A 69,926-nucleotide genomic window follows, 5' to 3' on the forward strand; every position below is an offset into this window, starting at 1 on the left:
AGAGTCATTTTCACAATGTTGATTCTTCCAATCCAAGAACATGGTATATGTCCTCATCTGTTTATATCATCTTTAATTTCTTTCATCAGTGTTTTATAGTTTTCTGCATACAGGTCTTTTGTCTCCTTAGGTAGGTTTATTCCTAGGTACTTTTTTCTTTTTGTTGCAATGGTAAATGGGAGTGTTTCCTTAATTTCTCTTTCAGATTTTTCATCATTAATGTATAGGAATGCAAGAGATTTCTGTGCATTAATTTTTTATCCAGCTGCTTTCAATGTGCTATTACTGGACTAGACCTTGTTAATGGTAGCCAAACATCTCTGGACTGCCTGTCTTACTAGTCTGTTACAGTCCAGGAAATGATTCATTATTGTTGCTTTTTCCATATTTAGAGTTACACTATTACAATCATTCATATAGAACTATGTGATTGGTTAACTGCTTCAAGTCGCCTAGTCATCATTTTATCAGAGGCTCAGTCATACATTTGGTAATGGAAGAACAACAATTTTGTAAATCAGGCAAAATACAAATGCCAAGAACTTCCATTAGGTGCACCCCAGTATATCCCCAGTCATCTCAGTCAATTCTGTACCTATCCTTATCTTTAAGGGAAATTATATATTGGTTTTATTCATAAGGCACCCAACCCAGTTTCCTAGTGTTATTATGCTGGTTATCCTTAATATGGTTCCCAACTTAAGGGGGACCTTAAACTTAAACGATTATAGCCTGGTGTTAGCCATATAAATCCATCCCACAACTGAGGGAGTTTATATTCCTTGGCTGAAATTTTAATTGTTACTCTGACTGAGCTTGAGTAATTTTAGGAGAAAATTCATATTTATGGTCAGAGTCAGAGTAGGTTTTATTAAGTGGCCAGGTGAGGGGATCCCACCTAGTAACACCAGATCAGTAATGACCTGAACAGAGCTATAATTTCTTTCTTCTAGAATAATTCTCTAAGGTCCTTCCAATTAGAGCCTTGGAGTGGAGAAATCCACCAATGTAACCCAGAAATACTGGATATAGGTAATTGACCATAAACCTAACAATTGGATGAACTTTAACTCTGCATAAGATTGTGATATATAGTTGGTTCATAAGCAAAGGTGTGAGCAATTATCAAAGTAATTGGTATAGAGGCCTGGTCCAGCATCTTGGGTCAGCTCTCTACTTCAGATGTTGTCTTCCTCTTATCCTAGTCTGGTAGTTTCTTCTCTGCTTGAGCATTGTCTTAAGGTGATTTTAAGGTCTGAAGTCCTCTCTATAGGCTGGTTCAGTGCAGGAGCCCTTTCTAAGAGGATATACTAATCCAAGAGTCAACTCTCTTCAGTTTTGCTGTGCACAAGCTACTTAAGAGTACTTGATAAGGGTCCTTCCATCTAGGTTGGAGATAGTCTTTTAAATTATGTCTTTTCCAGTATGTATACTCCCCTGGTTTCAGGTCATGGGGCATCTGATCTTCATCCAAAGATAGATTACTGAGATAAGCTTCAGAAACAAACTTAGAGTGTTTTTTAATAATTCAATTAAACTTTACAATAATATAACATAACAGCAAAGAGCTATGTGTGAAGTCAGTCTTAGGCAGTGAATACAGACCTCAATTAACAAATTTAGAATTTAAAATCCACTGAAATATAATCTTTTTCTCTCTAAAATTACCTTCATTTCTACCAAATACAGCCAAGTTGACTAATTTGTTTGCAAAATAAGTCTGGTTTCAATAAACTTGGTCTAATGACTCATATAATTGATCATACAGGCTTTTTTAACATTTGGCTTTGCTGTAACTTGTCAGAAAGTTCTTACTATGAGTCTTCTTGAAGAGGAAGCATTTTTGCAGGCATAAGTGTAAAACAATAACTGTCTATGAATGACAAAGACTTAAGAAGGCACAGTTAAACACCTGATATGATGTCATTGACAAAGAAACTTGGTTACTGCTGTGACATACAACATTTTAAGATAATAACTAGAATTATGACTGATAACATTTTACCAGGACATACCATAGTTTTAGAAATTCCATATAATTTCTAGAATATCTAGATTAAAAACATTTACCCATACAATATAACCTAAGAAGATTTATTGCCCATTTGACAATGCTTCCCATGTAATTAACATACCAAACAAAACTAATTAGTTTAATATCTTTCTTTGGGATGTTTTAGGGCCCCTTAAAGCATCCCAAAGTTAGCTAGAGGTCAAAGAAACTTCATTAGAATTTGATTTGGGAAGTTTGTCAAAAAATAACAAAAAGGTTTTAAAACACTTGGTCAAATAGGATCATAGGTCATTGTGAAATAATACTTATTCACTTAACCAAAGTGACAATAAAAGATTTCAAAGACAAATACAGAACAAATCACTGAAAAGGTAAAGAAACTTAAAATCTGTTATCAAATGTAGATCGACATTTTAAGAAAACTTTGTACTCTTTACAGAGAGAAAAACCAAATTCAAGTTTTGTACCAACTTACTTTTAAAATTTATTTACTCGATTAAAGTTATTCTAAATTTAGCCAATCCTGACCATGCACAAAACTCTTCTCAAGGTTCCTTTCCCACAAACCTTCCATCACTGTCTGTACCCATATTAGTTTGTCCCTTATTTTCCCCATCTAGAAACAACCAGCTCTAAGACAGAATTACTTTTCCCTTAGTGAAATGCAATTCCATTCCTCATACTTTCCTTTAATGAAAATACACACCCTACTTTCTTGCTACATACTGAAATGTTTCCTTTATTATTTCAAGTAGCTTTAATGACATATTTAAATTAGAATCCTCAACTCTTAAACACCTTAATTTCTAGTGAGAATGAAAAAGTAAGCAATTGGGAACTGTCTTCTACATTAGCATTCTGTAGATTGAAAAACATAAATACCAATAATAACTTCTAAAAACAAATGTGCTTTTTAATAGAAAATGTCTCAGTGTGGCACCAAATACATTTATTAATAATCCTCAATACCTTTAGTTTCTCTGTAAAAGGAAGCCAATGTTCAGTAATTAATGTTTCAGCATCCTATTTTATTTGGGAATGACTTAGCTATTCAATAAACTTCTATCATTTAACTTAACTTAGCACAACTCTAAACTTTTAAGTTACCAAATATCTGGAGAGTTTTTTTTTTTTTGGCGGTACACGGGCATCTCACTGCTGTGGCCTCTCCCATTGCGGAGCACAGGCTCTGGACACGCAGGCTCAGCGGCCATGGCTCACGGGCCCAGCCGCTCTGCAGCATGTGGGATCTTCCTGGACCGGGGTACGAACCCGCATCCCCTGCATCGGCAGGCGGACTCTCAAGCACCACCAGGGAAGCCCTGGAGAGATTATTTTTAAGTAGACATTTTAAAAATATAATTACTCCTAAAGAGTTCACCCAAAAGCTCTTATCTCACTTACACTTAATTTACTTATAAAAGTACTGATAAAAATTTCATCATACCAAGTTATTTTTCTTGCTGACAAGTTTGCAACGGATGTAATAAGATCTTATTTGACTTCTATGAAATCTAGGTATTGATACAATAAAAATATTACACTTAATGTTGATGACTCTAAAGACATATCTATATTAATTAAATCTACAAACTTTAACTTTAATACCAGGTATTATTTTAATACTGAATATTTCCCAGTTCACATGAACACAAAATTCATTCTGGCAAGTTTCCTTTCTGAGAAATTTATATAAGCACTTAACTTACTCTAAGCCAATTAAGTAGAGCTAATACCATCAAAGGTAAAGACATATATGCCAACATAGACATATAGACAGATACAACCAGAGATCTCATTTTAACACTTAGTCATGATTCAAGTATTACAATCTAAAACTCATTAGAGTGCCTCGTTCCTGATCTCTGCCCTGAGCTCCTGTGCTGAAGATCAGTGACTGCAGTGGCTAGTGACCTAACCCTTGTACAGGCAGATGACAAGTGGCAGTTTTAGTTGGCACCCTCCTCTCAGCAGAACTCCTCTCTTGACATCCTGAAACCCAACAAGAATGCAGTGACCTCAGTGACTGGGGTGTGGCCAGGTGGCATTGGGGTCTCCCAGCCTGACTCTCTTCGCCCTCATAGAGCTCTTTCCCAATATCCATGAACAAGGATTTCTCAAGTCGGGATCTTTGTAAGGCACCTGGTCTGAGTGAGCATCTGCCGTGGGGTGGTCCTTAGGCAATACCAGTGGCCCACCTAAACTGAAACTGTGGCAGGAGACAGCCAAGAGTGGGATCAGGATGGAGCACAGTGGTGGAGAGCCCTGTGCTGGGAGTCAGGAGCACGGTTTCTTACTCTAGTTTCTTACTCTAGGATTTGCTGTGGGAACTTATGAAAGTCCCTTCCATCCCTGGGTCTGCTTTTTCATCAATAACATGTGGATATTGGACTGGATACCTATGGCTTAGGTACTGTGCTATGAAGAGGGAGAAGGAGGAAAGAAAAGGGGCACACGAGGAGGTGACACTGATGTAGATGACCTTGTGAAGCTAGGTAACTTCTCTGAGCCTCAGTGCCCTCTTCTGTAAAAAGGAAATTACTAGATAGAGGAGAAAGGAACATAATTACTCAGGATAGAGCCTGCAAAGCAATGCGTGCTGGACTATGCAGGGCCTGATTTCACGGGAAAGCAGGGTTTCAGGACTAAGGGGTCCGGGAGTGTGCCAGGACTTCCAACTGACTGTTGGGGGAAATGGAGAAGGGGGGCATCCTGGAGTCTTGCAGGTGAGATGCCTTGCTGTGACCGGTGGAGGGATCGCTGACACCCCACATGTGAGAAGAGAGGGAGAGTGAACACAGGGAGGCTGCTCCGCTGTCCACTCTTGAGACAGGATTCACACATCAAACCCTACGACAAGCTCACATTTCCCAGCTTTTCTCGCCCAGAATCACTGCCTTTGTTTAGAGGAGGGGATGGGGGAGGAGACAGAGGGCCAGGAGGGAGGGGCCCCGCGGTGCCGCCGCCGCCCCCACCCCCTCCGGTTGTGCGGAGCCCGACTGCCACTCAGCTCTGGCGCCGTGGGCGACGGAGGCGCCGGGTGCCCGAGTGGAGTCCCAGATAGCTGCCATCCCTCTGGACCTGACAGGCTGGCCCTGGATTCTACAGGCATCCCTGGAGCAAGAGGCTGCCCAAGGCGTGGAGCTGGGAGGGCGCTTGGACGGAACCGTTCAGGTGGCTAGGAGCTCTGCCAGCTTTGGTCACCTTGGGTAAGTCTGTACCTCAGTTCGCCTCCGGGTCATCCCCAGTGGGGATGCAGGAAAGGGTTGAAAGAGGCGACTAGAATGCCCCCTTGGGGCAGGGTGTGTGCGAGGGTCCCTGGCAGAGCCAGACCGGGACCAGGGACTTCTAGGAAGCAGGAGCCAGCAGTGCCTCTGGTGGGTGGGCGCAGGGCATGTGTGCACTGCAAGCTGGGGAGAGGGGACCGCGCACCCTGGCTTGTTGCTGGGCTCAGTCCTCCAGACCCACGTCTGCCAGACCAGTCCCAGGTGCAAAATAGGGGCGCTACCTCTTTAAAAGCGTCCGGGCTGAGCCTCTGCCGCACCATGTGATTGCCTGAAAGGCCCGGCTAGGAGCTCTGCGGCGGGAGCCTGGAGGACCGTGAACTGCTGCGCGCGGTGCTGAGAGCCCAGCTCTGCCTGGAGCGGCCTCAAGCCCTGAGTGGCACCAGGTGTCCGGAACTTTGGGCACAGCCTCTGGGACTCCCTGGCCACCAGCAGACAGGATGGTGAGCTCCCTGCATCCTGTTCTGTGGGCACGGGTAGGCAGAGCCAGGCACTGGGGACCCCTGTGGGGTGAGTGTGTGCTGGGAACTGCCTCACACCTGATAAAATAGCCGGTGGAGGAGTGAGTGCTGCTCTTTTATGTTGTCGAATGGATCCGCTGGGACTGATAAGGGGAGGGGACAAAGATCCGGCAGAGAAAGGGTTAGGGTACCCCACCAGCTTGGGCAGGCACTAGATGTGCCAAGTGGGGCACATCTCCAAAGGGCAGCTGGACTTCCAGAGCTGCCTGGGTTCCCCTCCCCTTCCCAGGCAGGCCTTCCCACCCCAGGCTTCCGTGACCACAGGTGCTTGCCTCCTGCCCCTTGGTGCCTGTCTGCTGATGTGCCCAGCCTGTGCCCACCATGCCGCCCTCCATCTCGGCCTTCCAGGCCGCATATATTGGCATCGAGGTGCTCATCGCCCTGGTCTCCGTGCCTGGGAACGTGCTGGTGATCTGGGCAGTGAAGGTGAACCAGGCACTGCGGGATGCCACCTTCTGCTTCATCGTGTCACTGGCAGTGGCTGATGTGGCAGTGGGCGCTCTGGTCATCCCACTTGCCATCCTCATCAACATTGGGCCACAGACCTACTTCCACACCTGCCTCATGGTCGCCTGCCCTGTCCTCATCCTCACTCAGAGCTCCATCTTGGCCCTGCTGGCAATCGCTGTCGACCGCTACCTCCGTGTCAAGATCCCGCTCAGGTGAGTCCAGAGCAGCTGAGGGTACCTGCTGTGCCCCATGCTGGGTGGCTTGAGGGCCATCTAGAGAGGATAAAAGGTAGAGCATAAGACCCCAAGTAAGCTGGATAGTCTCTGGGCCGTTGTGCCCCAGCCCTCACTCTGCCTTCCTCTCCTCTGCCCTGCAGTATCAGGCTGAACTCAGGTTGAAGCAGGAGGGGGCTGGCTGGCTGGAGGAATGTGAACCTGGCAGTGCTCAGGACCCCAGAGCTGAAGCTCTGCTGTTCTCCTGACCCGGCCAGGGAACCTGAGGCTGCCTGTTCAGCCTGGCCTGGGGTGGGGCGGGGGCGGGGAGTGCGGGGTAGACAGTGACAGTTGGGAATGAGCTGATCTCCACCAGTTCGAGGGAAGTGGAAGGGGCAGAGCAGATTGCTAGGGTGGGCTTAGGGTGGCACACCACGGACAGGAGTGCTGCTTCTCTAACCAGAACTGGGAAAGCTTCCTGAGGATACTCTTTCTTGTTCTGCAGATACGCTTGTGCTAGCCAGCTCCCTGCCCCAGGGCTATCCTGTTGAACCCAGACAGTCTGACTACCTCTGCCCAACTCCCACTTATGGGATCTCTGTTGCAGGCAGGAGGAGGCAGGCTCTTAATGTTCCTGTTGTGTTGCAAAACCATGTTGTCTTTCCGGTCACAGCAGAGGTGCTTATGCTATGTCCAGGCAGCACCAGGGTGGGTGACCTAATAGTGGCAGTCCTGTCATGCAAGTGTCCAGTCCACATTGGGGCTCTTTCCCTGGGCCTGCCAGGCCATAATCTTGTCACCAGGCAGTGCCTGGGCCACCAAGTGCCAGCAAATGCCTGGGCACACTGCCAGTGCTGGCCTCACTGGGACATTCTTGTGAGGCGTGCTTGCCCCCTCGTTAAATCTTCTCACCAGCAGATTCCCTTTCTACTACGGAGTTCTAGACGTCTTCAGCACCTGCTGTCCCTGCAGTAGCTTCCATACCTGGGACATGGAGCCTCTGGCCTCACCTGACAACTTGCCCAGGCAGGCCTAGGCACCCATGTTTCTCCTGTTTGCATTACATTTGTACACATTTAAGTTTTCAAAGATTTTATAATGCACCATGGTTTTCCTCTTTTCATCGTGATCCTATAAGGGAGGTGAAGTAGGAGCTGGTAAAGGGGAAACAGATCCAGAGAACCTCCTGAAGCTGATTGGGAGCAGAGCCTTGATTCCACTACTCCCCTTCCTTCCTGATTCCCCCAGTGTCCCAGCCCCCTGATGGCAGTGTTCCTGCCCTGTTTACCTCCTTCACAACCTCCAAGTTTCCCAGGGAAGGTGAGGTGAAGACTGCTGCTCAGGAGAGAAGGGGAGACAGGGAAGGCAGCCCAGAAACCCTGTAAGCTCAGCCGCTGAGGGGCCTTCATGCTGCCATTAGCCCCAGGTTGTGGCTGAGCTATATACCAATGAACCTGATTTCAACCCATTAGCGTGGGCTGGGCCTCTGAGCCTGGTGATTATAACAAAGTGTTGCCACATTAGGAAAGTCATGCAGATACGTGAATATAGGAAGGCTGCTTAAGAAATCTGGTCTACTGAGTGGGTGCCAAGGCAAACCAAAGGCCTGGTCGTGATGTAACAGAGGTCACGGGCCCACAGAATGTGCCCTCCTCATCCTGTGGGGATGGGGATGGCTGTGCTGGCAGAATTGCAGGCTCATTCTTCCGGAAGACAGCTTCTGTTGCTCCTTGCGCCAGCCTTGAAGAACTGGGGGTCTTTAGGAGCTATCGTTGGAGGGCCAAGGCAGAGGTATGCATAGAGGCTAAGAATGCAGGCCTGGGTTCAAATCCTTGCTGTGAATTCCTAGCTGTATGACCTTGAGAAAGTCACTTATTAACCTCCTTCAATTTTAACTTCCACGTCAATAAAAGGAGACATTAATGATAGTACCTTCTTCCTAGGGTGATTGGAAGAATATAATAAACTCCTACATATAAAGCACGTGGTACTGTATAATGCACCTGGCGGTATATGCAAGCCATAAGTGGTACGTTTATTTTGTAGTTTTATTATCATTGTTAACATATGGCTCAAAGTGGGTCTGAATAGGCAAGCCCTGCGCCCTCACCCCCCAACACTGATGCTTTTACATAACAACACATATGCCCTTATACACATGCACGCACACATGGGCACACAAGACATACCACATTTCCAGGGAGGTGTCAAAGTACTGTTAAGTTATATTTATACATGTTTTTCTCCCTTGCTAGACTGTCATGCCTCAAGTGCAGCGACCTGGACAGTGGCCACATTTTGTTCGTTTGTACAAATTCTCCAGAATGCCTAGCATAGTGTCTGGCGCATAGCAGACACTCAGTAAATGTTGATTGAATTGGATGAGTTTTCAGAGCTCACATGGTTGTGCCTCAGGCAGGCCTTCCAGGGGCCTAACCTCTAACCATTGTGCTGTGGCCTGTATCTTCCCAGCATTCTACCTCAGGGCCCTGACCACAGCTGCCCTTATCAGCTCAGGTGGCTCCTTCAGAGCCACACTCCAGTAGTGCCTGAGAGAGGAGTCTTTCTCCTGAGTTAGAGAAAGGCTGCTGGGCCTAGCTTCCAAAGCTGGGATCCTGGAGGCTGGGCTGAGGTGACGGGTCACTCCAGGTGCCCCTGCAGGAGGAACAGCATGCGCTGCTGCCCTCTGGGCAGCTGGAGTCAGCAGGCTGCTGGGTCTGGGAGAACACCTTTCTGCTGGAGGTCCCCAGGTGCCTGGCTCCCTGCCCTGACAAGCCAGTCAGAGGTAGATGTGGCCTGGGAACCAGGGAGCAATACTGCTCAAGCATTGGTGAGGCATGTATGAGGCATTCAGTGACAGGAGTCAGCTGGGCCCCTCACCAAGCAAGGCATGGTTTGGTCAGTCAACCACAAATTTTATTTCCTTCCACTTGGCAGAAAGCCAAGAGGAAAAAAGGTTCACATGGTATAGTGTGATCCAGTTACAAAAAAAAATAGCTTAAATTGTTGACGCATCAATAGCCTGTGGTTATTTACATGTATTTTACAGGTTATTTGCCTGCCACCTCCACATGCTTGGTAATGGATACCCCATTCCCCTCAGCTCCTACTTCTAGGGAATCCCTGGGTTTTCTTGGGGGCACTCTGTGCCAACTTGATACCTACTCCAGGGGGCTTGTTATTGGGAGGAGTGCCACTCCCTGACCACCACAGCCCTCTCTGTGGGAAGGAGACCTGAGCAAGGTCTGTCTGTGACCAGATGGGTTGGTGTGGGGTGAAGGGGTGATGGGTATTTGGGAGTCAGAAATACCTGAGTTTGAACCTTGCTGTTACAAACTAGCTGTGCAACCTTCTTGGTTAGGTTATTCAATCCCTGAGCCTCCTCTTCGCCACCACACCCCCTGCCACCATCTGTTAAATGAAGGGAATGGATTCTGGATTCGAGGTCTCTGAGGTTCCTTGCAGTTCTAACTTTCTATAGTTCTTCCTGACCATGACTCCTGCCAATACTGTGTTGAAATCCTAGGAAGATTGTGTTGTGTTTTTTAGCTCCTAGTGCTTATGAGCTAGGCACAGTGCTATGTGTATATATATATATATATATATATATATATTTTTTTTTTTTTTTTTTTTTTTTTTTTTTTGTCTTTTTCGTGCTTTTGCCTCTTCTGTTGCGGAGCACAGGCTCCGGACGCGCAGGTTCAGCGGCCATGGCTCACGGGCCCAGCCGCTCCGCGGCATGTGGGATCCTCCCGGATCGGGGCACGAATCTGTGTCCCCTGCATTGGCAGGTGGACTCTCAACCACTGTGCCACCAGGGAAGCCCACAGTGCTATATTTTTATAGTTTTATCTCATTTAATGCTCATAGTTTCTTGCTGGTAAAGGTTATTGTTATCCCCATTCTAGACACGTCTATAGATACACTGAGGTCTAAAGCTCAGGAAGGTTCAGTAATTTTCCCAAACATCTTATCAGGAGCCAAGACAGGATTTGAATCCAGGTCTGTCTACCAGAGATGCCTTTAACCGGTGGGCCCATATGTGTTTTGAATTAGCCTCGAGAAGCTATAGGATTTATGGAGCAGTTTCCTCACGGCTGTCAGCGGGGGTGATTTTTCCCCTCTGATTTTTGCCATGGCCTCTGCACTCTGCTCCAGCCCATGCTTGGTGCCTCTCCCTCCCTCCTCACCTTCACTCCAGTGGGCAGTTGAGCCCCTGGCAGCCCTGCCTCTGTCCACAGCTGGAGGCCTTCCCAACTGGGCTGCTGACCAGGGAAGTACAGCAGAGTGTGGGGGAGGCCAGACTGCTGGACCAGAGCTCTGGGAAAGAGATCTGGTAGATTACCATATGTTTGCTTTTAGGCATCAGTTTAGCCCTCTCCCCCGACCCCCCAGCTAGCCTGGGCTTTTCTGGACAACTAAAGTGCCTCCTGTGCTTGCACCGCAGCAGGTGACCATCTGTGGTCTCAGGGTCCCAGAACAGTTGCTCTCTGGTGGTACCACCTGCTTTCAGCAGAGGTAGGCCATCTCTAGCTCCTGTACGGATGGATTAGTCATTGGCCTAGAGTGGCTGAGATAGAAGAGTGATAGCAAGCCCTGATGCCCAACTCCCTCACATTTGGACAAGAGGAAACAGAGGCCTAGAGTTCCAGCATGTTCAAGGTCACTCAGCCACAGGCTCTTTTCTCCTCCTAATTCTGACTCTGGCTCCCCAGCCTTTGATGTAAAGGCTTACCTGCAAGGAACAGAACAGAGAAATTTCAGCCTCCACAGGTTAAGTCAACAAATTAGTGGTGGGCTTAGTGGGGGAAAGTGATGGAAGGATGTCAACTTTGTGATTAAAAAGGTAATTTCTTTGTTTGAACTAGGGATAGCCTTCAGGTGGATTATGCTAAAGAGTGCTCTGGGCAATCCAGATTAGTATCAGTGGTGAAAGCTTCTCCCAGCTGACATTGGAATGAGTCCTTTAGGAGTGCTGCTTGGAAGCAAGGGAATGGCCAGGATACTTTCTGAAGAACCCCTCTACCCAGAGGTCATGGGGCAGAGCCTTGGAGGCTGTGTTGTGTTTGATATTTATTTCCAAGCATAAAATCAATCCATGTTTATTGTTAAAAATTTGAGAAATATAGAAAAGAATAAAGATGACAAAATAACCAGTAATTCTGCCACCTGCAGATCACTACTGTTAAATTTCTGGTGTTCCAGAAAATTTTCCAACATATATAGATGATAGATGATAGATAGATAGATAGATAGACAGATAGATAGATGTTAGATAATTATTTTTGCATAGTTGGGTGCATCTATGGTTTTTATATCCTATTTTATACACTTAATGTTACATTATAAGCATTTCCCCCATGTCAATAAAGAATATTTTCTAAGGATTTTTATAATGGTATAATATTGGATTGTCTTTTTATTCATCTTTTAGGTCTTAGCTAAAACAGCCCCTTCTTAGGGAGGCCTTCTCTGACCCCCTCCCCCGCTAGACCAGTTTCATTTCCTCTGTTAGTTACTCCAGGTGGATCTATTTTTCCTTCCCCATCTCTCCTGGCCCAGGTAGTTTTTCTGGGCTTGGTAAGCACCAAAAGGGCCAGGACCACATCTGCTCACATACCTGTGTAACCCCCGTGCCTGGCACAGAGTAGGCATGCTATAAACGTTTTTTTGAATAAATGATTATCATATTTTATATGACTTTTATATTTTGTATGACTCATTTTTATAATTTTGACTAGATTGTTACTGATTTTTAATTTTTACAAATAACACTACAGTGATACCCAGAGTTCACATTGTTTGTAGGATCAGAGCCAAGCCTAGAACTTTGGGTTTTGCCTCCTAGTAGATAGCACAGCTTCTGTCTGTAAGGATTTTCTTATAAGGTTAAATATTTCCCAACTCCCTTTCCTCCAACTCTCCCTGCTCCTCCTGCCCAGTTTCACCAAAATTGCAAAACCCCAGAGGTGCACCTGGCATTTCTCTGCCCATTTGCCCTTCTGGGCTAGGTAGGGCAGGACTATCTGGGCCCCAAGTCTAGTCCATATTACCTAGTCTCTATTCCTCTTAGGCCTGGGTATCCTGTTTCTTTGTGTCTTAGTGAGGAGAGCAGTCCCTAGAGTAGAGGGCTTGGAGTATGGTACTTTCTGGTTGGCCTTATTTGGCAGGATGGTCACAGAACAGAGAGGAAGGAGGATACCTGGCTCTTTGAGCTGCATGAATCACCCCTTCAGCCTCAACCTCCTTCTTAACTCAAGCCCCAAGGAGGCTACCAGCTGCCCAGGCTACCTATAGATTGATTTTGCCTGTTCTTGAACTTTTATAAAGGTAATTGAGTAGTATATACTCTTTTCTGTCTGGCTTCTGAAACTTAAAATTATGTCTGAGATTCATCCATACTATTGAGCAAAATAGTAGGTTTTGCTTGTTTTTTTTTGTTTGTTTGTTTTGTTTTTTCTCATTGCTGTTAGAATTCCGTTGAATGAATGTGTCAAGATTTTTAAATTCTGGATGTATTTGGAAGAAAAAAAATTTTTCTTATGGATTGGATATGGGGTGTGAGAGAAAGAAGAGTCAAGTATGACCAAACTTTTAGTTCTAAGCAACTGGAAATATAGAGTGTGCATTATCTGAGGTGGGAAAGGCTGCAGGTGATACAAGTTTTGGGAGCAATAAAAGGAGTTCAGATTTAGACACGTTGAGTTTTGTGTATCTATTAAATGCCTCGGTGGAATGTTGAGCAGGCAGTTGGATGGATATACAAGGATGGAGTTCAGGAGGAAGGTCTGGGCTGGGGATGTAAATGTGACAGCCATTGGCATGTAGATGGTGTTTAAATACGTGAGGCTGGATGAGATCCCCAGGAGAGAAAGTAGAAATAAAGAAGAGGATGAAGATGATATGATACTATACATAGAAAATCCTGAAGACACCACCAGAAAACTACTAGAGCTCATCAATGAATTTGGTAAAGTTACAAGATACAAAAGTAATATACAGAAATCTGTTGCATTTCTATACACTAACAGTGAAGTATCAGAAAGAGAAATTAAGGAAACAATCCCATTTACCATCGCATCCAAAAGAATACAATACCTGGGGATAAATCTACCTAAAAGGCAAAAGATCTGTACTCTGAAAACTGTAAGACACTGATGAAAGAAATTGAAGATGACACACGCAGATGGAAGGATATACCATGTTCTTGGATTGGAAGAATCAATATTGTTTAAATGACCATACTACCCAAGGCAATCTGCAGATTCAGTGCAATCCCTGTCAAAATAATGATGGCACTTTTCACAGAACTAGGTCAAATAATTTTTTTTTTTTTTTTTTTTTGCGGTACGCGGGCCTCTCACTGTTGTGGCCTCTCCCATTGCGGAGCCAGGCTCTGGACACACAGACTTAGTGGCCATGGCTCATGGGCCCAGCTGCTCCACGGCATGTGGGATCTTCCCGGACCGGGGCACGAACCCGTGTTCCCTGCATCGGCAGGTGGACTCTCAACCACTGTGCCACCAGGAAGCCCCCAAATAATTTTAAAATTTGTATGGAAACACAAAAGACCCAGAATAGCCAAAACAATCTTGAGAAAGAAGAACAGAGCTGGAGGAATCACACTCCTTGACTTCAGTCTGTACTACAAGGCTACAGTAATCAAAAGAGTATGGTACTGGCACAAAAACAGTCACATAGATCAATGGAACAGGATAGAGAGCCCAGAAATAAACCCATGCACTTATGGTCAATTAATCTATGACAAAGTAGGCAAGAATATACAATGGAGAAAAGACAGTCTCTTCAATAAGTGGTGCTGGGAAAACTGGACAGCTACACGTAAAAGAATGAAATTACAACATTCTCTAACACCATATACAAAAATAAAGTCAAAATGGATTAAAAATGTAAATGTAAGACCGGATATTATAAAACTCCTAGAAGAAAAACATAGGCAGAACACTCTTTGACATAAATTGCAGCAATACTTTTTTGGATCCATCTCCTAGAGTAATGGAAATGAAAACAAAAATAAACCAGTGGGACCTAATTAAACTTAAAATCTTTTGCATAGCAAAGGAAACCATCAACAAAACAAAAAGACAACCTACTGAATGGAAGAAAATATTTGCAAATGATATGACCAATAAGAGATTAAGAGTCAACGTATGTAAACAGCTCACACAAGTCAACATAAAAAAAAAAAACGCCTGATTAGAAAGTGGGCAGAATAACTGAATAGACATTTTTCCAAAGAGGAAATGCAGATGGCCAAAAGACACATAAAAAGATAATCATCAGGGACATACAAATCAAAACCACAATGAGATATCAACTCACCCTGTCAGAATGGCTGTCAACAGAAAGAACACACATAACAAATGTTAGAAAGGATGTGAAGAAAAGGGAACCCTCCTACACTGTTGGTGGGAAGGTAAATTGATGTAGCCACCGTGGAAAACAGTGTGGAGGTTTCTCAAAAAACTAAAAATAGAACTACCATATGATCCTGCAATTCCACTGTTGAGTATATATCTGAAGAAAATGAACACACTAATTCGAAAAGATACATGTGCCCCAATGTTCATAGCAGCATTATTTACAATTGCCAAGATATGGAAACAACCTAAGTGTCCATCAACAGATGAATGAATAAAGAAGATGTGGTATATATATACAATGGAATACTACTCAGCCATAAAAAAAACAAAATTTTGCCATTTGCAGCAACATAGATGGATTTGGAGGGCGTTATGCTGAGTGAAATAAGTCAGAGAAATACAAATACCGTATGATATCACTTATATGTAGAATCTAAAAAACACAACAAACTAGTGAATGTAACAAAAAAGAAGCAGACTCACAGATATAGAGAACAAACCAGTGGTTACCAGTGTGGGGGGTGGGAGGGGTGGGGGCAATATAGGAGTGGGGGAGTGGGTGTAACATAGGCTTAAAGGTGTATTGTACAACATGGGGAATATAGCCAATATTTTGTAATAACTGTAAATGGAAAGTAACCTTTCAAAATTTTATAAAATTTTTTTAAAAGTTTAAGAAAGCAGAGGAGAGGACCAAGGACTGAGCATTGAGAGTTTGGGGAGATGATGAAGCACCAGCAAAAGGGACTTAAGGAGAGCTACAGATATAGGAAGAAACCCAGAGCCCCAGGTGTGGTGTCCTAGAAGCCAAGTAGAGAGTATATGAAGGAGGAGCAAGAGATTGGCTGTCAAGGGCTGCCAATGGGTCAAGTGAGATGAGGACTGAGAATTACCATTGGATTTAGCAAGAGCAATGTTAATAGTGGTAGGAGCAGAAAGTCTAGTTGGAGAGGGCTCAGGAGAGAAGAGGAATGGAATTGAAAACAGCTGGCGTAGATTACTTTTTTGAGGTATTTTGTTGCAGAGCGTAAAGGCATGGGGCAAGAGCTGTCAGGAGAGGTGGAAATAAGGCATTTTGCTTTGTTGTTTGCGAAGAAGGGACATTAGTATGTCTGTATACTGACTAAGACCATCTAGTAGAGAGTGCAAAACTAATGATAGGGCAAAGGATAGAATTTCTGGATTGATGTCCTTGTTTAGGCAAGCAGGGCTGGGACTTAGGGCAAACACAGAGGGATTGGCTTTAGAGGAGCCTGGAGATCATCCAAGAGGCAGAAAGGCAGGGTATGTGGGTGCTGGTAGGTGACGTTCTCTTCGGAGTGTTTCGGTTTTCTTAGTGAAGTGGGAAGCGAGGTCATCAGCTGAGAGGGAGGAGGTGATGGAGAGAGTAGCAAGTGTGAAATAATTCTTTGGGAAGTAGGAGAAAGGCTAGACTCAGAAAGTCTAGTATAGTTGGAGGCAGCATTAAGGGCCCACCTGAAGTTCATGGTGATAAGTTTGAGTGTTCAGATGCACAGGCCCAGGCATGGAGGAGGCAGCAAGTTCACTCCTTCACTAATTCAGAAGCACCAGACTCCATGCCAGACATTAGGTATCTTATCATGGCCAAGATCCTGGTCCAGGGACCAGGTCCTGGTCCCTGCCCTCATGAAATTTAGAGACTAGCTGGGAGAGAGCCAAGACACCGATCAACAAGGAGGTAGCTACAATTACAACTTGAGAAGTATTTGAGGAAGGAAGCCATCCTGGAATTGACTGTGCCTGGCCCTTGTTGGCTTCTCTAAACCCTGTGTCAGTCCAGCCCTCACAGGGCTCAAGGACTAAGGTAGGGCCTTATAGGCCATGTGGTTCATGGTCAAGAGTTTGGATAGGATTCTAGGTACACATTGAAGCCTTTGAGTGCTTTAAGCAGGGAATGACATTATCCAGATTACATTTTTAAAATGTCAAGTCCTTAACCAAATATTAGCAAATCAAATCCAGTGACACATAAAAAGGATAATATATCACAACCAAATAGGTTTTATTCCATGTTAGAGTTAGAACCAACTGGTGATGGACTGGATGTACAGAGTGGGAGAAGGATCAAGTATGACTCCCCAGGATTAAGGCTGACGCCACAGGGTGGATGGGGTGCCAATTCTGGAGATAGGGAAGGGTGGGGAAGGGAGGGATGGGGAGAAGATTCAGATCCTAGTAGGTACTCAAGTGGTAGTGATATAATGGCAGGTCCACTAGTGGTCTCTCTCTTGCTCGTTCCCCAGCTTCTGTCCCTTCATGTGGTCCAACAGATGGGCCCCCTTTTGCCTCATGCAGCACCAAAGAAGGAGTCCTTCAAATATCCAGCAAGTTTCCTGGGTGCCTCCAGCTGCCCCATCTACTGTTCCCACCTCACTTCTCAGCAGGCTTTTGGCTTTCTTAGGCTGAAACCACAGCAATAAGGACATGTGGCTTTGGGCTCCCTAAAGCTTCCAGAAGGAGACAGCAGAGTTGGGGGTTCGTCCTTCTTGCCAGGCTTTATTCAGAATGAGACACAGTAGCTTCTGTGATAGCTAAGGCCCCCCAATTCTCTACCCATCCTCAGTCAAGTGGTCACTCTCCCTGGATGCTCTGTGCCTCCACAGCCTCATTTCCCACCCTCATCGCTGGAACCCACTAGTGGCCTGGCACTGGGGATTGTGTTAATCCCCTGCACAGTGGTCGCTGCTCCCCAGTTTCTCAGCAGGGTCCTCTCACAGCTGCTATATTGGGCACTGGGTGGCCCAGTTTCAGCTAATGCAGCAGAGAAGATGGTCAGTCAATAAGCAGGCAGTTATCAAGCATTGGCTCCAGCCTAGCCCTGATGGGCAAAGCAGGAGGGCTGGGGGAGCCCCAAGGCTAGCATAGGGCACACGGGGACAGGGCCTCTGTCGCTCTGGACAGCTTGGTGGAGCACTGTCAGCTCTTCTGTGCAGAAACTATCTTTTGCCTTGTGTAGCAGAGAAAGCTTTGCAGTGCAGTTGATGAGGTTGGTGCAGAACCTGAGGGCCAGACCTTGCAGCTCTCACCATGCAGCCTGCTCTCAGAGTCCACAGGCTTCCAATTCTCTGCTTCCCACCCCTGGGAGAGCAGGGGCCGAGACTACAGCAGAGCAAGAGCTACTTCTTAGCCCTTTTTTCTAGCCCAGTGGAACCAAGAGCTCTGCTGCACACCCACCCAGCTAGAATGCAGTGTCCCAGGCAGTGATTCTCTTGGGGGCACCAGAGGGAAAGGTCTGTTGAAAAAAAGCCCCTCTATCCCAGACTTTTTGTTTCATTTTTTTATTGAAGTATAATTGACTTACAATATTAGTTTCAGTTGTACAACATAGTGATTTCATATTTTTATACATTACAAAATAATCACCAGGATAAGTCTAGTTATTGTCTGTCACCATACAAAGTTATTACACTATTATTGACTATATTCCCTATGCTGTATATTACATTCCCATGACTTATTTTACCCCAGATATTTTTAACGATCACCTTTTCAGAGACACATCTCTCTCCCCCTGCTTTATGGAGGTACGCGAGTCGAATGAAGGGTAAGAGCGGTCTCCCCAGACAGAAAGTTCAGGTACTTGGAACTGTGTCATCTTGGAGTAGTTACCTAACCTTTCTGAGCAAAACTCTTCTGCAAAACAGGCTTCTTAATACTTCCTCTAAAGGTTGTAATGAGGCTTAGGGATGAGATACATTAAGAGCCTGGCGCATAGTAGGCACTCAGTAAATGGGGACTGTTACTATCGTCAAATAATCCAAACTTGGTTCTCACATACCACTTGCTGTGTGGCCACTGTAGTTCCACTGGGACAAGTCCTCATCGAGATGAGTTGCTACTCTGTGAGAGCAGGGTGTGGTTCTCTCCATCTGCCTCGCTCATTGTATTTCAGTACCTAACAACACATGCCTGGCTGGCACTCAGTAGGTGGCTGAATCAGTGTCTGTGGGGGGAAGGAAGCCTTAGTGGGGCAGACTGAGTAGCCAGGTAGAGAAGAAGTTAGTTGGTTATTTTACATTCACCCACAGAGGGCAAACGCAGGTACTGGAGAGTGAAGGGTTATTTCATTAAAACGTCCCCAGGAGATGAGAGGAGTAAAGGGTCTCGCTCAAGCTTACCTGGCAAGTTAGGGGGGAGTATTCTGGCCTCCTGACCCCCAGCTCAACTCCTGTTGGTCCCTGTGCTCCTGTTTCTATGAGGAAGGGGTGTGAATAGTCCCTCCTGAGCTCTGCTTGTCTTCCCAAGGCCTTGTCCAGCCCTTCCTGGACGGTTGGCCTCTGAGGGAGCTGAAGCAAGGGCTCCACTGGGGGCTGGCAGCTCCGTAAATCCTCTCTGGAGAGGAAGACATTCAGTGTGTTTGGGGACTTGCTGTGCTCAGCAGACACACCTGCCATGGTGGCCCATCCTCTGCAGAGTAAATACAACACCCCCTACCCCACATTATGGGCTCCTGGGGCTGCCATTCTCAGATGGCTCAGCAAGGGCTGGGGAGAGATGCAGAAACCACTCAGCGGCTCTGTCAGGCTCAGGGGCTGACAGTCTGGGAGCAGCCAGCAAGCCAGAGAGGGGTGTGAAGGCATGACACCTTCCCTCTGCCGTCATCACCTGTAATCATGACAGGAGGCCACGGTGGCTTCAGGCTCTTAGTGGTGTGTGTGTGTGTAGGGAGCTATAGCTTTTTTTAAAGGTCAAAAAATTATATCCTGGGTTTTCAGACCTTTCATTCAATTCTGCTTGCTCACCCCTGCCCCCGCCCATCCCAGTCCCTCATTCAAGGCCTTGTTGGGAAGAGTCCCAACAAGGCTAATCTCTTTCCTGTTTGTGCCCCACCCAATCCTCATGCCCTACCCCCACCATTAATCTTCCTTGACGTAGGAATACAGTTTATATGTTCAAGTTAAGAAATGTTTTCTGACAACACAAGTCCTGCCCTCAATGGCACAGACTCACAGTCTCTTGGGCAAGACTGACAATTTACCAGCTGCCACGCAGCAGGAGGCCTGAGCAAGCCTGGCGCACGCACAAGTACACAGGGCCAAGGTTACTCCCCCAGCCTAGGATGCTCAACCCCACCCCACCTTTTACCTGTGCTCAAAACTCACCTTCCCTGCCTCCTAGCCAGTTATATCTTAACCTGTCCAGGCCTTGGAGTTGAGGAGAAAGATGAAAGAAGGATGTTTAATATCTAAGACCATGTCTAAAACACACACACACACACACACACACACACACACACACACACACACACCTCTCAGAAATCTGTTCCCTTTTCTTTCCTAATTCCTACTCATTCGTTAATAGTCAACTCAGATGACACCTCCTCCCAGAAACCTTCCTTGTTTTGGTGTGTTTACAGCTCCCCATGCTCCCCTGTAACACAGCCCTTGTCAGACTGCACCGAGGTAACCTCCTTCACTGGCCTGTGAGCAACTTGAGGGTGGGGTCCAAGCCTATTCAACTCTCCTTCACAGTGTCCAGCATGGTTTCTGCCCATTTTTGGTATCTAATGCCTGACCAGTAAGTGAATGGTAATAGTAGCAAGTGACTCTCGAACACCTAACGCTTGCTAGGCCTTTGCGAAATACTTTATGTGGATTCTCTTATTTAAATCCTTGCACAATTTTATGAAGAGGCACTAATAGTGTTTTCTAATAGTAATAATATATTCCTATTTTCCACATTTTCTGAGGAAGCTGAGGCTCAGAGAGGTTAAACAACTTATTATTAGTCACACAACATCTAAGTGTAACTGGAATTGTTGAATGAACAATTGAATGGATGAATGAAAAGACCTGCATTTGAGCCTTGACTCCAACCTTACTGCTGGGTGATTTTGGGTAAATCACTTACTTCTTTGGGTCTCAGTTTCCACACCTATAGAATGGGCACAATTCCTTATGCCTACTGCAGAGAGTTGTCTATAAAGGAGTGCTCTCAGAAAAGGAAAATGGCTGCATTGTTCAGGGATGAGTTGGTTCTGGGTGTGTGTGTGGAGGCTCCCAAACCCCCACCCCAAGCTGTCCTCTGGCCTGCAGAGTACCGCCCAAGAGCTGGCCTGACTGCCTGGCACTGAGGTGGCAGAAGGAGCTAATGTTGGCTGCGGGGCTATGGGTACATGAGTGGAGCAGAGACCCGAGAGACAGACACAACTGTCACCGGGAAGTAAGAAGGATCAGGAAGTGGGTGCTGCCGCACGCCTGGCAGAGGGGCTGAGTTTGTCTTTGGAGCTGCCGTTTAAAGAGAAAACCTCTTCCCTCTTCCCCCTCGGGTGTCGTGCCACACTGTCTACCACCTGCTGGAGCTGTAGACAGCTCTCCTGGCTGCTGGGAGACGGTGCTGCATCTCCAGCACTCAGTGGAGTGGAGGCCCCACACCAACAGCTCCCTGACCACACGAGGTGGGCGGGCGCCTTGGGCCTGGTGGGGAGGGAACTCACAGTGACTGGATGTGCGGGCTACTGCTGGGCTTTAACTCCTCCATGATGGGCAGCTCCAGGGCCTCAAGGGGTCTGCACAGGAGCGGTTGTCACCTCCCACCGCTGAAGTCCACGCAGGCAAGGAGGGGCCGTTCTCTAGGCCGCTGTCTTCCTGTCAGAACATGGCCTGAGTCTGAGCTCGGTCTACTGTCAAGGTTTAAAGAAAAAAACTTGGGAGGAGAATCAAGAAAAGGGGAACCCCCTCCCAAACCAGGGAGACCTGATCCCCCAATTCACTCAGTACAGAGAGAGACCCGGAGCCGGAACTCAGAGGCTGGAGCTCAGTCTGCCGCTGTACCCATCTGGACAAGCCACCTCACTTCCCCGGCGCTGCATCTTCCTCAGCAAAGGGGACTCACAGTCCCTGCCTGACTTCTCAGGGTTTCTGCAAAGATCCAGCACGCAGTGTGTGTGCTGAGTCTGAGGAAAGAAGGGATGCTGAGAGGCACAGAGCTCCGAGTGCCTTAGGCGTCAGGCTGGCAATGCTGGTCTCTCAGTCCTGACTCTGCTACTTACTTGTTCTATGATCTTGCCCAAACTCTCTGAGCCTCAGTTTTACACGTGTAAAATGGAAATAATGACATCTTCCTCATTGGATTGTTGAGGGGATTACACGTGAAAATAATGTAAACCCACCATCTCTCGCCAGTATCACAGGGGCTTGTTCTTCCCCTTTCCTGCCGTTTCATGGGAGGGAAGACGATGGATGGGTAGCGCATGCACACGTGTGTCTCTCTGTCTCTGTCGTGATTGGGGCAGACAGTTAATACAGCCACCCTCAACTGTGGCTTGAGAGGTTCCTTTACATGCATGCCATGGCCTAACGTTGGTGAGCTCCACCTGGGGAAGTGGCCGTGGCACGGCTCGGAGGTGCATAGAGCCATATACACAGGTGAGGTGTGCTCTGTCACTGTTCTGGGTACAGTCCCCCTCTGCTTCAAGCTCCTCCATGAGTGCAGGGGCTGCCTGACAGGAGAGGATCCTGAGGAAGGAGACATGTGGTCTTGGGGTAGGGGGAGTACCTGCATGCTGAGTGTCCCCTCCATGTCAGGAACAGTGATGAGTGCCTTCTTTGGTAGCATATTTAATTTTATTTAGCCTTGCAAGGCTGGCATCAACACCATTTTTACAAATAAAGAAATAAGAGAACCAGGGAGGTAAAGGAACTGGAAAATAGTTATCCAGCTAGTAATTAGCAAAACTGGGATTTGTACCAGCTTACCAGATACCAAAGTGAATGCTGCTTGTGATATACCCACTAACCCAGCCACTCTCCTCAGGGATTTCCAGACTGTGGGGAACCACAGCCCCTGTCCTCAGAGAGCTTCTAGGCTAAGATGGAGGCAGAACACAAGATTTTGCAGTTAAGAGAAATTGGCACAGGCCGAGCTAAGAGGGCTGAGATTTCTGGGACAGAGGCTGCTAGTGGGCACAGGCCTGGCCTGACCTGCCATCTGGTTTCCTTTAGGCCCTGCCTGCTTCCTCTCAGGTTCTAGGGCCTGCATGTGCTCATTTGCACAGCTACCTCGATCACAAGTGCAGGGAAGCTAAATCAGGAGGTGTTGCTAACATCATGGCAGCAGAAATAATCCCATGAGGTCCGTGGAAGTGAGAATGGAGGAGGTGGGCTAGAGAGGCAGCCCAGCCGACCCTGGGTTGGGTCCTAGGGCTGAGTGTTGTGAGGGATTCCAGGAGACGTTCTCTGCCACCCACAGGTAGCATGCATGCCGCAAAGAGCACTGGGCCAGGTTCAGAGGAACCTGGGTTCAGTCTCAGCTCAAACACTAATCAGCCAAGCTATAGCCTTGGGCACTCACTGAACCTTCTTGGGCCTCTGTAAAATGGCAAAAACAGGGGCTTCCCTGGTGGCGCAGTGGTTGAGAGTCCGCCTGCCGATGCAGGGGACACGGGTTCGTGCCCCAGTCCAGGAAAATCCCACATGCCGCGGAGCGGCTGGGCCCGTGAGCCATGGCCACTGAGCCTGCGTGTCCGGAGCCTGTGCTCCACAACGGGAGAGGCCACAACAGTGAGAGGCCCGCGTACCGCAAAAAAAAAAAAAAAAAAAAAAAATGGCATCAACAAAATCTGCCCTATCAGGCAAGCTGAAATGCTTTGTGAGGAGAGCTGTGCGCCCCACTATCATTTCGCTGAGGTGGGGAGCCTCTTGCCTTCCCTTCTCCCACCCTGGCTCCCTGCCTTTCCTCTCTCCATATGGTGGAGGTGGCTGTCCATTAACAGAAACAAGTCACACAGGTGGTTTGCAAGGGACCTGGCAGGGATTTGAGTTCCTATTTCCTGCAGGGTCCAAGACAATGCCTTTCCTTTTTCTGGGCTCCTCAGACAGGCTTCTCCCCAAACAAGGGTGGGGAGGGTTACTTCTGGGCCAGCGTTAGGCTGAATGCCATTGGGCCTTGCTTCTCACACACATTGCAGTCTGAGAAGCTTGGACAATAAGGGGTACTGGGGAACATAAGACTATAATCCCTATTCTCAAAGTCCTCACAGCCTCATGGGGATATTATTGTGTGAAACACAAAACCCTGGTTTGGGACGCAGCTGACCTGAGTTACAGTTCCAATTCTGACCACCAGCTCTGTGACCTTGAGGGAGTTACCCAGTCTTCTCATCTGTGGAGATGCTGCCTCCCTCCTAAGATGATTGTGGGAAGAGGAAAGGAGAGACTGTATGTAAAGCTCAATGCCAAGTGGTTACTATAGGAACACTGGGAGGTGGGCTAGGCAGATATCAGCTCCATTTTGGATAAGGAAGCTAAGATTCTGAAAGGTGATGTAATCTGCTAACACAGCAAGTTTGAGTCTGATTAGAGCCCAGGCCCTCTAATGCCTGTCACACGCCTGCCAGTGTTGTGTTATCTGGAGCCTTTTGCTTCCTTGGCCAACTGGTGTAACTCTGTTGGAGATAGTGGGTACCAGCTATGGAGGTCAGAGAGGGAGAGTTTTGGGTGGTCAGGCCTTTGTGGGATTTGAAAGTTGGGGACCCTAGAGTTGGACCTTCCAAATGACCCATATTGTTGGTATTAATATCAGCTGGGTGAGGGAGGCCACTTTGGTGTCCCCACCCTGTGCCTGTCCTACCTGATTCTTGCCTGGTTGAGTCCCCAAGACCCATTGTTGTCAGCAATCTGCATTTTCTTTTTTGTGGCTCTGAGCACAGCACTTTGAAGTTTTTGTGAATGGTGGATGGGAAAAAAAGGCTTCGATATAATAAGCTTCCTCCGCTCCCACATACATCATAATGTGAGATTCCCGCATGGAGAGTCGTGGCAGATGTGAGTGATTTATTGGGCTTTGCAGAGTGTCAGAAGTGACTGAAAATATGGTCATTGATCAATGCTCAGAGAAGCTGCCTCTCCAGACCCTTGCTCTGGGATGCTGCCAGCGGCTCCATGCTGCTCCGTTATCCTGGCACAAATCACAGGGGTGTAGGGCAGCTCCCTGAGAACAGACTGTTCCCTACTTCCACCCAGGGACAGCTGTGAGGGGAAGGGCTGGTCTTGTAGTTAGAACCACCTAATTAAGTGGCTTAATGTATTAAGCTGGATGACTTATAATGGAAAGTGACTGGGTGACTGGGACAGAAACTGGGAATGGAAATCTCAAGGATTCTATGGAAGGTCCCTCATCTGGGTGGGCTGGGTGCAGGGTCTTCTACCTGCCAGGAGGGATGTTGTGGAGAGAAGCAAAAAGCTTCAAAGTGGCTTCCTCTTACCTCCTTCCTACTTTACTCACATTTAAAGTGGTTATTGATATCATTGGATTAATGTTTACCGTGTTGGTAACTTTTCTATTCATTGGGTTTGTTGTTTGTTTCTCCCCTACCTTCTCTTTTCCGCCTTCTCTGGTTTTAACTGAGCATTTTATATGAATCTATTTTCCTTTCTAAAAATATTATTGTGTGCCTTACTGTGTACCAGATACCACAGTGGGTGCTAGGAATACAACATTGAACCAGACCTGACTCCTGCTCTTGGGGGTTGGCAGTTATATGCTCAGGGAGGAAACAAATAATTTTACTGATTGCCCCACATGGGGAAGAGGAGGGCATCAGCTCCCACCTTGATCCAGGGGATCCTGCTGCATGCTGTCCTGGGCAGGGGACTCTATGCCCAGCCTGTATCTACCTGGGCAAGACTGGGTGCTTCCCCACCTTCCACTGCATCAGGATCCCCCTTATCCCCAGCTCATCTCTGGGGCTGGGGCAGAAAAGAGGAGGAAAACCTGCAGCAAATGCAGGGCGTTGGAGGGGCAGGGTGGGGCAGGGCTCAGGGCTGATAGCTGTTGCTAAACTCTTCTGTGTGATGCTACCTGAGTGGCTGCACTGGTTCCTGGATTGGGCCTGGCCTGCAGCTTCATGTAAATGGTCCCGCACACTGTGGGGCTCAGTGAATATGCATGTGTTGGGACGTAAGACACAGAAAGCAACAAGAGGCACCAAGGAGGGATGATGGGAAACTGCTGGGTGCTGGGGTTCTTACCACTGTTATCTGGGCTCCAAACTCCACCAACCTGGATGTGAAGTGGGGAGAAAGTCCAGAACCTGGGAGAATATGACTGCAACTTCTTCCAGGTCCCAAGAGCAGGACTGCCTTGGGTTGTGGTGCAGCAAGAGGGACTGAAGTTAGATCCTGGGTAGGACTTCCTTTTTTTTTTTTTTTTTGTGGTATGCGGGCCTCTCACTGTTGTGGCCTCTCCCGTTGTGGAGCACAGGCTCTGGACGCGCAGGCTCAGCGGCCATGGCTTACGGGCCCAGCTGCTCCGCGGCATGTGGGATCTTCCTGGACCAGGGCACGAACCTGTGTCCCCTGCATCGGCAGGCGGACTCCTAACCACTGCGCCACCAGGGAAGCCCCTGGGTAGGACTTTCTGATGTAAAAGTACAAGCGATGGAATGGAGGGAGGCCTGAGGGTGAAGGTGGGACCTTTCTTTAGAAAGAGGACAAAAGTCTCCCTGTCTTCTCTGTCCTCCTCCACATCCTGCCATCTGTTGCATCTTTTCTAGAATAGAGGGCTAGATGCTATGGACTTTAGGGAGCCCTGAAGGCCCAGGCAGCTAAAGCAGAGAAAGACCCCAAGCCCTATGAGAGCAGTTGCCTCCTCAGGGTGAGCATCCCTGTCCCCCAAGCTAGCCCCTGTGACTCCAGGCTCTGGGCACTAGGGCACTGGGTCTGCTGTCTGGCTCTCAGTGGACCACTGCCTTTGGGCTGCTCTGGAATCTATATAGTCTCTCTGGCCAGAGTTGGATCATGGTCCCTAGAGGGAAACAGGCCTTCAGGCAGATGTTGAGTACTCTGTGGTTCCAGACAGGCCAGGAGATATGCAGAAGGGAGGTGGGAGAAGGGGCATCATGAGCTCCCCCTGAGTCTGCCTCGCCTGTCTCCAGTCTCTACACTGGCCACTTACTCAAGAGAGCTTTACTGCGCTTAGCCAGGAAGTGTGGCTTCTCCAGGGCCCTGTGTGGGGTTTGTGCTGGGCTCAGCAAGCTCCCACGTCCCTATCTGCTCCCCACCCAAGACTCAGATGCTAGGCAGACAGATCAGGGAACACAGACTAATTCTGTACCAGGCTTGAGTTAGGTAGGAGAGCTGAGTGCAAAATGGATACTAAAGCCATGTGACCAGTCTTTCCAAAGTGAAACAAATAACTTTTTGTTTGTCTGTGTCACTGCAACCTGTTTTGTATCTCTTCAGGAGCTGACTGTATTTTCTGGGGGAGTCGGGGACATCCTTGGCAGAGGGGTGGTGATAACACTAGGCACCAGTTGCCACTATTCACAGAGGGGCCTCATGGTCCCAGTGAGCCTGCCAAGCAAGTCTTCTTGTGCCATTATGCTGAGGACAAAAGCAAGGCTCAAGGAATATTTACTTGGTCAAGGCCACAAGCTGTTAACTGGTAGAGCCACAGCTTGAACTCAGATCTGGCTCAGCAGCACTCTTCATTCCTTCACTCACAACAAATATTTATTTCTCTTTCCATTCCATGTTGCTCCCCATCTTCCTCTCCATGGGGCACATAGCTGGAGCATGAAATCCTTAGGGGGGGACTCCCTTCTGGGGAGTTGTATGTGCCTCTCAACTACTGCCCCTGGGATCCCCATCCCCAAACTGGTTTTTGGTGTTCCCTCCCTCCACTAGTGCCAAGCTCACCTCTTCGTATAAGATGATCTGACACATTTCAGAAGAGGGGAACTTGACCTGCCAGAGCTTGGGAAACATCTCATTCAGTCCTACATTATCCAGATGAGGATAGAGATGCCCCCAAAGGAGAGGAGTTTCACCCAAGGCCAGCTCATTCCCTCCCAACAAAGCCTGGACCAGAACCGAGGTCTGCTGGTTCCCACCACAGTGAGGTGCTCCAAGGGAGGACTGCCCTGCTCTGGGGGTCCTCATGTCATTGCTGTCCTTGCAGGCACCTTGATGGGCAGCGTGGGCCCCCTGCTCTCTCAAGCCTGACGAGCTCTGCACATTTCCAGCTCCCTCCTGCCCTCACCCTCTTGGTGTGCCAGCCAGGCTGCAGGATTCCCTGCCACCTCTTAAAAGTGACCATTGTCTGCAAAGACCAGAGACGCTGCTGGGGAATGATTCAATCAGCTCTCTTTTCCTATAATGTCAGGTCTTTCCACTTGGTTGGAAAAGAAATTTGGCCCCCTTTACTACAGTGGTCATCCCAGTAAGGCCTCACTGTGCCAGCCACTCGTAGGTCATTAAATCCATATGCAGACAGGAAAATTTTTTTCCATACTGCCGAATGAGTCAGAAAGTCTCCCACAGCAGGTGGGGTAATTTGCCCTTGGTATTTTCACCATCCTGGCCTTACCCCAAGAGCTGGAGAGAATCAAATCTCAGAGCAGGAAATGACCAGGAATGCTGAGGTCTGGGTCCAGTTGTCCTGAGTTTACAGTTCAGGTCAGACACCCTCCTCCCTGAAGACCACCCTGTCACTGGGATGTGGGGCTGCACTGGTCTCAGGAGTTAGAGGACTGGGGCTGGGGAGGAGGTGGCTGCATCTCAAAATTACCTGGGGGATTGTGTCAAAGTGCAGTCCCTGGGCCTCCCATCGCCTGTGTGGGGACATTCTGATATGCCCCGGACTGCGGGCAAGGGTTGGGGATTGTAGGCAAGTATACTTTGAAAATATGCCTTCCCCAAACCTGAGAACCTCCCTCCCTACACTACCCCCTGCAGCCTCCTCTAGATCAGGGGCACTGGACAAATCCCAATGCCTCTTTGTAAGGATGAGAGGATGCAACCAGAGAGGAGAGGGGCTTTGTCACAGGCACACAGGCCTGAGGTAGAACTTGCAATGTCAGTTACCTGTGCCACCTTTCAGTCTGGGGTTGACGCCAGGAACTTTGGCCTCGTATGTTTTATTTAGCCTGGGCTGCTCTCCCATCAGACTGGGCATTCCCTCTGCTCAGGGACTATACCTTCCCCATCAGATGGAGAACTCCTTTAGGTCAGGGGCTATGTTTTTTCTGCTCACTCCCAGATTCAAGGAAGGGGCTCTGAATCTGAAGCAGGGAGAATAGAGGATGTTCAGAATAGAGGACGCTACTGGGTCACATACATAGACATAATTGTTTTTCCCACCAGGCTGTTGAGTTGTTTGTCCTCAGAACGTGACCAGGAGTTATTTCCAAGGCCCATTACACTACTAGCCTAACTAATTTATCCAGCTCTCTTCTTTCAAGGAGTTCAGTGTCTGGGCCCGCTCTCTATAGTTCTGCAAACTAGCCTTGAGGGTGTCCAATGGATCCCCCTTTTGGGGATTGGTGACACTGATATTTAGAGTTGGTGGGTGATGCCACAGGTCCCGAAGCAAGCAAGATTCAAGGCAGGATTATTAGGACCCAGACATCCAAGTCCCTCCCCAGGGTCCCTGATCCAGACTCCCCCGGGGAATGTTACCGTTAAATATTTGGTCCCTGGAGTGTGCCCAGTGCCTTTGATTGTATCCGGTTTCCTGTTTCCTTTGAGAGGGAGAATTTCTCTGAAGGAAGTGGTTTATAGTCCTAAAGCCTTACTTCCCTGGTCTTGAGATCCAAGTTTCCAGTTACAACTAGCTGAGATCAATGATAAGGAGGGAGGCAAGGAAGGAGGTCACCAGAGCTGTGGAATATCGCTCCTTCTTACAAGGCAAGAAAGTGGGAAGGGAAGATGGAGGGTTCAGTCCCAGACTCTCCAAACTGCCCATTGCAGAAAGATGCAGACATGATCCGGTCCCCTACCCAGCCGCATGCCCAGTGCCTTGGTGACAATAAACAGGGACAGCCAGGCCTGAGGACCCTGCCCTGGTCTCAGCAGTTCACAGGACACTTCAAACAGAGCCTTCAAACAGAGCCATGTTTAGCCTTTTCCAAACCCATCCTGTGGATTCTCTCTCTCTTCTTTTGAGTCAACACATATTTATTAAGCGTCCGGTCAGTTCTCTCATCCCTCGAGGAGGGAGTTCTTTGTGATAACTACATTCAATTTTTCCTGCTCCAGCTTCACTCCTGAACCATTGGGATCTAACCAGGAACATGGAAATCGCTTAGGCGTTTACAGCTGAGGGCTTTTAATGCCAGGAATTGGTCACACAGGTGATGAAGCATCTAAGAAGTCAAATAGGGGATAATGAGGTAACTCAGACATTAGCAACAACAGGAAGCTACCCCTAGGCTGAAGGGCAAAGGAAGGAGGTGGTCCTGGAGCCCAGGGGCTACAGGGGGCTAGTGGAAGCTGAAACCATAGGGGGCCTGGCTGGTGGGAGGTAGAGCCAAGGAAGAGATATAACCGCTGCCTGAGACCCATCTGTGACAGAGAGGGGGGTGGAAATATCCTTCCACCTCCTTCCTCCAGCACTCCAATGCCTTCCATGAACCCAGCGACCCAGGAGCTTGGGAAATGCAGCCTGCAGGGGTCAGCCGCCCTCCCCCGCGACTCAGAGCAGGGCAGGAAAAGGAGGGGAAGCTGAGGACATACAGCTTCAGGACCAGCCACTCCAGTCTTGTTTGTACAGTGACAGAGCAGCTTCTCTGAGCACCTTCCCCCGTTGGTCAGTTCTTGGTCCACCAAGGAGAGTTTTTGCGGATCTCTGTGCCGCCTGCCCCCCTTCTCTTTTCTCTGTCAAATGCGTCTTTCCTGCCTAGGTCCCCTGGTGTGTTCACCACCTGATGGCATTCTGAGCTTTTCCTGTTCTGAGGAGGCTTATTGTTCACGTTCTCAGAGTCAGCTTAAAAGTCAGTCCCCAGTGGTGTCCAGGAAGAGCCCTCCTGTGAGGCTGTAGACAGACAGAGGACACCCCTCTGTGCAGTCAGGCCTCCGACTGGATTTGATCCCACCTATGAAAGGGGCCTCTTCATGAAGCAAAGGACCAATGGGGAGCTCAGGCAGGCTCATGGCTCCTGCTGGGGCTTAGCTTGAGTTGGAAATGCTGCTCCTCTGGAAGACTCTGGGGAGGCTAGTTCTGGCCTGGGGTAGCCTCTGCTGGTCTCACCGTATGCAGGTACAGAGCTGGGGCTCAGGGCTGCCATAGATGTGCTGGAGGCTGGCTGGTGGCCTGGTGGCACTCACTCATACCTCTCATAAGGGGCCCTCATCAGAGCAACCTTATGTCACAGGACTTAAGCAGGGAACCAGTAGTTATCTGACTTAGCAGCAGATCCCCACAGCTTCTAGCCCAGTGGGTAATGAACAGGGGAAAGATTTTTTTCATCCAGGGCACTGTAATTGCTTCTGAGACTTCAGCTATGCCTTTCTAATCTGACTGTCTCTAATTGAGCACCTACCATTTAATCCTTATCTGTGGTTCCCTGACGTACTCACATGGTAGGTCCTCAATTAATCATGAATGATCGAATAATTTTCTTTATCATTTTTATTTATCATTTATTTATTTATCATTGAATAAAATGTATTTGTCATTGAATAAATCATAAATGATTGAATAAATGGATATATGGACTCATGTATCCATTTTTACGTCTATTTACTCATTCATTCAACAAATAATTATTGAGTACTTTTCTAGGTACTGGGAACACAGTTGGTGAACTTGCAAAATGAATCTCTGTCCTAATGGGGTTACATTCCACTGGAGAGAAACAGATAATAAATTCCTAAACACCTATATATTTATATCTATATCTAAACGAGAGAGGAAGCAGTTGTGGGGGGGGTAGATGAATGGATTCAGAGAGTCAAGAAGTGATAAGCTCTATCAAGAGAATTAAAAACAGCAGAAGGCTATGGAGTGAAGGGCTCCTTTTGCAGGGTGGCCAGGGAATCTCCTCTGAGGAGGTGACATCTAAGCTGAGATCTGGATGTGGGGGAAGGAGCCTCCCCAGCCCTCTCAGGGAGGTGAGCAGGAAGTGCAAAGGCCCCAGGTGGGAGGTGCACACAAAGAAGTGTCCGGCAGTGTGGTCTGGACTTCCTGAGTGAGTGCAACAGGACTGGGAGTAGGGGAAGGGCCCCTGGCCAGGGAGGGGTCAGGGTCAGGGAATGGCCCCACTCTCCCTTCAGTGGTCGGGATCAAAACATGAGAGTCATCCTGATGGTGCATTCCCTCACCTGGACATCCAAACTCAGCAACAGGTCCTGTTGGCTCTGTTCCCAAACACATCTGACAGCCAGGCACTCCTCCCCACTCCCCACTGCCACCCACGAGAGCTCACCACCTCGTCTCTTACCTGGATGGCTGAAATACGCTCTCCCCACGGTGTTCTTGCTTCCCCTGCTGCACACAACACACTCTCCACACGGCAGCCCGAAGTATCTTTTAAAAACAGAAATTGGAGATTACTCCTTTGCTTACAATGGCTTTCCCTGCACAAGAATAAAACCTTGGAACCTTTCGTGTGACCTGCCCAGCCCAGGTGGCCCTGCCCTGGCCCTTGCCTTCACTCTCCGGAAGCCCCCACTAGCGGCTCTGCTACCTGAGCCACTCGGGCCTCAGGACTTTGCCTGCTGGTACCTCATGCCGGGCTGTCCTAGGTGATCATGTCCCTCTCTGCTCAGTGTCTCCTCCCCAGAGAGGCTGTCCTGAGCACGTACACAACCTAAGCCAGCGGCACTCCATGCCCAGCCACTCGCTCTCAGGGTGTCCTATTTATTTCACTTGGTAGGTCTCAAACAATCTGTTTATTGGTTTATCCCCTGCCTCTAGAATGTTACTTTCCTGAAAGCCTGTTCTATTCGATATTCCTGAACCCGGCACTTGTAACCGGGCACCTAAGAGCCCTCCGTGAATATCTGTTTAATGAATGAAAAGGGAGGGTGCCTCAGCTGCCTACTTGCCCCAGCACTGACAACTAAACAGCTGAGCAGATCATGAACAGACCAGTCTGAGGGCTACAAAGAGGTTGGACTTGGAGGGAGGAGGGAGGCTCCCAGGCAGGCCTGCTGCCATCTTCAGAGCTGCCCAGGCCAGGCGGTTACCTGAAGCAGGGGAGGTCCACCATGACTCCCTTCTTCTGTACTGGACCTCCACCCTCTGAGCCCCCTTGTCCTCCATCTTCCCAAAGTGGCAGAGCTGGCGTCCTTCATGGGCTTTGGACTAGGACAAATCTCAGTCTTAGAAATTCCATCTCTACCTCTTACTCACTGAGTGACCTTGGACATGTTTCATAATCTGAATCTCAGTTACTGCGATTAGAAAATGAGAATAATAATCATAATAATGCCTAAGTCACAGGGCTGTCTATAAAGTTGGTGCCAGCACATGAAAAGCATCAATAAATGTTAGCTTTTATCAGCATTGTTATTATTGCTGTCAATCAGTTAACTATTATTTTTGAGCATCCCCCCTCCCTTAGCCTCCAGGACCTCCTCCCCTCCTTTGGCAGCCCTGCCAAGGTGTCCAGGGAAGTAGCAAAGGCTTCCTCTGCCTTGCCCTATTTGGGTACAGGATTTGTAGCCCTCCTTCCCTAACTTTGACCTCTAAACCACACTTACTTATTCTTGCAGCAGCTATATTATGAAAAACTTGTCTGTTCAGCTAGGCCAGCTCTTGGCAACAGGAGACTCGTCGACCTCTTTCCTTAAGCTCTCCCTTTTCCTCTTGGAGTCTCTGCCACCCCAACTACTCTAGGTACCCAGTTTTTTCATTTTTCTCATCATCAATAAGAAGATACTGACAAACAAAGTAATTCATACTACGGAGTCAGCGTTATCTTGGCTTTAAAAATAACACACAGAGAGGGCGATTCTTAACCCAAAGGAACATCTCACCAATGGGGGAATTTTAGGCACTGTGTGGGAGCTACAGGAGCGGGCAGGGCTCTCCCTGGTTTCTTCAACAACGTCTTTAAGGAGCTGCCTGCCCTGCTTGCCTGTGGACAGGGCTCCACTTGGTGTTCCAGTGCCTCCATTCTGTTGCTTCCCCTTTGTCTGTCTGAGACTGCACACTCCTGAGGACAGCCATCTCTCTGGCTAGCTCTCACAGGGCTGTCTATAAAGTTGGGGGTTATGATGCCTTGGACCATGACTTGGTGGGACAAGTGTTTGTGGCACATTCAGCACGCCCCACCCCATGTGCACTCTAGGACTTGCAGCCTCTGCTTCTCTTTCCCACGTGTAGGGAGAGGTAAGTTTTTCTCCCAGCTCTGAGAGGCAGCCCTTCCTGTGAGAGCCAGCCCTACCTCAGCCAAAGTCCTGGGTCCAGCCCTTTCCCACCATGGAGAAAATAGCAAGAAAAACAGATGAGAACTGATACCCTAAGCTGCAGGGTCTGCTGGGACCTGGCCCGGAGGAGCCCTAGGAAAGCTTTAACCCCCGGGGCTCCAGGCAGTTGGGAAGGGTGAGGGGAAGAGAAAAGGCGGTACCTCTCTAGCTAGAAGTTACCTCCTCCTCTGTCACCTGGGACACTGTCAGAATTCACCTCCTCTCTTGGTGGGTCATCACTGCCCAAATGTGGGTCCTGGGCGAGATACCCCCTCCCCTAGTCCTCAGGCTGGACGGCAATACCAGAGGTCACTTTGTCTACCCCCCTTTCTCTGGGTGGTACCACCTTTGAATAGGGTCTAGACATTCCCATTTTAAAGCTTGTAGGAAAGGGATGTTCCCAATCTGCCAGTCATCCATATCTAAACAACCCACAGTCAGCCTGGTGCCCTGAGGAGAGCTGGTCTTGGAGTCAGGAGATGTGGGCAAGTCGTTGCCCATTTCTGGACCTCGAGTTCCTAATCTGTAAAATGGGGATTCCATTTTGCGCTGTACTCACCTCACAGGGTGGTTACGGGGATTACCTGGGACATGAACGTAAAAGGACTTTGTAAATGATCAATATGATGTAAATCACAGCTGTGATGGGCTGTGATAGGGGGTACTTGGCCTACATCCTTCCTTCCGCAGCTGCCGCTCCATTGGGCTCTGCGGCGGCTCACCACAGGGACCTGCACCCTGCCTGTGACAGCTGTGGCAGAGTACCTTAGCCTTTTTTTTTTTAATTTTTATTTATTTATTTATTTTTACATCTTTATTGGACTATAATTGCTTTACAATGGTGTGTTAGTTTCTGCTTTATAACAAAGTGAATCAATTATACATATACATATGTTCCCATATCTCTTCCCTCTTGCGTCTCCCTCCCTCCCACCCTCCCTATCCCACCCCTCTAGCTGGTCTCAAAGCACCGAGCTGATCTCCCTGTGCTATGCGGCTGCTTCCCACTAGCTATCTACCTTACGTTTGGTAGTGTCTATATGTCCATGCCACTCTCTCGCTTTGTCACAGCTTACCCTTCCCCCTCCCCATATCTTTTGATAGAATGACCTGCGCTCCTTTCGTCTCACCCGATGGACTTGCCCAGAGCTTCTTTCACTTTAGGACATGTGGGAAGCACTTTAAGCTCATCAGAAACAAACCTTGAGCCAGATGTTTACAGAGCCATTATGCTGTGTTTGCTGAGCATCTAGAGATAGCAGGGTTTCTCCGGTGCGTGTGTTTTCAGGGGCTTGGAGGGTTAGGAGCTCAGGCACAGGAATGTTGGTGGCGTGCTTACAGGGCATTTCCCATATGTTAGCTCATCTGAAGTGGGTCCCACAGTCTCACTTTACAGGGGAAGAACTGACCTAGTAAGTTGCAGACCTGGGGCCCAGATATGGATCTCTCTGACTCCAAAGTATGCACCAGGCTGGCTTTCCTGCTGGGGACTCAAGAGGTGGAAATAGGCTTTAGTTACAGCAAGAGAGCAAGGATTAGACCTAAGAAAACTTCAGGAAGGCAGAAGCAAACTGGCCAGATTTCAAGGCCCCTTGGAGCTTTGGGGACACAAGGACCATATGATTACAGAGTAGGGGATTGGGCACCACACTGAAGGTGTTGGAGTCATCTAGGGGCCTCAGTCTCCCCACTGGAATGATGAGATTAGAAATGAGGTTGCTTATCTAGTGCTTGCTTTCTACATGGAGTGGGGGTGGGGTCCAATTTCTCCCATCCCTCACATCGTTCCCCTTCCCACTCCTGTAAAGCCTTCAAGGAGCGGTGGGCTTTGGTCCAGGGTGAGAGGGACCTGAAGAATCATTGCTGTGAAGGAGAATGCCGCAGATTCCACAGGCACAGGACAGAAGAAAACGGAGTCAGAGGGAGGCCTCCGCCTCCACACCTGTGGGTCTCAGTAGCTGTTCACATGCTCAAGAGGGGACTCCCTCCATCCCAGAAGCTACATTGGAAAATAACAACTGGGCAAGCTGCCGGGCTGAGCCAGCTCCTCAGCACAGAGCTGGGCGGGCCCCAGCCCTTGGCGCTAGCTCCAAGGCCAGTGCGTGGGCAGAGGACATGCTGGCTGCTGGCTGGATTGGTTTAAAGGGAAGTGGGGAGCCCCCCCTCGGAGGGGCATCCCCTCAACCCTGGGGGCAGGGGTGGGGGAAGAGTCACGGCCCATGGGCAGCCTCATCCATTTTCTGTGTCATCCAAATGTTTTCATCATCTGTGTATGTCATGGCATGAAAAAGCTTGGTAGCTCTGCCCCTTGACATCGTCCTGCTTATTTCCTTCAAAGGACATATCACAACCTCTAGCTGTCTTGTTTATTTATTTCCTTACTTTTGTGTTATCTATTTCTTCACCCAAAATGTGAGCTGCATAGAGGTAGGGATTCTTTATCTTACTCCTAGCACAGAGACCAATGGCACAGAAAGCACGCAAAAATGAATGAAGACACCCATGCATGCATGCATAAGTGGGAGTCCCTTGCGTGCAGTCCTCAGTGAACATCAGTTTTCTTTCCTGAGAATAATTCCCAATTAGCTTGGGGGTGGAGAGCTGGTTCTTGAGATCAGCCCTTCAGGAGATAAGTACTGTACATGACTGAAAGGGGAGGCGAGGTAAGGATGGAGGTGGGAGATGGGGGCACTGGCAGAGATGGGACGCAGCCGAAAGGAGGGGGTGTGGGAAGGCTTTTTATGATAGTGTGTCAGCTGGCCCAAGGGGAGGGGTGGTTTGTCAATCACCTTGTCGTTGTGGTCAGTTAGGAAGCACAGGACAGCGCTGCCACCCTCCATGTGGTCTCGGGCAGAACACGTGGCTACTCTGAACCTCAGTTTTCTCAGCTGTCAAATGGGCATTCATTCTGCTGGTGCTTTTCTACCCCATGGGAACTGTCATGAAGCAATGATAAGGTCACCAGTGGGGGTGTGCCAAGCACATGTGAGCAATTTTTACTTTGGTAATTTTAGTGAAACTCCTAAAGGAATTCATTTGTTATTTTCTTCTCTGTTTTTTCCCACCCTCAGCAGTAGACATGAACCAGTGCATCGCAAGTTCTGGCCTAAATTTTAGATCCCAAAGACTTGACCCTCTAGCCAAAGACATGCACCTCCCCACTCACTGGGCCCTGGCTGGGCCCTGAATCAGTTATAGAGACCCCCGGGGCCGGGTGAACTGAGGAGGGGGCCTCACACTCTGCCCTCCTCTCCCCCAGGTACAAGACAGTGGTGACTCCCCGAAGGGCTGTGGTGGCCATCGTTGGCTGCTGGATTCTCTCCTTTGTGGTGGGCTTGACACCTATGTTCGGCTGGAACAACCTGAGTGCGGTGGAGCGGGCCTGGGTGGCCAATGGCAGTGTAGGTGAGCCCGTGATCAAGTGTCAGTTTGAGAAGGTGATCAGCATGGAGTACATGGTCTACTTCAACTTCTTTGTCTGGGTGCTGCCCCCACTGCTGCTCATGGTCTTCATCTACCTGGAGGTCTTCTACCTGATCCGCAAGCAGCTCAACAGGAAGGTGTCGGCATCCTCTGGCGACCCGCAGAAGTACTATGGGAAGGAGCTGAAGATCGCCAAGTCGCTGGCCCTCATCCTCTTCCTCTTTGCTCTCAGCTGGCTACCCCTACACATCCTTAACTGCATCACCCTCTTCTGCCCTTCCTGCCATAAGCCGAGGCTCCTCATGTACATCGCCATCTTCCTCACACATGGTAACTCGGCCATGAATCCCATCGTCTATGCCTTCCGCATCCAGAAGTTTCGGGTTACCTTCCTTAAGATTTGGAACGACCACTTCCGCTGCCAACCTGCACCCCCCATCGATGAGGATCCTCCAGAAGAGAGGCCCGATGACTAGACTCCACCTCCTGCCCCCAGCTGCGCACATCTGGGGCATCTCAGCCCAGTACTCACCTCCCTGCTGTCCTGCTCGTCTCCCTTGTCTCCCTGACTCTTCCCTACTGGCCTTTGGGCTGTGAGTGCCCTGCACCTCGAGGTCCTGGAGGAGTTTTGGGAGGGCAGTCCATGGGGAAAGAACGAGGTAACCTGAGGGGACGAGGAAAGTGGGGGCAGCACCCTAACCCTAACCCTCCCCACCTGCCTGACCAACCCACAGGCAGCCCAGCACATCAGGCTGAGTGGGGCTTGGGGACACTGAGACTGCCATGGGGCCATGTGGGCCAGGAGGGCAAGCTCAGCTCCCGTGGCAGGAAGGGAGGGGAGTCTGCTTGTCTTAGGTGGTAGTGGTGCAGCCCTGGGACCAAGTGTAAGGAGAGGAGAATATCCCCGCCAAGATGGAGGGAAGGGGAGAAACTAGATGTCCTGGCCTTGTTTTCTCTCCTGTTCTGTAGCAGAAGGTGGCCAGAGCCACTGACAGGCAGGAAGCAAGGAGCCTCAGTCCCCACCTCCCAGAACCCTATGTTCCTGGCCATGCTGCATGCCAGGGTGCCTGCTCTCTTTGCCCTGGGGATCCCAGGGTTATACTTGGGAGAGGCCGAAAGAACGAGTCCAGAAATAATTTCCAGTATTTGCTTTATTCTCCACTAGCCCTTGGACCTGAGTGGGGGCTCCGAGCTCTCTGGAGCTAATGTGGAATGGTAGGTGTGGGCCTCAAACAGCCACTGGGAGACAGTGTTGAGCCCTCATTCTTGCCTTGAGCCTCCCAAGTAGGAGACTTGGAGTGTAACTGCCTGTCCTCTGGGCCACCAGCTCTCGGTGATGGGCATGTGCCCTCCTAGGTGACACCCATCTCTGTTGCTTCTGAGCCAGATGGAGAGGAGAGCCCCAGACATGCCAGCTCTTGGGAGCATTCTGCCTGCCTGGGGAGCGGATGAAGAAGGGAAAGTGGGCTGCTGTGGTCATGCTGGGATGAAGTGTGACAGGGTGGTCAGGCCAGAGGAGACTACCCTCCTGTGTGTATGGGCAGGAAGATCTTACCAGAATTTAGGTACCCTCAGTACCCCTGACACTTAGCACAGTGTTCATGGGCTTTGAGGCTCTGTTGCAGAGTCTAGGCCTTTAGCCTAAACCCTTGGGGAAGGGTCTACTCCTGGCCAAGCCCAAAGCTCCTTATACAGAAGAATGAGGGGCCAGGTTCTAAGTGTGAATAGCAACTCCAGACATGATTCCAGGCCCTCCCCTCTCTCAGAGGTGGGATATCCCCTGGCTCCCAGGGCGGGCCACTTGACTAATAAAAGACTGTGAACCCTCATGGAGAACGTACCCCACCACCGTCTGAGGGCAACAAACAACCTCAACAGAGAAAAAGCAATGGTGGGGGATAGGGAGAGGTGAAGAGAGGGGGCACTGGGAGGCATTTGGAGCAAGGAGGGTTCCAAAGAAGGGTGTGTCTGTTCCTATAGTTATCCTCTGAGGGTAGCAAACGCTGCATGTGAAATGAGATCCTAAAAAATCTCATATCTGGAAAAGCCCCATGACACCGCGAGCCCCCTCCCACGGGCACCTTCCTCATGGTGTCAGAGGTGGAGACCCCCTCATGGTGACACATTCAACAGCCCCCTCGTGGTGACGCAGTGCCGCCCCCATCGTGATGATGCTCATTGTCACAGAGGCCCCTGCACTGTATCACCACACACCTTTATTCAAGTGCTTCTCGCCCAGTGTACAGCTCCCTGCAGGAGCGCTCCAGCCTCTGCACTTTCCAGGGCCCCTTGTATCCAGGAAGCCTGGCCTGGGGCCTGCTAGGCAGGTACCAAGGAGCAAAGCCATCAGTCATCACTATGGAGATGGGGACCTCTGGCCTCCGTGGAGCTTGATTCTGGGCCTGGCCGCCCTGAACTCTCAGGCCTGCAGCACCTAGCAGAGAACATGTTTTATGAGCCCCTGCTGTTAGGCAGAGCTGGGCTATACGTGCCCTGCTGAAGGGGTGATATGGGGAGGGCGAAGCAGTACCCCTCTTCCTTTCCCAGGCCTCCTTCCCCTTAGGCCCTTGGGCCCAAAGCCCAGGTCTCAGCTCTGCCCACTGCAGCTCCAGGATACATCCTCACTAGTCCAGGGCCTCAGAACCACCTGGGGAGGGCAGTCAGGGCAAGGATGTTGCCCCTACTTCTCTGACTGAGGAAACAGGTCCAAGGGAAGGCCCTGGCCTAAGGTCTTTCAGAGCCAGGACTAGATCCTGTCCTCTGACCATCCACTGAATCCCTTCCACTGAATGCCCATCCCTTCCAGGCCTCGCCAGCAGCACCCTGCCCTGCAGCGTCTGTGGAGCACCCCCAGGACTGTGCGTGTTCGTTGCCTGTGACTGCAGATTTGTACTCAGAGCTGGCTGCCCCCTTCCCTTCTCACTCCCACCCCTGCTCCTGGCCTCCAGCCCCAGAGGCAGCGGAGGGAGTGCATGCAGCCACTTACCTTCCTGCTCATCACAGCCTCCACCAGTGGCTCTTCAGTGTGTGGCTGAGGCTGGGAGAGATCTGAAGGTTAGCGCTCAGGGAGGGGGTGGGTGTCTGCTGGGGACCCGAGTGGGGGGTGAGCGGGGGTGAGTGAGTCTCATGCCCTCACCCCAGTGATCCATCTGTCTACGAGGCAGACTCTACCACCTCCTTTACCCACATTAAGCCATCCTCCCTCTTAGAAAGTCCTTCTGACAGCCTGACCTCGATTTTCACTACCCCTGTCTTGCCTTGATTTTCAGCGCTCAGCCTCGTCTAGTCCAGCAGGAGAAGAGGTGGCTTCTCCTGGTCTCCCATCCATTGGAGGGTTCCTAAGGAGTGACCCCTCTCAAGTCCTCACCTTTGACCTCCAGCCGGCAGTCCACAGATGCCTCCCCCAGCACATTGATGGCCTTGCAGGTGTAGACCCCGGAATCGAAGGGGCTGGGTTTCCGGATCTCCAGGGTGCAGACACCTTGCTCAGAGAGGGCGCGGTATTTGGGATCACCCTGGATGTCCATCTTGTTTTTCATCCAGATGATCCTGGGCTGGGGAAGCAAGGTCAGAGGAGAGCTGGGAAGTTTGTGGGCCAGGACGAGGCTCTCGAAGGCCATCCTCCACTTAGGGAAAGATGCCTGGGAAGATTCTTCAACCCCGGTGCCCCTGCCCAAGGCACAGCAGGGCCCTGCCCCTCACCTTGGGTGACGCTCGGACACTGCAGAAGAGCTGCGTGCTGTAGCCAGGGGTGGAGGTGTGGTCAGCCAGGGGCTGGGTGAACGAGGGGGCTTCTGAGAAGTCTCGCTCAACAAAACTTTTAGGTTTGGCAACAATATCTGGTTTGGAGGGAGAAAGTAGGGTGAATTTGAGGTTACAGGAGGAGACCTCTTAAGACTGACTTTATCCATTTTCTTAAAATCACTACAGCTTACACTTCGGTATGCCATTTAATCTACACAGCATTCCTTTGCAAGGATAAATTTGTCATCCCCAGTTGACAGATGGAAAACTAAGACTTTCCATAGATGAGGGACTTGCCCAATATCACGTAGTGAGTTTGCGGCTTACGCGATGGAAGGTCACATGATGACTATGGCTCTCTGAGCAGAGAGCTGGTGGTCTGGAGGAAAATTAAGGGCGGGAGACAATCCATTTCACCCCTGCCTCCTCATCTGGAGCCCCATGGCAGGACCCTAGGCTCCTGGGGTCTTTGGGAAGCCAGGCACAGCCAACATGCCGGAGCTTAGAGGCAGAACGTCTCAAAGAGGCAGAGGAAAGCCGGAACGACAGCTGGGTGAGTCACAGAGGGGAGGAGAGAGGGGAGTGGGCAGCAAAACCAAACAGATGAGATGATCCTGGCTGAGGGTGGAGACTAAAAACCCAGGGATTCTACATTTCATTTCTGTTTGTCTTTGGAGACTTGACTGGCTTTCTTCTTTTAAATGAAAATTTCTTCCTAATTCTGTGCAGTCCAGGCTAATGTGTGCTTTCTGCAGCCCGCACAGACTGTACGGGGGAGGGCCTTGGAGCACACAGCGGGACAGGGAGAAAGGGCTTGGAATTTCACATTTGACGCAAGAGGGCCATGTGCCTGTATAGAGACAGTAAATACCCATATCTCTCTTGTCCATCTATGTGGTGTTATATTAGGGTCGGGAGTTTGCTTTTAGCAAACTCACCAGTCTACCTATCCACACACATTGCCCTTCACAGTAGCTCCCTTGGGACACTGCACAGGCGACCCAATGACTGCTATGATGTTGGCAGCCATACAGCATCTTTAGAATAAGTGCACAGCCTCCCAAGGGGTGCTCCTCATTTGCATGGGTTTGCTCTGATGTGTTTGTTACAATCAATCAACCATGTCCATTTCTTTACAGTCACACGGTGTGAATGTGTGTGTGGGGGTAGCTGTGGAGTGGGTGTGGAGAGGGCAGCAAAAGCTCTGGCAAGTGGGCACCCATGAGAAGCACACAGGGAGGGGTGCTGACACACCAAGGAAACGTCAGAGACAGGGAGAAGGGTCAGCATGGCAAGGCCTAGCTTGGTTTCCGGGCTTGGACCCAGACCCACCTGTCTTCTGGATGTGGGCGAGCTCCTTGGTGACGGCCGCCGAGGCACTGAGTCCACACCGGTTTTCCGAGAAGACTCGGAAGGAGTAAGAGTTACCCACGATGAGGTCTGAGATAGTGCAGGTGGTCGGGTGGTAGCGCTCCAGCACTGTGAACCATTGCTGCAAGGACCCTGGGCCTGTCATCCTCACCTCCCCCCTGCCCTACCCCTCCCTGCTCCCCCTGTGGCCTCTGCCTCAGAGGGGCTTGTTCCACGCCCCAGCCCTGGGAGGCTGAAACATCCAGCTTTGGGTCTGAGGGACTTTAAATTGGGAGAAGGAACCCCTGGGAGAATGAGACCTTGCTGGGGTCTTCAGAGAATTCTAGAACTTTACTGGTCAAAATGTGGCCCGAGGTCCTGCAAAGTAAGAATCACCTGAGAACTTCATAGAAGTTCAGGATCTCAGTCCCCACCCCAGACCCACTGACTTAAGATCTGCGTTTTAGCAAGATTCCCAGGTGATTCATATGCACATTACATTTCCTGAAGCACTGCTCTAGAGCTTGAAGGGCCTCCGAGAGCCACCCTTGCAGTCTTCAGGAGGAAACTGAAACCCAGAGATGAAAGAGATTTGCCAAGAGCCACACAGGGAGTCAGGTTAGTGGTAGGCAGACCAGAGCTCTTCAGTCCGTGGACTCTTAGTGGACAGGCCTTCCCAGACACCTAGGCCACTTCTTCACCCACAAACCCAGCCCCAGTCAGACCTTCCTCCCCCCCTTACTCTGCTCCAGCGGGCCTCACCCCTGTCTTTTTGTCTGCCTTCTGCACTGTGTAGCCCAGGATCTCTGTGTTGCCTGTGTCCTGGGGTGGTGTCCACTCGAGGGCAGCGTTGCAGCCCCAGACATCCAGTAGCCTGATGCTGCTGGGGGATCCAGGTTTATCTGTAGGACCAGAGTGTGAGAGAGAGTGACGGGGAGGGCTGGGTTTGCTACAAAATCCCCCCACCCAAGATCTGGCTCTTATCACTCTCTCTTGGCCTGACCCCATTGGCCATCAGTTCTGGGGCAGGAGGTGAGGTCTCTGGGTCCCCAGCAAGTCAGCCCTGCCTCCCCTGGCCCCATACCGATCACCAGGATGTCGATGGCTGCCTTGGCCTCCAGGCCTTCCAGCTGTACCGTGAGCTCATAGCAGCCTGAGTCGGAGCGCTGGGCTGAGCGGATGAAGAGGATGGAGTCCTGGTCCCCGGTGCGCACATTCACCCGCTGGCTGTCCAGGGCGTGACCGTTGTGGGTCCACGAGGCCTGAGGCTTGGGATTCCCCTGGGAGGGAGGAGCCCTCAAGGTGAGCGCAGAAGGCGCCAGCACCCCACACCCACTCAGCTCCAGGGCTCCCTGTGCCAGGGGAGCTGGCCCCATTGGCCCTTCTGAGCAGGGGCAGCAGAGGCTAGAGCCACAGGTGCTGCCTAGAGCCTCATTCTCTGGATGTCCCGCCAGCCCCGGAGCCACCTGTCCTGTTCACCGGCTGGAGAATCACAACTGAGTCACGTATACAACAGAGGGAGGATGAGGCCATCTTGGTGGATGGGTCTCAGGCAGACCTCCACGGGGATCCTGACATTTCCTGGGCTCCTCTAATACACCTCACGCGGGGGCCCTTATTTCACCCAAGCTCTTATCCTGGGCAGGAGGCATACTCACCTGGAAGGGGATTTGCAGGTTAATCATCTCTCCCACCTGACGGACATAGGTCTGACGAAGGTGGCGGGGAACGCGGATCTTGGGGGCCTCTGCATTAAAGCGAGAGGCGAGGCTTAGCACAGCACGGGGCTGCTGATCGGAGGCTTCTGTGGCAGGGGCAGGGGACAACTGGAGAAGGTTGCTGGCTGGGCAGGAGGTCTGAGTGTGCTCTGAGGCTGCCTCCCTGTGGACAGGGCAAAGCTCACTCCCCAGATCCAGGGACCCAAATCCTCTGAGGCCCTTGGGGACTTGCGAGCCAGGAGGTTCCAGGAGGGCAGGGCCTCCACGGTGTGAACTGGTAGGCATCCGGGGCACTCCCTAGGTGCCCTGACCCTGCCAGGCTGGGATTTGCCCTGCAGCTCTGGTATTCCTGGGCTCCAGATGGGCCCCAGCTGGCTCCCTGGCTCCCCCTGGTGGGCAGCGTGCGCTGCGCCTGTGGGCCTGCATTCCCTGGAAGGGTGGCGACACTGTCTTCCCAGTCCCTCTGCCCTTCTGCTGTGAACAGCTCAGACCTTCAGAGAAGCCCCTGTGAGACCCATTTGCCCACTGCTCTGTCTCCAAGCCATATGGGAGGACTGGGATCTTTCCCTTTTTAAATGAAGCCAGAGCAGACCTACCCCCCTTCCTTCTCTCTTACTCCTGCCACTACCTTTCAGTCTGCGGTGGGGGAGTCCTTCCAGACACTTTACTTCAGCCCCATGCTACGGTAGAGAACCACCTTCCTATCACCTAATCAGGTGCAACTGCTGAAACTGTCGGGCATTCCAAGGGAAGCTGCAACAGCCCCTGCCACTCTCCCCCTGGGCGGGAGCAGGGGTGGTGGTAGCTGAGGCTCCTCAGTGGCAAACAGGTGGCAGCAGTTGGTCAGTGGCATGCAGGGCAGAGAGGGAGGAGACAGAAGGAACACGGTGTCTCTGAGGATTAGCTGTGCAGGCACTTGGCCCTGGGAGCATCAGGCGTGGAATGTTCCAGGGGCAGCTGCAGGGGGCCAGGAATGCTTGGCAGCTCCAGGTGGCTGAGGAGGGACAGCTGAGCAGCTGAGGACTCTGGACAGGGTCCCCACCCTGCCCTGCCCATGAGGGGGGTCTGGCTGGCTGCTCCCTGTTTATTCACAGCCTTCTCCCCTCTTCTCTCCAGGAAATCCCCTTCTCTCCTGCCAGAGGAATTTTAATGGAGTAGAGGGCGCTGAGTCTAGCGGACTCCTCCAGTGTTCGGCCTTGAAGTAGAGGACCCTGGCCCCTGCAGGCTCTCAGAGTCTGAGATCCCTGGGCCCTCAGAAAAGGTCCAGGATGCCCACCAACCCCACTCCCCAACAAGGAGGGCTTCCTGGCACTCCCAGGTTAGAATCGGTGAGTCCATATTAAGCTGCCAGGTGGCACCATGTCTCACCAAGACTCAAAGGAGGGGAAAGGCCTCTGGTTTTGAAAACCACCAGAAAAAGAGTCCCTGCTGCCTGGTAAGACATGAACTGGCCTGTGTGGGAGTCAGGTTCTGGGACTGCCACTAATAGGCTAGGTGACCTCAAGGGAGTCCTGGGTGCCTTTGGACCTGCTTGGCTTGGATGGACAAGCCGTGCCAGTCTACAGTTCTACACTCCCAACCCCCTGGTGCCCACATCTCTCAGGCCTTAGAGTTGAAAAGTATTTCCTTGAATCCAAACTTGACCTCCTTCTGTGGCCATGAAATCCCCTCTGTCTGGAGGCCTTGCCCAGAATTATGGGGTCAAGATGAGGAGGGGGGAACAAGGAGAAAGGTGGAAAAGGCCTCAGGCCACCTGCTGGCTTATGTCTCTTGTCACCTTGGGGCTCTGGGCTGTCCCCAGAAACCTTGGATCAGACCAAGTGACTCACTGCCATTAACAGACTGAAACCTGATCGGTCCTGGGAGGGCTTGAGGCTAATGCACCCTACAAATAGAAATCTTAGCAAGGGGACAGCAGCTGGCCTCCCAGGTTCCCAGGGCAGCACTGGCCTCTGGGGATGGAGAAACCTTCACCGGCCTATTGTAGGGCGTTAATCTTCTTCCCACTAGGGACGTGGTGCAGCAAGAGGCAAGCAAAGACTCCTATCTGGAACCCAGGCCATATGAAATGAGCAGAAAATGAGCTTCCATGGCCGCTGAAGGAATTAAGATTAGGTAGGAAGAATGAAATGACTCTAAGCATTGGGACTCTGAGGCAGGTGACCTGGGGAGCTTGAGCTCTCACTTCTGGAGGTCAGGAAGCTTGGGGGCTGGGCCATTCAGGGAAATGGCCTCTTTGACCTCTAGAGGCCCCTTGCTGCTGAGGAACCTGGGACTTTCTTAAGGCAGAATGGCGATAGCAGGTGGCTTGTGCACGTGAGTGTGGGATGGGGGGAAATGACTGCCCTGTTCGCTCTACCCATTGGCCTCAGTTTCTCCATCCATTAGATAAGGTACCTGGGAAGGGCTGGGGAGCAGGATTTACCAATGATCTCTTGGATGTGGACAGGCTGGTCCAGCACAGCTGGTGGGCCAGCCCCTGCAGAGCTCACTGCAGCCACACGTATGAAGAACTTGTCACCTAGAGCCAGGTTCCGCACGGTCTGCTGGGTCACCATCATGGGCCGGGAATTCACAGGCACCCACTCCAAGGCTGAGAGAAATGAAGAGAGTGCAAGGCCCTGGCTCCATGGCTGTGGGCACCCTTCTCAGTGGGGCTTCCCTTCTCGCTGATGATCTGAGGAAGCTGACCTCCCTTTCTGGGACTTATTTTCCCTTTGCTTCCTTGACTTCTTGTTGTCAAATGGCATCAAAGACACCTGACGTTAGAACCCTTGAGTGGTGGCCAGAGATGGGTTTGCCCGGAGCCCAGAGAGGGTTGGGCACATTTGCCAAATCACACAGCAAGGTAGGGGCAAAGGCAGCCACACGTATGAAGAACTTGACTGCCATGGAGGTGGATAACAGGATGCTGGCATGAGGAATTTGGCCAGAGCCGCCCGTCCCCTATTTCTCCTCACTCTCTCTTACAACTTACCCTCCCCCTCAGCTTCTTTTGCTCTCCACCTCCTGCTTGCCCTCCCCAAGCAGGGTCCTCTGAGACTTAGCACCTCCTTCATTCTCACAGAGGAGTGCCCCACTGTCACCTACCCTTTTATCTCTGTTACTCAGAGGCTTCCTGGAGCTGGAGGACAGGGGGCCTCCTAAGGCCGTTTGGACATCCTCCTGCTTTCAGAGGTGCGTTGGTGGAGCAAGAAGCTGTGTGTGAGTGGCCTGAGCGGACTGCTTCCTCTCCCTCTTTCTGTATCTCCCCTTGGACTGACCCAACTGCAGAGTCTGGGGGCTTGTCCCTGCTGCCCTCTAAGCCCACCTCCCCTGGGTGTATGCAGGGCTTAGCCCATAGCTCACCTCCCTCTCGGCGGAGTTCCAGAACATAGCCCTGGAGCCCCAGCTTCCCTAGCCTCTCCGGGGGTTCCCAGCTCACAGTCACCGAGCTGTCACTCACGTCCTCCACAGCCAGCAGCAGCGGGGCACTGGGGACATCTGAGGGAGAAGCAGGGGGAGATAAAGAGGTTCGTAGCCAAAAGCTCTCCCCGCACCACTCTCTGCCAAGGCTGCCTCCCTCCTCCACCTGCCCCGCCTCTTGTCACCTTCACTTGGAGGTGCGGGTTTAGAGGCTGCGGGGGCAGGTGCCTGAGGGGCAGGCTCCTGTGGTTTGGGAGCCTGCTCTTCCCCGGTAGACTTCGGTGCCGCCATTTCTCCAGAGGGCTCTGTCGTGGGCACATTTGCAGACTCAGAGGCAGTCTCCTCCGGACCACAGGCAAGGGCTTCCCGGGTGGCTTTTCCTCTCATTGCAAGGATTGCTGGAGGGTCGGGCTGGAGGGCGCAGGTAGTAGCACTGGAGGGTCTGTGCTTCCAGGGTGCCTGGGACACCCAGGTCCAGGCTTATATAGTCAGGGGGCTGCCCCACCCCCAGTCAAATGATTCCCAGCTGTGGGGTCAGGTCAGGCAGGGGGACTGGGGGGGTGCGTGGGGAGGCGCTGAAGCCAGGAATAGCTCTGGCGGAGGACTGCAAGGGTCCCTTGAGGAGTGCACGACCTCGTCCATCACCCCGACTGGATCTCAGCAGGCAGGGTTCTGGTGCCCAGATGGGAGGAGGGTACAGATCGGTGAGATGGGACATTGCCAGGAGCCTGCGCCAGGGGTCAGGGCAATGGGAACGAGAGCTTCCATCTGGAGAACGAACCCAGATCAGGCTCTGTGTGTTTGGCCTCTGGGGGACCACTTGTGCCCAGGGCTTCTCAGCTTGGGTGCTGGGGTTCCAGACAGCCTGGAAACAGCCTTCTCTTGGGAGCACTCCCAGCTTTGTCCCTAGGGTCCCACACTCCCCTGGTCCTCACATTCCCTGAGGTTGAGGGCCTAGAGAGGGAGGGAATTGGGATGCCCAAGGTGGGCCTGATTGGAGGAAGGTCTTCTAGCAATGGGACCCCAGGAAGGGAGTCTAAGGCCCCTGGTTACCCAGCCTCTCCAATCCCTGCTCTGGACCTCAGTTTCCCCATCTGTTACAGAGAACACTATGACAGTCCCCTAGCCCTTGGGGGTAAAATCAATTCATAAGACAGGTCTGGAAGAGACCTTGGAGGAGGACAGCACTCTGAGACTTGTATTCTTCGAAGCAGGACATCTGCATGCCACGGGGAAATGAGGCAGGTACACCCAAATTCCTAGTCATTGAGTCATTCATCCAATAAAACAGTAAGATTGGGAATGATTTAATAAGCCTGAAAATAACATGTGTCAGGGAGGAGGGGAAGTAACAAGAACTCTCATTGCTGGTGGGAGTGTAGATGGGAGCAATCTCTTTGGAAAAAGTGAGACAGTATCTAGTCAGATTGAAAATGTGCAAATTCTATGACCCAGCAGTTACACCCCCAGAAAGTCTCACACCTGTGCCCCAGGAGACATGCATGCAAACATTCACAGCAGCATTGTTTGTAACACCAAATCTGGAGAACACAGCTCTCCCTCAGCAGGGGAATGCCTAAATAACTGTGACATGTGTGTGCTCCTCTAAACCAAAAATGGAATATAAAATGAGCAAACTTCAGCTACATGGTTGATCTAACAGACATAACGGGGAGCAAAGGAGCCAGGCACAGAGAGCGATGAGACACCTTTCATATTCAATTCAGGCACGGGGAGCACCAGCTCTCTTCTTCAAGGGGTGTCTCTAGCGGGTGAGACCACAAAAGAAGGCAGGGAAGGTCAGGACAGTGCCTGCCTCTGGGCAGAGGGACAGGGAGGTATGTGACTGTGGAGTTTCAGGGGCACTAATGAGGTCTCATTTCCTGTCCTGGGTGGTGGTTACACAGGCTTTCACTGTATAGTAATTCTTTAAATTAAACAAATACATTTTACGCACTCTTTAGCTTGTATGATACATCCCATAATTTAAAAATCAATACACATGTAATTTATTTAGGTCCCTCAGTGGTATGCATGCTCTCCCCCTGCCCCGGGGCTTGGGGGCACAGGAGTGTGGCCACCTCTCACCAGTGGCTGTCCTTGTTGGGGAGAGGCAGTGGAGGGCCAGGGGAGCCTCCAGATCCTGCCCTGCTTGGGTGCCCGTGCCCTCTGCCGGGTGACTCAGTGTCCTGCTGGGCAGTCCTCCAGGACTGGAGACCCGATCTCTATCCCTGGCCTCTGACTCTGCAGCTATAAGTGAATGTGACTAACTCTGCAGGACCCTGAGTCAGCCCTCCAGAGACTGTCTCAGGATGGGGGAAGGGTGGCCAGGGGAGGTAGGGTGGGGGTTGACTTCCCTGGAGGACTCACAGCCCCTGGCTTTTCAAAGACCCCTGTGTGGTAGAGTAGGCAGTGGGCAGGGATGAGGGAATGCTTGGCCCATTGGCCAGCAGTGAAATGCCAGGTACCCCTGAAGCTCTGGCCAAGTTCTCACTCTCTTTTCCTTTAGCTTGGCAGTGACCTTGGGATCAGTTGCATCTGCCCTGCTCCAGCTGGTTCAGATTTCAGGGAGGCCGATAGGTATTTTCTTCCCCACACCTCAAACCAGTGTCACAAATCACTAGGCCAAATCACAGATAATCCAAACACTAGGGAATCCACAGATAAATTCTCTTTGGTTTTGGAGCATGCAGCTGAACTCTCTTGGGATACAAGGCATGTTTGGGGCTCTGGGAGTTCACAGAAACTGCTGAGAACATCTCTACTTCATAAAGCCTGGAAGGCTGGCTGGTCTGCGCTCATCCCGTTTGACTCATCCCGTCCCATCTGGCCCCCACCTCATGTCCCAGGCTCAGCTGAGGAGTCTTGGTCTCTGCATGGGCTGAGGGCTATGTCCCAAGAGGGGAGAGACAGAGGGCTGGGTTACAGCCCTAGGACATCTGACTGATTTCAGTCCAGCAATGGAAAGGGTTCCTCTAAGGTAATGAGCAACTGGTCACTGAGAGTGTGGGGGGAGGTTGGAAGGCTAGCTCTCAAGCCCTGTAGAGACTCTAGGCCTGGGACGGAGGGAGAGTATGTGAGATAACATAGGTGTCTCCTTCTAGCCGTGAGAGTCCAGGGTCAGGGCTCTCTCTAACCTGACCCTGTGTTGGCTCCTACATCTCCCCGAGGTGAGAGGAGATGAAGGGTTGGTGTTAAAGGGTTTCATTCCTAGTGCTTGCTAGCCCCTGGAAACAGAAAAGGCTTCTTTCAACAAGGAACTGTATCGAGAAGTCTGGACGACAATGACTTTAAGATCCGGAAGCCCATCAGCCCTCTTGGGTTAAGTCCATGACTGATGGGTCTGGCGATGCTTGCCTCTTTGGGGGACTTCTTGGGGCCCGGCAGAGGACAGGGTGGTCTCATTTTCCGCAGCTCAGGACTACCCAGCCTGAGAGAGAGGAATCCAGAAGAGATGGGGGAGGTGAGCCCCGTGGGTCCAGTGGGACCACAAAGATAGACTGAAGCAAGCGCTAGTAACTGGCGGGCCCCAGTGCTTTATTGAGCAGCTGCAGAATCAGGAAAGGGAAGTGGAGTGGGGACCTGATTATGGCCCTGAGTAAAGGTTTCAAGCTGGGCTTTGCAGAGGATATAATTAGCGTGGTCGCTGCTTCTTGTAAGATATTTCACTCTGCAGTGGTACAGCTTGCCAAAAGGGTGTCCTTAGGCATAGAGGCCTGGGGGTAAGGGAGTGGAAGAAATCTCCTTGTGTGGGGCCTGGAGGAGTTGAGCATGCTCCTTAATCAGCAGCTATGTGCTGACCCCGTGTCTTACACTGTGCTGGTCCCACAGCCCCACTCCTACCTGCCTGTCCACCAGAGCTGAGCTCAGATGGCAGAGCTGTGGCCCTCCGCATGGGCCCAAGGAAGGGAGACTGAAGCTCAACAGGGGACCCAGCAGGGCAGGTGATCAGGCTCCTAGCCAGTCAGGGCCAAGTGATCTCTGCTCCACTGTGTGCCCAAGAACCGAAGGCTGCACCTCAGCAGCGCATCCTCGATAGCGCTGGTGAGAGGGAAGTGCAGATTCTGTCCGCAGAAGGTGCCCTGAAAGTCATCCAAGTCCAGGGCCCACACCATGGCGCCAGCCAGCTCCCTGTTCCTCAGGTACCGCACCTGCTCTGGAGACCCAGAGCAGGCAGGGCTGGGTTCCCTGGGCCAGGGTGCTTATGGAGGGTGTGCTATCTGGACACCTCCCCATGGGAGAGAAAAGCAGACACCTGAGACCCCAAACACCTCTGTAGCCAAGCCCCACCCTCGGTGCAGGGGGCTTCCCTCCCCCTCTTCAACTTGGGGTGTGGTCTTAGGTACATACCTTGTTTTTGATGCTCTCCTGGTCGTCATACCCCACCCACTGGTTGCCCTTAGTGGCATAGGGGACCTGCTGACCAAGGAGTCTATGGACCGTGGCTCCGCGGAGAAAGTCACAGATCTGAACAGAGAACAGGGCAGGCGTGGTGTGGGGAGCTGTGCTGAGACTTTGCGGGTCACCAGGGGGACACCACAGCCCAAATCTCTCAGCCCCTTGCTTCTTCCTGCAGGCTACATCTTCCCCTAGAGACTGCAGGCTTCGCACAACTTTACTTAAAACAGATGCAAAGATCCCAGGATTCTGTAGCTGCTGTAACCTGAGGGCATTATGGGGGCTCTGATTAGCTTCCTGCATCTTAAACAGGGATGTGGGAAATAGTGCTTTGACACTGAGGACCGGCCCAAGGCAGCACAGAGCAGCAGAGGATGGGCCGAAACAAAAGAACCTACCTCTTGGCCATTGTTTTTTCCTGGGCTAGAAGGAAGGCCCCAACTTAGTGGCCAGAGTGGGTGCAGACAGGATGTGCCTGGCCTCCTCCTCCCTCTTCTCCAGAGTGCTAGGTCTGCTGGAACATTTTTTTTAATTTCCAAAGGAGTACAGTGTGGGTGGGGTGGGAGGCTCAGCTTCCCCGGGGCTGCGGGTGCCCCGGGAAATCTTACCTTCTCCCCAGCTCATACCTCATAGTAGGTGAGGGTCCCTTTCTCCTTGGTGAACCGACCTGGTATTCCTGGCCCTGAGGTCGGGGCTCCCACATCTGTCTTGGAAGAGGCCAGGGTGAAGCTCCTCCCAAAAGTGGAGATACCCATCACCAGCTTATTGGCCTGGGCGCCCAGCCTCAACACACAGCTCACAGCGTAGTCCTGTGGGTGGGTAGGGCAGGACAGTTTGAGCAGTTAGATGCTGGTGGTCTAGGAGGGGAAAGGTTGTGCAGTTCCCACTGCTGCCTTGAAAGGTGGAGTTCCAGGTCTAGACGCGTCTGGAATTCCCTTCCTTCTGGGAACCTATTATGTCAGTCTAAAAAGCATTGTGTAATTTCAGTCTTGAAAAAAATCCTCTTAGGTATAGGAAGGGATTATTACTGTTCGATAGTTGCAGAACTCTGGCGATTGGCCCAGGTTACACAGCAAACAATGGCAGGTGTAGACTAGACTCTTGCCCTCTCAGCCCCCAGCCTTCTCTGTGCTCTCTTCAGTCTGCCCTCTGCCTTCACTAGGTCCACCCTACAGGCCCGTCAGGAGATGTCCTGACTCTTTATGGAAGAATCACCTCCCCAGTTCCCAGAGCTGTGGAGAATGCATAAACTTTGGGCCTCAGTTTCCTCATCTGTGAGGTGGGCCCTATAACCCCTCCCTTGCAGGATTACTGAGGAGTGGAGAGGTTGGTGTCTGAGCTCTGGCAAGTGTCATGTCTGTGGTCCCCTCTCAGCCCTCCCTCCTTTGGGACACTCACAGCATTGCTGAATCTGTCAGAACTTGTATCTTCCCGGCCCCGGAATAGGGGGCTGTGATGTGCTATGGTCTGGCACCACGCTCCATGAAAGTCGTAGGTCAGAAGGCTGATGAAGTGCAGGTGTCTGTGGAAGGGTGGATGCAGGGCAAGGCGAAAAATTGAAAAAGCACGCCACCCTAGCAGGATGTGAGCTGGAGAAACAGGCAGCCAAGAGAAAAGCCATTAACCCCAAACCCAGCAGAACCCAGTGACCTGCTGTCTAGGCTGCTGGACCACCTCCCTTGTGCCACACTGGGACGTGGGTTCAGGGTCCCACAGGAGCATTCAAGGCAAGAATGGGGTCCTTCCAATCCACCCCCAGCACACAGTTGAGAGCTGGCCTCCAACACACGTCACCCCCTCCACTCCAGCCACATTCATCTTTGAGAAAGCAGATTACAAGTGGCATCAACAGCTAGCCTTGTCGGGAGAGAGCAGGATCAAAGGATGGCCTGAACCTATGATTCCTCCTGGTGGGAAGTAAGGTTTCCACACACAAAGGTGGAGGGTCTGCAGGTGGATTGCATGAACATGAGCTTCAGGTGTTTGGGGCAAATGGTTGAGAGCCACCTCATTCCCACCCTCTAAGTGATCAATTAAAGCACCAAGTCTACACTCCCTAAGACCCTAAAGAAGATTCTAAAGTCAGAGCGAAGAGCCTTTGTCTCTCACTCTTGGGTTTCCTAAGACCCATGCCGTTGTTCCACCGAGAGGTCAGCCTGCTTGGCTGGGGACTGCTCATTCTCACGCATGAGGAGGCAGGGCGAGGAGGAGGGGCGGGGTGAACAGGAAAGGGAGGGGGCCACCTGCATGTGACAGCACTGTGTGGACTCCCCAGCAGCCTAGAAATGAAAGGTATCATTACTGCTGCCTTGCCCCTCCAGAGACTAGTGATTGGCTGGTTTGTATAACTTTCCCTGCTTCCTTTTCCACAAATACATACATTCATAACGACTTTCTCATCTGAGCAGCGCAATACCCCAAATGAAAAGGAAGGATAGGGATCGTTTTGCCCCGTTTGACAGATGGGGAGGCTGAGGCACACAGAGGGGAAGTGACTTGCTCAAGGTCACACATCTTTGGAGAAACTGGGACTAGAAGCCCAGTCTTCTGATTGTACATGGAGTGCTAGGGCAGAGTGCATCAGGAAGGAGATTCACCGAGATATCTGGGCGATGTCATAGCCTCTGTCAATGGCAATCTTCCCAGCAGACACTGCCGCGCTGAGCAGGAGTTGCTCTGCTCCTGCCTGGGCTTCCCTTGCAAACTCAGCCTCCATTTCCTGTTGGGAGAGAGGCAGGTGAGTGACAGCAAGCCTTGAGGCGAAAGATCTCTGAGCATGTAATTGGCCTTCGCTGTCTGCTGTAATCTCCAACCTGACTGGAGCTCAGTGGGAACGATAAAGTGGTCTCATCCTCAGACTCACCCATCTTTTTCCTAAAAAACTGTTTGGACCAATCTCGTCCCTACACCCCGTGCATACTCATCAACACTCAATTATTCTCTGTCCTGGAGGGACCATGAGGATAGAGAGTGATCCCACTTGGTCCTCAGATGATGCTGGAAGATATTTACCTGTTGGTCTGTGCTTTGTTCAAGCTTATAAAGGAGAACACAAAATTAAAGTGATTTATATTGTACCATGAACAGTTTGTTTAAATGATCACTCTGTCCCTGGGGTAACTGAGTACCTCTGATGCAGTGCATGCTGGGGAGTGGGCAGTGTTGGTTTGGGAATGAATACAGGCAGTGAGGAATGGGTTCTCCGCTTAGTGACCTCTGCCTCTTAGAACCCCACCCTACCTCCCACTGTTGTCAAAAAATGTCTTCCTTGCTGTGTGAGATCTCAGGACACAGGCTTGTTTGTCTTATCCCTGGTCCAGATCTCAGGACCCTGCAGCAAAGAGGCCTCAGTCCCCCTTTGCCTGCCTCAGGAGAGTATCTCTGAAGACAGCTTTTGCCCTCCCCACTCCCTGATGCTCCCTACCTCCCTGCCCTTTTCCCTGACCCAACCAGCACCTTGACCAGAGAGGTGAGATGCTGCTCGTCCCTCCGCCTGGGGTAGAGCCAGGCTCGGTCCAGTCCATCAAAGCCATGGGTCCGCAGAATTGGTGGCACCAGCTTGATGAAAGTTCTGCGACTCCAGGTGTTGGAGGCTATTTTGGAAAATCTAGAACTGAAATCAGCCCAGTAGAGGGCTCAGTACCAATACGCTGGGTGTCTTAGCCCTCTGGAAGGGTCTCTGGGCATGTGGAGCTGGGAGTCTGAACACACACAGCTCTAGGAGGGCATGGTTGGGACAGGACCCACCTCCAATTATCTTAGAAAGACCATGTGCTTTGGAGCCAGATATCCCTGGCTCTATCACCTACTAGCCAAGCCACTTTGAGCAGGTTATAACCTGAGCCTCAGTTTTCTCATCTGTAAAATGGGCATAAATGTAACATCTCACAGTGCTATTATGAGGATTACATGTGATAATGGTTGGATAGGATGCCTGACACATAGTAACAGCTCAGTAAATGAGAGCTGCTATGGCCATCTTTGCCCCCTTTTTAAAGCCTGCTCCAATTCTACCCACTCCAGGATGTCCTCACAGGGTCTCCACTCCCAAATTTCCCATTCATTCCATCTCTCTCCTTCTCCTTAGGACAGTATCCCTCGCCGCCCCAAATTTCTTTGTTTTCATGTCTGAGAAGTAGTAAAAAGGGCATTGGCTGCCACCTTGCTGTGTGACTCTTGACAAGTTCCTTTCCCTCTCTGCGCTCTGATTTCGTGGTTGTACATGAGGCAGGCTCCTGACAACCATTCAGACCCCTGTGCCTGACCAGTCTGGGGTCCCTGTGACCCCCATCCAGTGAATGAGGAGAAAGCTATGCCTCCTCCTATTCCATCAACCTCTGGGGGATGAGTCATCCTATCTTTGAGAACCAAAGTTCCATCCTCCAACAGATAGAAGGGTCTTCAGGTTGGGATTCCTGTGGGGCACAGGGAGGCAGGAGGGCAGGGGTTGAGTGAAGTTGCTGTGACATGGGGTGGCCCCACATTTAGGAGGCTGTATCAGGCTTCTAGCTTTGGGTGGGAGGCTGAATCAGGCCTCTGAGGTCCTTCCAACCCTGAGATTCGGTATTCTAAGACTTTCTAAGCATTTGTGGCAGTTACTCTGAGATATGTTGCCCATATTTGTTCCCTCCAGCGGGGAAGCCAGGATATGGCAAAATAGAGTCATAAGGACTTTCTCCGTGGAGAGGCACCCTCAGAGGATGGAGAGGGGTCCTTTTCCCAGGGGAGCTCAGCTGTACCTTCTTCTACGGTCTCCTTCTACACCCTGACACCTGCTCTCATCACTTCTTCCCACTTAAGCCAAGGCCCTCCAGTTCTCCACCCAGAGGTGAGTACTGGGGACCTCGCCCACCCTCTTGAGCAGGAGTACGCTGCCCTGAGACCAGCCCTGCTAACCCTCCATCTTCCTCCTTCCCTGGCCAGCCAGTGGCCCAACCTGTTCTTGAGTGTGTTCAGTGTGTCATAGAGCGTCACATCATTCCACTCCCAGGTGTCAATCGCATTGTTGCTTATGTTGGCAAAGCTGTAGATGATGTGGGTACAGAGGAAGGGGTCGATGGCGTCTGGGAAGCAGCTCCCATCACCCCCGCCCCCCGCCCCCGGTACTGGGACCAGCTGGTGTAGTAGCAGATCAGCTTGTATGCAGCACCTGAGGAGAAGGCCAAGATTGAGCCAGGGACCCTCTGGCTGAGCCCTGAGCTGAGCACTAATGGGGTTTTTGGGGGGCGGGGTTGATGGGCAGAATTGTGAGCAAAGTTAGAATTCTAAATGCAAAGGGCTGGCTCAGGGGAGTCCTCTGTCTGATGAAAATAAGGTCTATTTTGAAAATGCTTAGAAAAGATCAAATATAGTAGATAAACATACTGCAGACTAAGAACAGAAAACTGTATGGGGTGAGGGGGTGTCAATGAATAAAGATGAAATGGGACTTGGTACAAGTAAAGAAGGCTTCCTGGAGGCAGTGACTTGGAAGGAGAAGAGGGACCCGACAGCCATATCAGAAGACCCTGGCCTTCAGGCGAGAGTCTTGCAGGACCTTCAGTGGAGTCCTTGATCTGAGAGGCTCTGGCCCATCTCTTCTCTGCCTTCCTGTGGGAGTGCCCCTAACTTGTAACCCACCCAGAATGGCAGCCCCCAGGCCCCTTCAGTCCATCCCCCGAGCTGGGGCACAATATCCCAATGGACCCGGAAGTTCCTCCTCCCCGCTCATTCTAATTTTTCCTGCTGCAAAGTAGGCCTTTTCTGCCCTCTTGACTGTGGAGGAATAACTGGGCATCACTCATCCATGCTGCTACTGGTCTCCTGTTAGTGGTTCCCAGTAAGCGATTAGTTGAAGCTTTCATTGAACCTGAGCCTTTGAAAGTTTTTAATTTTCAAAAATTTTAAATATACAGAAAAGTAGAGAATAGTATAATCAACACCTATATACTCATCACCTTGGTTTAACAAATGCTAATATTTCTGAACCATTTGAATCACAGAAGAAACTGGAAAAGCACTACCTCAGTGGCAAGGTCCCTTCCACACAGCCCTCACCACACCCCCACTTCCCGTGACTTAAAAGGGGTTACTTACAGCTCTGGGGCAGCACCAGGACCACAAAACCTGAAGGGAGACCCCCTGCAAGTACCTCCTGCCCTTCCCCCTGCTCCCTGCACCCCCCACCATAAAGGAATCGAGGGCCTCCTCACACCCGCCTCCTCATCTCTCCCCCCAACAACTCTGCTACCCCTCCCACAGCAGGTAGGAGGCCAGCCCCTCTGCAGAGCGGCTCTGTGGCCAACCCAGAGACCTGTCTGAGCCACCCTCAGACCCATCCTGGCTGCAGCAGAGGGGGGCACGGCATGGCCTCTTCCTTTGCCCTCAGGCTCCTGGTGCCCAGCTGCCTAGACAGGACGCTTCCCTGGGCGTCCAACTTCCTTTTATACCTGTCCCACTCCACTCCCCCGCACCCCAAACCATGCCATGTACAGAACTGAGCTGTGTGTCAGTGAAGGAACTAGCAGGCTGGAAAGTGGCGGGGCCGAGCACTGCGGGCCGCCTGAGGTGGATTGAGAAACCCTGGGGAGTTCTGAAAACGTGGGCCAGGTCTTCCTGAGGCACCTGCTGGCAGAAAAGCCATCAGGGGGATGATCTGGGGGCTCCTGTGGCCAGTAACTCAGCCTCCCACTCACCTTCCTCCAAAAGCCAGCAGTTTCCGGGCTTTTCTGGCAGCCTCTACTTTTGCCTCTCCAGCCCTCTGTCCGGGCCCTTGGCCAGGTTGAAACTGGGCACAATTGAGTTCTGTAACCAGCAGTAACCCCCGCAAAAGGCTGTTATTTATTCTCTCCCTGAGCCCAGCAGCACCCTGCCTGACCCACTCCCCCTCGCCAAGCTGTTTCCCACAGCTGGCCTGTGCTGATTATTTTAAAGAAAGGCTGGAGAGGAGTGGGAAATTGCTGAGAATGCTCTGAGACCTGGTGCCGCTTTGCTTCCTTTTTGAAAGGCCCGTTAAAATGAGTATGAATCTGGCAAGCCTGGGGCTGCAGTGAAGTACCAAGGAGTAAAAATTCAGGGAACTCTTGATTTCCCCCAGGAGCAGACAATCTCAGGAGATGCATAATCTCCACACTCTCAGCTCCTCTCTGTTGACACCTGAGTGTAATGATGCCACCCCTTTCTAGATCCTTCAGTGGTTTCTTATCACGCTTCAGATAAGAACAAAACTTCTTAACAAGGCTCTGCATGATTTGTTCCCTGTTTGTGGGTACTTTTTTTGGGCCAAAGATCCTGGACAACTCCATTCTTTGCAGGCTATAAATTAATTAATAGGCCGGGAGTGAAAAGTTCAGAACTCCAATTGCCAGAATGGGACAGAGGGCTTCTGAACAGATACCTTTATTTTTACAATCATATTAGGTAATAATCCAATGTTAGCCACACTGATTTCACAGTCCTCTCTTGGTGAGGTCTCTCCCTCTGTCCCCCTTCTCTTCCTTCCTCTCCCTAGAAACTGAAACATCTCTTTATTAAGAGAAATGGTCAGAAAGCAGTTTGTCCAGAGTCATACTCACGAACACTAAAGGGTCATGGCTTCACCCTCTTAAGGCAACTAGCCTTCTTTTGTACCCTAGATGATTGACAGCAATGATAGTCCATGACAACTTTCCCTTGTTTGTTTAGGGCACTGGGAAGTGGACTTCCTTTAATCTCTAATAGAAAGTATTACAAAGTAGTAGGCACGTAAAAATGTTCATAACAGGGTGCAGGATGTTAAGAAAACACCCAAGTTCACTCTCTTCCTTTGTTAAAAATTACTTCATAGGCACAGATTAGCCCAAGCCTTGTCCTGTCCTCCCCCAAAGCCAGTTTATTAGTTCCACATGTCCTGCATGAAGGTGGCATTGTCATAACAGCCAAGACATCCCCTGGGCCTGCCCCAGCAGGATTGGCCAAGGGTCCCATGGCACACCACCTCTCAGCTTCATCTCACGCCATGCCCCCTTCACTCCATATACTCATCCATTCATGCCTTCTTTCTTATATTTGCTCTACTCTCTCCCACCATAGTGCCCTTTTATATGTCATCTACTAGCCTGTCAATAACTATGAAGGGCCTGAGATTTTATACTACTTGCAAGTTAATGAGATAGACAGAATCTCATGGATTCTGGCAGAAGACACAAGAACCCGAGGTCAGAGACAAAGGACTTATTCATGGCACGTCAAGCAGCATGAACTTCATGTTTGCATCACTTCCTGTGAAGAGGCAGCTATTTTGAGTTGCTGCCTAGGCATTTTACAGTATAACTCCGCTCACACCCAGAGTCTGGACATTTAGATAAGGACCTGAGTTTAGGATTCCAGCCACAAGGTCCTGCTTTGCATTTCCCAGGACACCTTTTGAAATAAGCACTTAAAGTTGAGCCCTGGAAAAGTTAGTGGTGCTCCCCAACCACCTTATAAGTAAAAGGCGCTTACTCTCTGTCTCCTGCTGGCTTGTGACCCAGGACAGAGGACTGCCCCCGCCCCCAGCTCAATGCACACCTCCCTCCTCTGTTTCTGGAATCTGTAAGTAATAAATCTTGTCACTTTACTTTCTTTGTGTGAGTGTATTGAAACTGTGCCTTCAATCAAAACTGCCCTGGGGTTTTCATTTCCCCAAAGCGGAAGCTCAGACAGTGAGGGAGTTACCTGCCCACTCTGTGTGTACGGTTTGTGCATCCTTATTCAGCAGGTCATACTCTGCATATGCTTAATTAAACACTCCTACTCATCCTTCAGATTGCAGCTCAGCAGGCACCTGTGGAAAAGGCAGACTCCCTAGTGAGGGATAACCCCTATTGGGTCTGTCAGTGTACTTTGTACCTCTCCTCCTAGCACGTGACTCGGTTATAATTTTACATCTCGTGTGTCAGTGTGGATGTCATTAATGTCTGCCTCCCTCACTAGACTGTAAACTCAGTAAAGGCAAGGACTGTGTCTGTTTTATTCACCTTTGTGTCCGTCCCTAGTACTTGACACATAGTAGATGCTTAGTAAAGTATTTATTGAACGACCGAAAACATGAATGATCTCAAGATGGTACATAACTCCAAACTCTTCTATTTTGTTTGGAACCTGAAATTCTAGAAATTTCATCTCTTTCAATAGTTCTTGTCACCTTGTGAATAACCCACACAGGAGGTACGATGAAATCGCAAAACAAACATCCTGACAATTTTTCCCTGGTCCAATTGTTCTAAGCCCCCACGCTGCTCTTATCATTCGTTTACTCATTCAACCAATGCTTACTGAGCACGCACAGTTGCCTTGCACCGTGGGAGGTGGTGAGGGCAGAAAGGTGAGCGAAAACAGAGAATCAGTGCCTGTCCTCATGAAGTACATGGTCTGGCAAAGAATATGGACATTAAACAAAGGATCACATAAATTATTACAACTGTGAAAAGTTCAACAAGGCAATTCTGAGGGTTAGGAGAGTTTATAAAAGGCTACAGGTGGTCAGGGAACTCTTCCTTGGGAAATGATGTTTCAGCTGAATTGTGAAGGAACAGGTACTAGCTTGGCAAAAACATGTAAGACAGGAGAAACAGAAGAAGCCTGGGGTGGGAAGAGGCTGCCATGTTCCAAGACCTGGGAGGATTCAAGAGTGGTTGAAGCATGAGGTAGGGCAAGAGAGGCACAGACGAGAGGGGTGGCCTCTTGGGCGTAACTGTTTTGAGGATCCGTTCCTTTTGCATGGAGTGTCAGAGCAAATGAAGGTGGTGTTAACATCCCGCCAAATATCTGAGGGGAAGTTCTTTATTTACAGGCAGGTGTCTTCCTCCAAGTTCATTTCCAAGTCCTCAGCTCCAGCATATGGTGTTAGTGTCAGCACATAGTAAATGCCATCAAAGACTCAGAGACAGAAACATTTGGACAAATAAACAATTTACTGCAAAAGCAAAAAGGGAGTCCAAGTTCAGAAAGAAAGATTGGTTTGTCAAATACAAATCACAACAAGTATTTAAAGGGAAAAGAAGATGACCAAGGCTACAATATTCATGGTAGAAATTAGCAGCTTTCTCACATGTCCATCATATTCACAGTTTATCTTCACTTGTTAGCATAGTAAAAATCAAGGAGAAAAAAATTGTTTTTGCCAGAGTCCATCTTTATGAGAAATAATCAGAGTTTATTATTTTGGAGTCCTGAGCCAGTCACGATACCCTGTTGTTTTTGGATTATCTCCAGATGTAGAATGTCCCCACCCCCACCCCGCAGTGGTACTCAGTCATGAATGAAGCAGAGCAAAGTGTCAGGTTTTGCTTCTGCAGTTCTTCTTTTCCTGTGGGCAAGTTCTTGCCTTTGAGAAAACCTAAGCCGATTAACAGTTTTCTGACTCAGTGTTATTAAATTGATATTTTGTTTTATTTGACTAAAATTTATTTCCACAGGCATAACAAGAGGAGTTGATGTAACATATAAACACTTCCTTTTTGAGTGGCTAACAGAATTAGAGCCACATGACATTGAGGCTTGACAGTGAACTTCTGTCTGGAGGCTTGTAAAACTCCTAGGGCTGGGAATAACTTTTGTGTCAGGAGAAATTTTACCAACTTTATTAGCACTATTTTCTCTAAGATTCCCATATTTGTTAATATGCCTGCCAGGAAATGAAATTTTTACTACCAGTAAGGCTGGAATTTCATAAGTCATAAAGCCATCCCAGAGAAGTTTTCCTGGGAGGACTTCATAGATGTCATTCTCACATGTAAAATGTAGTCTTTGTTCCTTAATAAAGGGCTTATCACGCCTAATTAAGTGGAATTTTTGGCATAGTGAATATTTAATTATATTCTGGTAAGAAAAAGGACAGATTCTTATTGAACCTATATAAATAATCTACATGACCATAAGTACCGAAATCACTCTAGAGGTAAATAAGGTACATCAATTTGGTTCCATTGCCTCAAACTTATAAAATAGGGAATTAGGCCATAAAAAGTATAGGAACTGGGGGGGACCTTCAAGATGGTGGAGGAGGAAGATGTGGAAATCACCTTCCTCCCCACAAATACATCAAAAATACATCTACAAGTGGAACAACTCCTACAGAACACCTACTGAATGCTGGCAGAAGACCTCAGACTTCCCAAAAGGCAAGAAAATCCCCATGTACCTGGGTAAGGGCAAAAGAACAAAGAAAAAGCAGAGGCAAAAGAATAGGGACGGGACTTGCACCTTTGGAGGGAGCTGTGAAGGAGGAAAGTTGCCACACACTAGGAAGCCCCTTCACTGGTGGGGACGGGAGGTGGGCGGGGGAGAAGCTTCGGAGCCACGGAGGAGAGCACAGCAACAGGGGTGCAGAGGGCAAAGCGGAGAGATTCCTGCACAGAGGATCTGTGCCGACCAGCACTCACCAGCCCAAGAGGCTTGTCTGCTCACCCGCCGGGGCGGGTGGGGGCTGGGAACTAAGGCTCAGGCTTTGGAGTTCATATCCCAAGGGGAGGACTGGGGTTGGCTGCATGAACACAGCCTAAAAGGGGCTAGTGCACCACAGCTAGCCGGGATGGAGTCCGGGAAAAAGTCTGGAACTGCCGAAGAGGCAAGAGACAATTGTTTTGGGGTGCGCGAGGAGAGGGGATTCCTTCCCCGTCTGCCCACAGAAGGCAGAGCACCACCTAAATGACCTCCAGAGACAGGCACCAGCCACGGCTGTCAACTCAGACCCCAGAGATGGGCATGAAATGCTAAGGCTGCTACCGCTGCCACCAAGAATCTTGTGTGCAAGCACAGGTCCCTATCCACACCACCCCAGGAGCCTGTGCAGCACACCACTGCCAGGGTCCTGTGATCCAGGGACAATTTTCCTGGGAGATCACACGCCATGCCTCAGGCTGGTGCAATGTCACACCAGCCTATGCCACCACAGGCTCGCCCCACATTCCAATTATGACTACTGTACCCCTCCCTCCCCCTGGCCTGAGTGAGCAAGAGCCCCCTAATCAGCTGCTGCTTTAACCCCCTCCTGTCTGGGTGGGGAACAGATGCCCTCAGGAGACCTACACCATAGGCGGGGCCAAAACCAAAGCTGAACCCCAGGAGCTGAGCGGACAAAGAAAAGAAAGGGAAATTTCTCCCAGCAGCCTCAGGAGCAGCGGATTAAATCCCCACAATCAACTTGATGTACCCTGCATCTGTGGAATACCTGAATAGACAACAAATGTTCCCAAAATTGAGGCAGTGGACTTTGGGAGCGACTGTAGACTTGAAGTTTGCTGTCTGCAACTGATTTGTTTCTGATTTTTATGTTTATCTTAGTTTAGTTTTTAGCGCTTTTTATCACTTGTGGATTTGTTTATTGGTTAGGTTGCTCTCTCTTTTTTAAAAAATTATTATTTTTTATGTTAATAATTTATTAAATTTTAGTTTTTTAAATTTTTAAAAAATTTTCTTTTCTCTTTTCTCCCTTTTCTTCTGAGCCATGTGGCTGACAAGGTCTTGGTGCTCTGGCCTGGTGTCAGCCCTGGGCCTCTGAGGTGGGAGAGCTGAGTTCAGGACATTGGACCACCAGCGACCTCCCAACCTCATGTACTATCAATCAGTGAGAGATCTCCCAGAGATCCCCATCTCAATGCTAAGACCCAGGTCCACCCAACGGCCAGCAAGCTCCACTGCTGGACACCCCATGCCAAAAAACTAGTAAGACAGGAACACAACCTCACCTGTTACCAGAGAGGCTGCCTAAAATCATACTAAGTTCACAAACACCCCAAAACACAGCACCGGACATGGCCCTGCCCACCAGAAACACAAGATCCAGCCCCACCCAACAGAACACAGGCACCAGTCCCTCCCACCAGGAAGCTTGCACAAGCCACTAGTTCAACCTCACCCACTGGGGCAAGACATCAAAAACAGCAGGAACTACGAACCTGCAGCCTGTGAAAAGGAGACCCCAAACACAGTAAGTTAAACAAAATGAGAAGACAGAGAAATATGAAGTAGATGAAGGAGCAAGGTAAAAACCCACCAGACCAAACAAATGAAGAGGAAACAGGCAGTCTACCTGAAAAAGAATACAGAGTAATGATAGTAAAGATGATGCAAAATCTTGGAAATAGAATGGAGAAAATATAAGAAACGTTTAACAAGGACCTACAAGAACTAAAGAGCAAACAAACAATAATGAACAACACAATAAATGAAATTAAAAATTCTCTAGAAGGAATCAATAGCAGAGTAACTGAGGCAGAAGAACGGGTAAGTGACCTGGAAGATAAAATAGTGGAAATAACCACTGCAGAGCAGAATAAAGAAAAAAGAATGAAAAGAATTGAGGACAGTCTCAGAGACCTCTGGGACAACATTAAATGCACCAACATTCGAATTATAGGGGTCCCAGAAGAAGAAGAGAAAAAGAAAGGGACAGAGAAAATATTTGAAGAGATTAGAGTTGAAAACTTCCCTAACATGGGAAAGAAATAGTCAGTCAAGCCCAGGAAGTGCAGAGAGTCCCATACAGGATAAATCCAAGGAGAAACATGCCAAGACACATATTAATCAAAATATCAAAAATTGAATGCAAAGAAAAAAATTAAAAGCAGCAAGGGAAAAGCAACAGATAACATACAAGGGAATCCCCCTAGGTTAACAGCTGACCTTTCAGCAGAAACTCTGCAAGGCAGAAGGCAGTTGCAGGACATTTAAAGTGATGAAAGGGAAAAACCTACAACCAAGATTACTCTACCCAGCAAGGATCTCATTCAGATTCGATGCAGAAATTAAAACCTTTAAAGACAAGCAAAAGCTAAGAGAATTCAGCACCACCAAACCAGCTTTACAACAAATGCTAAAGGAACTTCTCTAGGCATGAAACACAAGAGAAGGAAAAGACCTATAAAAACAAACCCCAAACAATTAAGAAAATGGTAATAGGAACATATATATCAATAAATACCTTAAATGTAAATGGATTAAATGCTCCAACCAAAAGACACAGACTGGTTGAATGAATACAAAAACAAGACCCATATATATGCTGTCTACAAGACATCCACTTCAGACCTAGGGACACATTAAGACTGAAAGAGAGGGGATGGAAAAAGATATTCCATGCAAATGGAAATCAAAAGAAAGCTGGAGTAGCAATTCTCATATCAGACAAAATAGACTTTAAAATAAAGACTATTACAAGAGGCAAGGAAGGACACTACATAATGATCAAGGAATCAATCCAAGAAGAAGATATAACAATTGTAAATATTTATGCACCCAACATAGGAGCACCTCAATACATAAAGCAAATGTTAACAGCCATGAAAGGGGAAATTGACAGTAACACAATCATAGTAGGGGAATTTAACACCCCACTTTCACCAATGGACAGATCATCCAAAATGAAAATAAATAAGGAAACACAAGCTTTAAATGATACATTAAACAAGATGGACTTAATTGATATTTATAGGACATTTCATCCAAAAACAACAGAATACACTTTCTTCTCAAGTGCTCATGGAACATTCTCCAGGATAGATCATATCTTGGGTTGCAAATCAAACCTTGGTAAAGTTAAGAAATTTGAAATCATATCAAGTATATTTCCTGACCACAATGCTATGAGACTAGATATCAATTACAGGGGAAAAAAATCTGGAAAAAATACAAACACATGGTGGCTAAACAATACGCTACTAAATAACCAAGAGATCACTGAGGAAATCAAAGAGGAAATCAAAAAATACCTAGAAACAAATGACAATGAAAACACAATGATCCAAAACCTATGGGATGCAGCAAAAGCAGTTCTAAGAGGGAAGTTTATAGCAATACAATCCTACCTCAAGAAACAAAAAAAAAAAAAATCTCAAATAAAAACCTAACCTTACACCTAAAGCAATTAGAGAAAGAAGAACAAAAAAACCCCAAAAAACCAAAGTTAGCAGAAAGAAAGAAATCATAAAGATCAGATCAGAAATAAATGAAAAAGAAATGAAGGAAACAATAGCAAAGATCAATAAAACTAATAGCTGGTTCTTTAAGAAGATAAACAAAATGGATAAACCACTAGCCAGACTCATCAAGAAAAAAAGGGAGAAGACTCAGATTAACAGAATTAGAAATGAAAAGGAAGTAACAACTGACACTGCAGAAATACAAAGGATCATGAGAGATTACTACAAGCAAGTATATGCCAATGAAATAGACACGCTAGAAGAAATTGACAAATTCTTAGAAAAGCACAATCTTCTGAGACTGAAACAGGAAGAAATAGAAAATATAAGCAGACAAATCACAAGCACTGAAATTGAAACTGTGATTAAAAATCTTCCAACAAACAAAAGTCCAGGGCCAGATGGCTTCACAGGCGAATTCTATCAAACATTTAGAGAAGAGCTAACACCTATCATTCTCAAAGTCTTTCAGAATATGGCAGAGGGAGGAATATTCCCAAACCCATTCTACAAAGCCACCATAACCCTGATACAAACACTAGACAAAGATGTCACCAAAAAGAAAACTACAGGCCAATATCACTGATGAACATAGATGCAAAAATCCTCAACAAAATACTAGCAAACAGAATACCAACAGCATATTAAAAGGATCACACACCATGATCAAGTGGGGTTTATACCAGGAATGCAAGAATTCTTCAATATATGCAAATCAATCGATGTGATACACCATATTAACAAATTGAAGGAGAAAAACCATATGATCATCTCAATAGATGCAGAAAAACCTTTCAACAAAATTCAACACCCATTTATGATAAAAACTCACCAGAAAGTAGGCATAGAGGGAACCTACCTCAACATAATAAAGGCCATATATGACAAACCCACAGCCAACATCATTCTCAATGGTGATAAACTGAAATCATTTCCTCTAAGATCAAGACAAGGTTGCCAACTCTCACTACTATTATTCAACATAGTTTTGGAAGTTTTAGCCACAGCAATCAAAGAAGAAAAAGAAATAAAAGGAATGCAAATTGGAAAAGAGGCAGTAAAACTGTCACTGTTTGCAGATGACATGATACTCTACCTAGAGAAACCTAAAGATGCTACCAGAAAACTACTAGAGTTAATCAATCAATTTGGTAAAGTAGTAGTATACAAAATTAATGCTCAGAAATCTCTTGCATTCCTATACACTAATGATTAAAAAATCTGAAAGAGAAATTAAGGAAACATTCCCACTTACCATTGCACAAAAAGAATAAAATACCTTGGAATAAACCTACCTAAAGGGACAAAAGACCTGTATGCAGAAAACTATAAGACACTGATGAAAGAAATTAAAGATGATACAAACAGATGGAGAGATATACCAGGTTCTTGGGTTGGAAGAATCAACATTGTGAAAATGGCTATACTACCCAAAGCAATCTACAGACTCAATGCAATCCCTATCAAACTACCAATGGCATTTTTCACAGAACTAGAACAAAAAATTTCACAATTTGTATGGAAACACAAAAGACCCCAAATAGCAAAAGCAGTCTTGAGAAAGAAAAACAGAGCTGGAGGAATGAGGCTCCTTGACTTCAGCCTATACTACAAAGTTGCAGTAATCAAGACAGCATGGCACTGGCACAAAAACAGAAGTATAGATCAGTGGAACAGGATAGAAAGCCCAGAGGTAAACCCATGCACATATGGTCACCTTATCTTTGATAAAGGAGGCAAGAATATACAATGGAGAAAAGACAGCCTCTTCAATAAGTGGCGCTGGGAAACTGGACAGCTACATGTAAAAGAATGAAATTAGAACACTTCCTAACACCATACACAAAAATAAACTCAAAATGGATTAAAAATCTAAATGTAAGGCCAGACGCTATTAAACCCTTAGAGGAAAACATGGGAAGAACACTCTTTGACATAAATCACAGCAAGATCCTTTCTGATCCACTTCCTAGAGAAATGGAAATTAAAACAAAAATAAACAAATGGGACCTAATGAAACTTAAAAGCTTTTGCACAGCAAAGGTTACCATAAACAACACAAAAAGATAACCCTCAGAATGGGAGAAAATATTTGCAAATGCAGCAACAGACAAAGAATTAATCCTCAAAATATACAAGCAGCTCATGCAGCTCAATATCAAAAAAGCAAACCACCCAATCCAAAAATGGCATAAGGTTTAAATAGACATTTCTCCAAAGAAGATATACAGATTGCCAACAAACACATGAATGGATGCTTAATGTCACTAATCATTAGAGAAACGCAAATCAAAACTACAATGAGTTATCACCTCACACGAGTCAGAATGGCCATCATCAAAAAAATCTAGAAACAATAAATGCTGGAGAGGTTGTGGAGAAAAGGGACCTCTCTTGCACTCTTAGTGGAAATGTAAATTGATACAGCCACTATGGAGAACAGTATGGAGGTTCCTTAAAAAACTGAAAATAGAACTACCATATGACCCAGCAATCCCACTACTGGGCATATACCCAGAGAAAACCATAATTCAAAAAGAGTCATGTACCACAATGTTCAATGCAGCACTATTTACAATAGCCAGGACATGGAAGCAACCTAAGTGTCCATTGACAGATGAATGGATAAAGAAGCTGTGGCACATATATACAATGGAATATTACTCAGCCATAAAAAGAAATGAAATTGAGTTATCTGTAGTGAGGTGGATGTACCTAGATCTGTCATACAGTCTGAAGTAAGTCAGAAAGAGAAAAACAAATATCGTATGCTAGCACATATATATGGAGTCTAAAAAAAGAAAAAAATGGTTCTGATGAACCTAGAGGCAGGACAAGAATAAAGATGCAGACGTAGAGAATGGATTGAGGACACAGGCAGGGGGAAGGGTAAGCTGGGACGAAGTGAAAGAATAGAATTGACATATATACACTACCAAATGTAAAATAGA

The 69,926-nt window shown here is 49.2% G+C and overlaps 3 protein-coding genes across 8 annotated transcripts; 1 reads left to right on the forward strand and 2 right to left on the reverse strand.

Annotated features, from left to right (window-relative positions):
- Positions 1-5,022: 5,022 nt before the first annotated feature.
- On the forward strand, positions 5,023-41,910 carry ADORA1 (adenosine A1 receptor). Of its 6 annotated transcripts, XR_003427930.1 has the most exons (4): positions 5,112-6,481; positions 37,279-38,101; positions 40,249-40,496; positions 40,712-41,910. XR_003427930.1 is itself a non-coding variant. In XM_027082667.1 (3 exons), exons 2-3 carry the CDS (start codon positions 6,141-6,143, stop codon positions 37,916-37,918), a joined length of 981 nt encoding a protein of 326 aa, XP_026938468.1. In that variant the 5' UTR covers positions 5,023-5,223; positions 6,084-6,140; the 3' UTR covers positions 37,919-39,271. The 6 variants fall into 6 exon arrangements, 5 of the variants coding, with proteins under 5 accessions (XP_026938468.1, XP_026938466.1, XP_026938467.1 ...); XM_027082667.1 differs by lacking the exons at positions 40,249-40,496; positions 40,712-41,910 and having other exon boundaries at positions 5,023-5,223; positions 6,084-6,481; positions 37,279-39,271; XM_027082665.1 differs by lacking the exons at positions 40,249-40,496; positions 40,712-41,910 and having other exon boundaries at positions 5,110-5,223; positions 5,577-6,481; positions 37,279-39,317.
- On the reverse strand, positions 39,640-52,997 carry MYBPH (myosin binding protein H). The gene is made up of 12 exons (XM_027082669.1): positions 52,010-52,997; positions 47,845-48,070; positions 47,603-47,737; positions 46,680-46,847; positions 44,195-44,283; positions 43,621-43,816; positions 43,299-43,438; positions 42,519-42,678; positions 41,145-41,281; positions 40,810-40,996; positions 40,429-40,479; positions 39,640-39,876 (listed from the first exon to the last, which is right to left on the reverse strand). The coding sequence occupies exons 1-11, from the start codon at positions 52,358-52,360 to the stop codon at positions 40,463-40,465; spliced, it is 1,806 nt and encodes a 601-aa protein (XP_026938470.1). The 5' UTR covers positions 52,361-52,997; the 3' UTR covers positions 39,640-39,876; positions 40,429-40,462.
- CHI3L1 (chitinase 3 like 1) lies at positions 52,678-60,034 on the reverse strand. Its single transcript, XM_027082646.1, has 6 exons — positions 60,030-60,034; positions 56,994-57,206; positions 55,514-55,670; positions 54,655-54,776; positions 53,456-53,579; positions 52,678-52,866 (listed from the first exon to the last, which is right to left on the reverse strand). The coding sequence occupies exons 1-6, from the start codon at positions 60,032-60,034 to the stop codon at positions 52,678-52,680; spliced, it is 810 nt and encodes a 269-aa protein (XP_026938447.1).
- Between the last annotated feature and the right edge of the window lie 9,892 nt (positions 60,035-69,926).

Source organism: Aethalodelphis obliquidens, unplaced genomic scaffold, assembly GCF_003676395.1.
Source record: "Aethalodelphis obliquidens isolate GAN/ISIS:26980383/991018 unplaced genomic scaffold, ASM367639v1 scaffold48, whole genome shotgun sequence".
Classification (NCBI taxonomy): domain Eukaryota; kingdom Metazoa; phylum Chordata; class Mammalia; order Artiodactyla; family Delphinidae; genus Aethalodelphis; species Aethalodelphis obliquidens.

Excerpts from the sequence above, each read along its gene's own strand:
- ADORA1 (XM_027082667.1), top strand. The coding sequence starts at position 6,141 with ATGCCGCCCTCCATCTCGGCCTTCCAGGCCGCATATATTGGCATCGAG. Across the intron at positions 6,482-37,278 it reads CGTGTCAAGATCCCGCTCAG|GTACAAGACAGTGGTGACTC; the intron begins GTGAGTCCAGAG and ends CCTCTCCCCCAG.
- MYBPH (XM_027082669.1), bottom strand. The coding sequence starts at position 52,360 with ATGCAGGAAGCTAATCAGAGCCCCCATAATGCCCTCAGGTTACAGCAG. Across the intron at positions 43,817-44,194 it reads ACCTGCAAATCCCCTTCCAG|GGGAATCCCAAGCCTCAGGC; the intron begins GTGAGTATGCCT and ends CCTCCCTCCCAG. Across the intron at positions 42,679-43,298 it reads AGGCAGACAAAAAGACAGGG|CAATGGTTCACAGTGCTGGA; the intron begins GTGAGGCCCGCT and ends GGGTCCTTGCAG.
- CHI3L1 (XM_027082646.1), bottom strand. Across the intron at positions 55,671-56,993 it reads CTGAACACACTCAAGAACAG|TTCTAGATTTTCCAAAATAG; the intron begins GTTGGGCCACTG and ends GGCTGATTTCAG. Across the intron at positions 54,777-55,513 it reads ATCTCACCTCTCTGGTCAAG|GAAATGGAGGCTGAGTTTGC; the intron begins GTGCTGGTTGGG and ends CTCTCCCAACAG.